General features: G+C 39.0%; 1 protein-coding gene across 2 annotated transcripts; it reads left to right on the top strand.

Moving 5' to 3' along the window:
* Positions 1-39,792: 39,792 nt before the first annotated feature.
* nkd1 (NKD inhibitor of WNT signaling pathway 1) lies at positions 39,793-67,872 on the top strand. Of its 2 annotated transcripts, none has more exons than XM_079865387.1 (10): positions 39,793-39,967; positions 40,082-40,114; positions 40,305-40,444; positions 56,575-56,632; positions 59,773-59,876; positions 60,310-60,405; positions 60,923-61,070; positions 63,446-63,527; positions 63,705-63,832; positions 64,020-67,872. In XM_079865387.1, the coding sequence occupies exons 1-10, from the start codon at positions 39,943-39,945 to the stop codon at positions 64,523-64,525; spliced, it is 1,320 nt and encodes a 439-aa protein (XP_079721513.1). In that variant the 5' UTR covers positions 39,793-39,942; the 3' UTR covers positions 64,526-67,872. The 2 variants fall into 2 exon arrangements, with proteins under 2 accessions (XP_079721513.1, XP_079721512.1); XM_079865386.1 differs by having other exon boundaries at positions 64,017-67,872.
* The last annotated feature ends 4,217 nt before the right edge of the window (positions 67,873-72,089 follow it).

Here is a 72,089-nt window from a genome sequence, read left to right as displayed (position 1 = left end):
GCCGAACCGGGATTGGATGGAAAGGCCACAATGGCTTACACGACTATCGGGAGGGGGAGTACTGTCACGGTCACCTATTAGTCACCGTCTCTGTTTATATATTACGTTTCTGTTTATATTAAATTCCTGTTGTCACTTCATCCTGTCATCTGAGTCTTCTTCGACGTGCCTCACGCAGCCAAACGTGTGACAACTACTGATACAAAAATTGCACAACACTGAGCGATGCACACAGCAGTGTGCTGTTTGGGACGGGTTTGTGTTAAATAGCCGCTAACAAAGTGATCTTTTCCCATAATGTTATCTCTCTTAAAATGTAAGTGAGTGTAAATGTCAGCATTATCATATGTCTAAAGAATTAAGGTCTGTTGGGTAAAACAAGAGCTTATTGATACAGTTCCGTCTGTCTGCTATTTTATTTCAATTGTTACTCCTGATCAGAGGCTTCCGTAAATATTTAGTTTATCGCTTCAGCTAAATTTAATGGTGCAACACAAAAATATTTAGTAGTGTGTAAGTTGTAACTTAGTGTCCATTTACATAAAAATTAGGCTAAGTTGTAACTTGTGTAAGTCATCAAAGGCAAATTTTCCATACCAAACCATTAAATCCTAACTGAGAACGACACAAGGAACGGAAACCCTAAATATGAGCAGACGGCACATATAGTATTTGGACACTTTTGGATATGTAAGTCCCTTAAAATACATGAAATGTATTTTTTATTTTTTTTTGCAATTACTTGTGGTGATCTAAGGTGATTTTTAGTCTATAATAAAGTCAGTTCCCCTTAAGTTCAGAGCAATCACGGGAATAGTTGTCATATTAACCATGAACATACAACCAAATCATTTTCAAATATTTTTTGTCTCAATTTTGAAACCTAACATGAACTTGCTAAAAGGTTTACTTGAAAGGTATGTTGTACATATTTAAAATAAATGACACTTTGTTTGATATTTTGTTATATAATGTAAAGATATTCATAAATGTATGTGTAGCTTAAGTCTCCAAATACTTTTTGTAACATGTCAATGACCTTTTTGTGAAGTTGATCTGAATATATAATGGAAAGTGTTAGGTGCCGTGACTGGTTACCATTTCCTTAAAGATTTTAAAACCACTTTTGAACACTTTTGTGCCTTCGCTAGTTCATTTTAAAATAGTTCTGTGCTGTGAATAATTCTATATATATTTTTCAAATAAAAAAAATGTAATTGAAAAATTTAAAATAGTTCGATGAAGTATTGCGTGTCACACCACAGGACGTGTCAACCTTTCAATTTTCTGTCAACTGTCCATGTGCTGTGTGTTAAAAGCAGAGTATCAGTGCAGACCCGCTGAATCATCACTGGGAAGAATCCAGTCAACACTTTCACTAATTCTTCTTTCTGGTGCCACTGGTCAGGACAGTGAGAGGTTTGGATATGTTGTGAAAGAGTTAAAGGCTGAGTCTGTAGGGCTCAAGAACAGCTTACATTCTCTATAACACTAACCCTTCTCTCTTCTTTCATCTTTTAATCCTGCGCTCATAAGGTTGCTAGATAAGTGGCCATGACTAACACGTCTCTCTCTGTCTGTCTGTCTCTCTCTCTCTCTCTTTCTCTCAGCCCTTCTAATGGGAAAGAAGGGGAACAGCCCACATAATGAGAGACTTTACCTTCTTTTGAAGACAAATTGGACTGAAATTCCATCTTTGATGAATCTCCCTTTCAAATGAGCAATGTTTAAAGACGGAAGCACTAGACAGAGTAAGAAAAAGATGAAGGAAGGAAAAGAACGTGGTATACATATACAGAAGGGTAGAAGAGAGAATGAGCTCTGCTTCCTGCTCTGTCTCATGCTCACATCTTCTGTTTGTTTGTGTCCTGATTTCAAAGCTTTCAAAACCATTGAAGGCTAAACTTAGTCACTTCATGCATCCTGATCGATGAGATTGCTATCTGTTTGGGGATGCACATTCCACACAATGCAAAAATGATATAAATGTTAATAAATTTGATCTATTATTTCTTACGTATGGAGCCAGGCTCTAAAGTGAACTTGCATGCCACACCTGCCATGGTGGGTCAACTGAGAAAATGTACCAACCATCAATATTTCTCTTTGGTCATGGAACTGTATTTCTTAAACAAAATTTGTTTTGTCCCTGTGACAATTTAGCCATATATCCTTAATCATCATGATATTTTAGTTTTGGAACCTTAATGTGAACCGCAAGACAATATTCGAAGCAATAGTCCAAACACAATGAGACAATGTCCTGTCTGTCAACATGTTTTTCCATACCTCCGCCGCGCACCCTGCTCGCGCAGACAACACACGTCATCAGCGCGTTCCGTAAGAATATGCAGAGTTGTAGACAGTCATCAAGCACCACAAACAAACTGCAGCAGCATTTTATAGTTTCTCCTGAACCAAAACAACGGGCTTATGCTGCGTTCACACCATGTCGTAACCGTAATTACAAGAAGTCAACCCGTGACGTTCTACTCGGAGCTGTTCACGTCCTCAGAGTTGGATTTATGCGTTTCTATGTCAACACTATCAACACCGAAATGAAACTGCAGCAGTCAGTTGGTACAAAAGACCTCTGTAAGTTGTTTACGTTCCTTATTATTGTAATTATATGTGCTTTGAGACAGAGATAATTTAATGGCGTCTCTCGTGACGCTTTGCAGACTCTGGCTGTGCGTGTTCATCCATCAGTCTATGGTGCTTATGTGTTTTGGAGGAGGCGTGGCTTTGGGGACTCTCTGAAGGGAGGGTGGGATCTCATGCTTTCAAAGCTAGCTTGCGAGCTTAAAAGCTAGCACTTTCTAGAACAATGATGATGATCCCTGGTTAAGAACCATTTTCTGTATAACCGAGAAGACTATTTAAATGTAATGTACGGTACAGGGTTATAGAGAACAATGGTGTTGGTTATGGTTACATTATGTACCAATTCCATATAAAATATAGTACTCACCACCAACCACCATGTTTTAATTAATGTTTAAATTAAAGGGATGGTTCGGAGTAAAATCAACCTAGGGTCATTTGCACCATGACCTCGAGCCAAACACCCCCCCAGAAGCCTTTTTTCCCTTGTTTGAGCATTATTAAAGTTAGAGCTTATTTAGAAATATCAACCGGATGGCTTTGTGCAGGCGCTAATGGATCCTATGATGCATCTCGTAAATTACCCCACTAACATTGTGCGTGCCGGAATGGTACCAAACTTATACAGAAATACAAATAGGTTCTGTACTCATAAAACGAGGCATTGGAAAGTTTGTAAGTACATCAGGAGTTTATTTAAATAACACTTGCCTGGCGGCTCATGCTACTGATAACCCGGACGTCGAGGTCACTTCCGTGATTTGGGAAAAGCACGTAAAAGTCCTGGCAGAAAGCGATGCATAAGGATGTAGTGTAACGACGCCCAGTTCCAGGAATGCACTAATATTTTGTTGGTAGTACCAGTTTGCAACAACTATTAGTTGACACTAAGTTGTTAACACTTAGGAAAAAAGAATAATTCATCGTTACACTACATCCTTATGCATCGCTTTCCTTTCTGGGCATTATTAGTGGGGTAATTTACGAGATACATCCTTGGATCCATTAGCGCCTGCACTAAGCCATCCGGCTGATATCTCTAAATAAGCTCTAACTTTAATAATGTTCGACCAAGGGAAAAAAAGCCTTCTGGGGGGGGTGTTTGGCTCGAAGTCATGGCGCAAAGGACCCTAGGTTGATTTTACTCCGAACCATCCCTTTAAGTCCGTTTACATGCCTTTGGTATGACCAAATACCCCCATTTTTTTTCCTTTTCTACTTTGTTCTTTAAACTCTTAATGAGTTTATTATGGCATTTTCTGTGTTTATTTTAGGGGACATCTGTATAATAGATTTAAACATGCTGACCAGCAAGTCAAATTAGCTACAATAGTTAATAACTAATATGAAAGAGGTGGAGAACTTTGTGAAAGACAGCCAGGCAAATAATCTTTTTACGGAGTTCAGTGCACACAGATTACATAGGCCTGCTGATATGTCTCATTTACATTTATTCAGTTTCTATAGTCTCTCCACACACACACACACACACACTTTCTTTCTGTGTCACAGTATCTCTCTCTTTCTGACAGAAGAGTTATTTACATCTCTAATTCTTTCATCTGGTATTCCCTATGTGTCATTGTTGTGTAGCCACAAACTCTCTAAAGTCACATCTTAAAAGTCTTCACTAACTTGACAAAGACACCATTTCTGAATTCATCATTTTGATTTTCTCTTTCGGCACTCATACCTCACGTCGCCTCAACGGTGGCCCAGTAGTGCACAACACAACGAAATTTAAAAAGCAAACATAAGTTCACAACCATAGAGTTCACAACACAACAAAATTAAGCCACACGGAAATGCTCCCGTCCACTAGAGGGTTCTCGGAGTGCGATAAAGTTAGTTTTCCATGCCACTGTTCTATAGAGTCGGCAGTCTTAATATCGATACCACAATTATTTTAACCATAGACATAATAAATACATACTATTAGCCGCTTTGGAACGTTGCGATACGTCAGCGCGTCCGCCATATTGTTGAGGGCAAGACTGCGCTCTAAACAAATGCAAGTATACGGATGAGCCTGGATAAAAAACATATGTCTATGGTTTTAACAGTATGTAACCATTGTATATCAACATAAAATATTACTTCAAAATCACCTACATGAATTATAGCTGCATATTTATACTCGCATGATCCCTAAGGGAACGTCTGGCAATTCCACCAAGTGGTAAAAACGTATAATCAGGGTTTGAAATTAACTTTTTCACCCACCGGCCAATTTGGCTTCTAAATTTTTAAGTTAGGCCATTCAGAACTTCTACTAGCCAAAAAAAAAAAAAAAAAAGAAGAAATTAACTAATATATATAATATTTTTTTTTTTTTTTTTTTTTTTTTTTTTTTTTTTGGCTAGTAGAAGTTCTATATATATATATAGTTAATTTCTTCTTTTTTAATATTATATATATATATATATTTGGATTCATTTTACATTCATTTCTTATTCAAACTAAATCCTGTCATCCAGCAATCTCCTCCCTTCCTCATTCATTCTCATCTTTTTTATCAAAAATGTGTTTTAGGTGGACAGATCAATACAGTACAAAGAACATGTAGGATGTTGGAAAATAACAATGTCTTTGCTGTTAACCAAATGCTTTTTAATCTACGCTATTGCTTCAATGCAAGTGAACAAGCGCACCGTTATTTGTTGCTTAGTGATGTGTATGTAAGCCAGAAATGCGCATATTCTGCACAATACGCTGTATTTAATAATCACGATGACTCATGAGTTGAGTATTTGCGTTAAATCTGCACAGATTTGGCTTACACAAACTTTCCCAGCAAAGTGAGTAAACATAGTAATACGCCAAATTTGCTAGTGATTTGACAGCGTTACCCGCCAAAGTAAAAAAAAAAAACCCGCATTTGGCGGGTGTGAATTTCAAACCCTGCATATAATTTATTATAATATAATTTGATAAATAAAAATAAAAACCATTAGGTGAATTGCAGAATTACAGGATGGTATTGGCACAATTTCACCTGTAATAAGTCAGTCTGGTCATTATAGGAACCTACCACAAGCTTCGGGACATGAAAAAAAACAAAAAACCTTTAGGTGAATTACAGTAGGCCTAATGTTTTTATAAAAAACAAATTGTGTACTGTGAATACAGGGAACTATTGGCACAATTCCACCTGTTGTAAGTCAGTCTGGTTAATAGGAATTACAACATTTGAAACATGATTAAAGAAAAAAAAACCTTTTATTTAAAATGTCCTAAAAAAATAATTGTTTACTATAAATACATGAAGGGAGGTATTGGGAAAAAAAACTCACCTGTAAGTCAGTCTACTACCAATACAATCAAGCTTTGGATTTTGAAAATGTCTATTTTTGAATGTTAAAAGTAATTTTAATTAATACAAATTATACGTTTTAATAACTTGGAGGAATTGGCAGACGTTCCCTTCGGGATCATGCGCCGTGGTAGCGCATCAAAGCATTCTAGAGGCCTATAAATATGCAGCTATAATGCTCGTAGGTGATTTTGAATTAATAAATGTCGATATACAATGGTTAGCTCGTGGTGTTTTTTAGACTGCTGACTAGAACAGTGGCATGGAAAACTAAATTTATCACGCTCCGAGAGCTCTCTAGTGGTCGGGAGCATTTCCATTGTGTTGCGGCTTTATTTCGTTGTATTGTGGTTTATTTCCGTTGTGTTGTACATTTTCCGTTGTGTTGTGGCTTAATATCGTTGTATTGTGAACTTAATAGGGCTGCACGATATTGAAGAAAATTGCGATATGGATATCTCATTAAATAATGCGATATTCGATATGCGATATGATAATGCTTAAAGTGTGTAAAATAAACTTCAGTTATCTTTAAAATATATTTATTAACCTAGATACGTGTTTCACATTCTTTTTGTGACAAGAAAAGTGAACAGCAGTGTTTTACTGTAGCATAAGTGTTATTTTAAAGGGGTGGTTCAGAATTTTGGACATCTGACCTCATTTCCAAGTTAGCCTGGGTGTTATTTATCAGTTGAGACAGTTTTCAAGAATTTTCACCCAGTCCTCCCAGTTGCATAGTTCGCCAGTGCTAGGCTAGCGCAAGTCAACGGTAACTGCTAGCCTGCCATTAAAACAGTTTTACCCACTCCACAGTACACCAAAATCAAATAAATTATAACGCCAGATGTAAATGTCTGTTGAGAGAATAATGTTATAAATTAAACTACCCTTTCATCGCATTGCAATATTTATACTTTGTTCCCTGTATTTATTAGCACAGTCTACAGCAGCGGTGGAGTGATATTAAGTTACCTAGGCAACCGAGACTACTACTAGCTAGCTAGACATCCCGACTGTAGTGCACTTCTGTTCTGTGTTTACTTTTCGGCGCAGTTCTAACCGGAGCAAAGTAAATTTCCGCCGCTGCTGAGAAACTAGTTCCTGTAAATGTAATGCGATCATTGAGATGCAAGAGTAGTTTGATTTCAAACATTATTCTCTCAACAGACATTTACATCGATAGTCTGGCGTTATAATTTATTTGCTTTTGGTGTACTGTGGAGTGGGTAAAACTGTTTTAATGGCAGGCTAACAGATACCGTTGACTCGCGCTAGCCTAGCACCGGCGAACTATGCAACTGGGAGGACTGGGTGAAAATTTTTGAAAGCTGTCTCAACTGATAAATAACACCCAGGCTAACTTGGAAATGAGGTCCGATGTCCAAAATTCTGAACCACCCCTTTAACATCAGTGTAAACCACAGGGTTCAGGGTTTCAGGTTATCCTACATTAGGTTTATTTAACAACAGAAACTGAATAATCAAATGTAAAAATAAAACACTGCTTAGTTTTAAATATATACTGACTCTTATTAAAGCTACAAAAGTTATTCAGCCAAGAGCAGTGAGTGATTTTCTCTTTGTCTTTTGTTCATGACCCCAGTTATTGCAAGCTGTTGCGATATGCATATTGCGATATATACATTTGCGATATTTCGATAATTTCGATATATTGTGCAGCCCTAGAACTTATGTTTGCTTTTTAAATTTCGTTTTGTTGTGCACTACTGGGCCACCGTAATGATGGCATCAGAATGATTATAAAGTGCTTTATGAGGAATGGCAGAGACCCCTGTATGGTTCTGGTTCTGTTTCAGACTGCAGGCCTGGCCGGCACTCTGGGGACATCTAGATATGATATATTATAGCGAGGCACTTCAGAGGAAGTCACAGACGCCTGCTTGCTGTAGCTAAGCCTTTGAAGCTACTTGAAGTAGAAGAGCGCCATTGTCCTCAAAACCCTGTAGGCATGTTGCAGGAGAGGGAGAAATACAGAGAGCTTGAAAGAGAGAATTCAAGAAAGAGAGAGAGAGGAAGACTTTTGGAAGACACTGTAAATGTCATCTCATGTTGACGCAACACAAAATTCAATGGCCACTCGTGTCTCACTCTGTCCCTTTTGTCCTCTCTAAAGTGCATACAGATATAGTGTTTAGAGCTGTATGTGTGTGTGAGGAGGAGTTTGTGTGTCCAGCAGTGCACCTGTTCCGTAGACTGCTCTACCATGGCAGACAGATTAAAGCCCTTTACCAGAGCCGTGTAACAGAGGCTAGGAAGCCGTAAAAGTGCTCTGTAATGACACTGGATTATTCATAACTGTTTTTAGCAGCTTTACAGCAGGACAAAATACAACTGTAGGGAAGGAGAGATTTGAAAGAACTCCAAGACAGTTCGTGTCTTGTTTGTGACAGTTTGTGAACGAGAGAGACCTGATTCTTGAACAATAGTACAAACTTCTCCTAGTTTGTGAACTCCAAGACAGAGCGAGAGAGACCTGATTCTTGAACAATAGTACAAGTAGTACAATAGTACAATATAAACATAAAATATTATATATTGTTGTCACAGATGGCTGTGTGCACCGAGTGCACGACGCAGGAGAATACAATACAGTCTTTAATCCAAGGAAAACTCAGGGAAACAGATATTACAACCATTAAACATTGATGACACCGAACAATGAACTCAGGAAACACAGGGATAATCAATTTGATCTCAATAATCAATTTGATGCTTCCTCATTTCCTCGCTTCTCCCTCCTCCAGCCTGTGACCCTGAAACTGATCAAAGTTAGCCATGTTGAAGGACATCTCAATTCTCTAATTGCACTGCGATGAATCGAGGAGCAAGGAGTGAGGAAGCTTCCAGAGGAGCTATGAGTGAGGATGCACAGGTGTATCCTATGTGGAAGTCGAGAAACCTGACGCACGTGTAAATTCTCCTCCTCCACATCTGTCACAATTTTTTTGCTTTTCCTTTGCAGTTTAAATAAACCATACATCTCACATATTTCAACAGGGCATCTTGCTTTATTATTATTTATGAATTTCTTAAATAACCAAACTTCAACAACATAAGGGCAGATCCTCTGAGCGCAGCTGATGATGCTGTGAAGTGACGCTAGAGTGATCAAGAATATTCCAATGTACAAATAATGGTGTGTATTATGGTTCTATAGGAGAAAACGCCTTTTGTGTCTCACGGTAAATAAACTAAATATTACAAAATGGTTAAACGATTAAAGAAGGTATTTTTAAGGTTTTAAAGTGTAGTCTTGTTTTACATCATGTAGGCTAATCCTCCGAAACGAGTTTGCAGCAGAAGGCACGAACAGAGTGAAATGTTATTATTTCTTAAATTAGTAAACTGCATTTAATAAATGCGACTGAAAATGTAATTGATAAGACAGTTGAATGCAATAGAGTCAAAACATTAATGCCACGATTTTAATATGCATAAATAGGAATACGTTCAAATTTGTACGTCGGTAGAGTTGTTCATACGTAAATAACTTACATTTTTGTGCTGTCAATACGTAAATATTTTACGTTTTAGTGCTTTAAATACGTTAGTACATTTCTGTGTGTATAAAATATAATTAAATGTACGTGTGGTAGAGATCACGTTGCAACGTTTTTTTTCACTAACACCGTTTTTAGTTGTTTTCGTGATCCATGTGAATGGAAATTTTTTATTTCATAACGTCAGTTTCTCCCCACTTTCAATTATTTTACTTCAATGAAAAGTTAGAATTTTGTATCTGGTGAATTTTGTATCAGATACACTATTTTGAAAGATAAAAAGGATAAACAATGCAGATTTATTTTCACAGCCGCATTTGCTCATATTTACCAAGGGTGCCAATATTAGTGGAGGGCACTGTATGTTTGCTATTCCTTGGATTTATTAAAAGAATTATTCACCATAAAAATGCTAAAATAAAATTCAAATAAGAGATATTATGGGGATATATAAGAGATAACACCAATAGATACATTTTAATTTTAAATTTCATTTAATGTAGAAATATACTGTCTATAACACTAAAATGTAGGAATATAAAAAAAAAACATTAGAAGTAAAAAAAAAAAAAAAAAAAAGAAAGAGTGAGTGAGTGAACTATACTAAAGTATTATGATTAGTAATGTGAGGGACTAGGCCCTTAGACTAATCTGATTGGATATCTCTTCAGGATTTTGTATAGTGTTGTCCTTCACTATGGCAATTAAACATGATTTTTGGGTGATTTGTTTGTTACTTTTTTTCTAAATCCTGTAAAACCAAGCAGTTTGTTTTTTAATTCATCCTAATATGTCCCATGTGTGTATGTGTTTGTATAGGTATCATATGTCTGACCACACACATGTTGGCACTGTGAGAGACCTGTTCAAACCTCTTTAAAATGAAGCTATTGAGCAGAACATTCCATCTGGCTCAACAATTTTGATAAGAATGCAACTGTGAAAACTATTGTTAAACTCTGCTCCAAAAATTTAGTTTATAAATATATTATAATTACTAAAGAGAACAAACATTGCTGTTTCTCATGCATCAAGCATTTTTACCATATTTGATGTGCACTGTGTATGTGTCTGCTTTTATTTGTTTTTATGTGAATAATTACCTAAAATAAATCTGTTCATCATATAAAGTGCTCATGTCTCTTCAGAATGACCACACAATTCATATACATTACGTTTACTTTGTTTTTATGAACTTTTTGAATCGTCAAAGTTTTGGTTACATGGATTTCATTAAAAATATCTTAATTTGTGTTTTGAAGATTAGCCATGTAGTCTTATGGGTTTGGAAGGACATGAGGGTGAGTAAATGATGACAGAATTAAAATTTTCTGGCTGAACCAAGCGTTTAAACTTAACATGATACTTAAATAATTTCACTTCTCGTTTCTATAAATTTCCTTAACATAATTAGCTATCTTCAAATGTGATATTTGACAAACTGGAATTTGATACGAACCAAATACAATCTTGGCAAATCCATCCAAATCAATATGAAATATTCACCTTGCTGTGCTAAATGTGTTGGCTTAGCGTAAAAGCTCAGCATGGGCTAATTAACTTAGCTGTCATTTGCACAGCTGGGCCTGTAAACGGTATCAATATGACTCCAGAGTCCAGACTGCTTTAGCCATTAGCCACCTGCAAGCACCGGCTGAGTCCCTGTGCTGCTGCTTTCCTTTCTACATACCCCATGATTTCAGCTTGCTGCTTGATGTTTGTTTTTCTCTTATTTGATTTGATTTTGTTTGATGCTTGTTCTGTTGGTGATAAAAGATCAGCAAGAGCTGACCAATTAGCTGTCTCATACTCACCGGGTGCTTGAGAACATCTTAAAGCACTCCAGCTGTTTTTAAAGGGTACTTTGAAGGGGGAATAAATATATGTGAAAATGGGTGTCCTGAACAAAGAGAAGAGAAAAAGTTAATTGAATGCTTTTTCATTAAGTTTTTTAAAAGAAAGCAGATTCACAGTCCTCTTTGTCCTCCCTTCCTTTGACACCAGCCAAACAACAAGGCTTCAGTGCACACAGTGAACTCATCATAAGCCAAAATAATTAACATTATACAAATCCCCCCACTCTGACAGTTGTAATGGGCCACTCTCACAGCACATCTATGAACAAACTCTGCCAGGCTTTCTCTCAGCTGGCTGCATGGTCAGACAGAGCAGGATGTAATGTGGCGCTCGCTACCGGACAATCTGCTCTTTCATCTCTCAGAGGCTATGAGTCTTACGTCAGTCTAGAAACTCACGCAGCTTAAAAACTGCGAAGGCAGTATTTTTCATTTGAGTTGCCCTTTAATTTTTTTCCTCGCAAACCTTTTGATCTAAATCTTCTTAACTTTATATCAACTGCTATGGCCTGTTTGAGGTGTCCGAGCCTTTTCAATCACTGCTCGTCTGATTCCAGCAAGTCTGGAAATGAAGGTCTCTGACTCAGTCGCTCGTAGAACCTCGTATAAGAAAGCACATTTACAAAACTCCAAAACTTAAATATCATCTGTATTTGTATATCAGTGAGTATGTGTGAGAATGAGAACTTTCTTTGCAATATTGCTAATGACCCACCAAAATAATGTTTTCTTTCTTCCTCTTATGTAGGTATCTGTTTGTTGTTGTCCTGATGAAATTAGCATTGAAGTGCTATGGTGAGGTAACCGCTAACACAGGAGCTTAAAATGCGTGCTATTCCTTTCAGGCCTCTGATAGAGGTCACAGGCTAAGGATGTCATTACTCACATCTGAAGTATTTCAGGCTGTTAAAGATTCTGTGTCTTTGTTTTGTATATGGTGTCAAAATGAGACAATCCATCTATGAAGCACAATGCCTCTGTGTGTGTGTGTTTCTCTTTCTGTGTGATTAGAGAGGTCTAAAACTCTAACTTTTTAACATCCTGTGCAACATGATGCTAAGGTTGCAGTAAAATGCTTTAATAATGCTTAATAGTTAAAGGCTAATAAGATGGTAGCATCTGTGTATGATAGCAATGTACTATTGATAAAGTCTTCCTGTTTTCTTTGGCGCTTTAAGCATAAGTATTTATATTCATAAATATTTTTCTTACACAAACTGATCGCTTCGCTTCAGAAGGCCTTTATTAACCCCCCGGAGCCGTATGGAGCACTTTTTGTCATGATTGCAAGAGAGGAGACAATAGCAGGTACAAAGTATGTTTAATAGAAATAAACAGAGTGGTCAGAGTCTCACACACGACACACTGGGGCGGGAGAGTGACACAGGGACTTCAATAGGCAACCGGCTGGTGAAGGGTGATGGCAGAAGTGACGATCCAAATCCAGGAAGATGACGAAGGTGAGTTGAGACGAAGACACGATGAAAACTCCACAGGAACACAGGTCACAGCCAAAACGGGACAGGAACAAACACTGCATACACCACAAGGTTCTGACAACAGAGGACACCAGTCACAGAGAATATAAAGGTGAATTAGATGTGAATCAGCTGGCGCTGCTGATGAGCAATGATCAGATGACACACCCACACTAATTAACACACAACACCACAATCACACGAGACAAGGAAAAAGCAGTGAATTCATGAACCGTGACAGTACCCCCCCTCCTAGGAACGCCGCCTGGCGTTCCCAGACACCCTTACCTGTCGATTGTAATCATCGATAAGGGAGTGATCCAGGATGTCCCTAGCAGGAACCCAACTTCTCTCCTCCGGACCGTAACCTTCCCAGTCCACCAGATACTGGAATCCGCGTCCCCTCCGTCTCGAGTCCAGAATACGGTTAACCGAATAAGTAGGTTCCCCATCTACGAGTCGCGGCGGAGGGGGAACCGGGGCAGGCGGGTTAATGCGAGAATAAAACACTGGTTTTAATTTGGACACATGGAAAACGGAATGAATTCTCCTGTACGCCGGAGGAAGTTTGAGGTGGACTGCCACCGGATTAATGATCTTGGTGACAGTAAACGGGCCGATAAATTTGGAAGCTAGTTTGTTAGAGACGGAACGGAGCGGAATGTTCTTGGTTGAAAGCCACACTTTTTGACCAACAACGTATACGGGAGGCTTCGACCGGTGGCGATCGGCCCTAGCCTTGGTGCGCGCCCCCACCTGGAGCAGAGTCTCACGGGCTCTGGTCCACGTGCGGTGACACCTCTGGACGAAGGCGTGGGCGGAGGGGACCGCGACTTCGGATTCCTGGCTGGGAAAAACTGGTGGCTGGTAACCTAAGCTACACTCAAACGGAGATAGGCCCGTGGATGACACTGGTAACGAGTTATGTGCGTACTCAACCATTGAGAGCTGCTGACTCCAGGAGGAAGGATTCTTGGACACCAAACATCGCAACACTCTTTCCAAATCCTGGTTGGCTCTCTCGGTTTGGCCATTGCTCTGGGGATGAAACCCAGACGACAGACTGACAGTCGCTCCCAGTAATCTACAAAATTCTCGCCAAAATTTGGACACAAATAGGGGACCCCTGTCGGAGACCACGTCTATCGGGAGGCCATGTAAGCGAAAAACGTGGTCAACCACAGCCACCGCTGTCTCTTTGGCAGAGGGTAATTTAGGCAAGGGAATAAAATGAGCCGCCTTCGAGAACCGATCCACTACGGTCAACACGACTGTCATGCCCTGGGAGGGCGGTGATAAAATCTAGCACAATGTGGGACCAGGGTCTCGAAGGGACAGACAGCGGTTGGTGTAACCCATCTGGGGGTCGATTGGAAGTCTTACCAGTGGCACAAACCGAGCAAGCCAAGACAAAACTGCGAATGTCACGAGCCATTAATGGCCACCAGAATCGTTGCCTGACCAAAAAATTGGTGCGATTAACTCCTGGATGACAAGCTACGTTAGAACAATGCCCCCACTGAATAACGTCAGACCGTAATCCCTCCGGTACAAATAATCGGTTCGGTGGGCCACTGGGCGGAGGCGTTACCCCTTCTAAGGCCGTCTTGACCTTCGACTCGATCTCCCATGTGAGTGTGGAGACAAATAGGGTCTCTGGTAAAATGCACTCGGGAGTGGACGGGCGTTCGGAATGGTCAAAAATACGCGACAAAGAATTGGGTTTGATATTTTTGGAACCCGGGCGGTACGAGAGAGAAAAATCAAAACGACCGAAAAAAAGAGCCCACCGAGCCTGCCTGGAGTTGAGTCTTTTGGCGGTTCTGATATATTCCAAGTTCTTGTGATCGGTCCAGACGATAAAAGTTACCCCCGACCCTTCTAACCAATGACGCCATTCCTCTAACGCCAACTTGACCGCCAACAACTCTCTGTTACCAATGTCATAGTTGCGTTCGGCAGGAGATAAACAATGGGACAAAAACGCGCAAGGATGCATCTTGTCATCTGTGGGAGAACGTTGGGAAAGAACTGCGCCTACCCCTACCTCTGATGCGTCGACCTCCACCACAAACTGACGTGAGGGATCAGGGGCTATCAAGATGGGAGCCGAAACGAAGCGACTTTTCACTTTGGCGAATACAGCCTCCGCTGTATCGGACCACCTGAACGTAGTTCTGGGGGAGGTCAAGGCAGTCAGAGAAGTGGCTAGTTGGCTGAAATTGCGAATAAAACGGCGATAGAAATTGGCGAACCCCAGAAACCTCTGTAGGGCCTTACGGGAATCTGGACTTGGCCACTCTACCACACCCTTAACCTTATCAGGATCCATACGTACTCCCTCAGACGAGACGATGTACCCTAAGAAAAGAAACAGACTGTGCATGAAAATCGCATTTCTCCGCCTTGACAAAAAGACCATTCTCTAGCAACCTCTGAAGTACTCGTCGGACGTGCTGCACGTGTTCCTGGAGAGAAGACGAAAAAATCAATATGCCATCCAGGTAGACATATATGAACTGATCTACCATATCTCGCAGCACGTCATTGACGAGTGCCTGGAAGACCGCTGGGGAGTTGGACAGCCCGAAAAGCATGACCAAGTATTCAAAGTGCCCCCTGGGGGTGTTAAAAGCGGTCTTCCATTCATCCCCCTTCCTGATGCGAACCAAATGATAGGCATTCCGTAAATCCAATTTTGTGAAGACTGACGCTCCTTGCAACCTCTCGAAAGCTGAACACATCAACGGCAAAGGATAAGTATTCTTTACCGTGATGTTGTTCAACCCCCGGTAATAAATACAAGGTCGCAGAGAGCCATCCTTCTTACCCACAAAAAAGAACCCCGCCCGCGCAGGTGAAGAGGAAGGCCGGATGAACCCTGTTGCTAGAGAATCAGAAATATATTTCTCCATGGCCTCCCTCTCTGGAACAGAAAGTGAGTATAACTTGCCTTTAGGCGGAGACTTACCTGGCAGTAAATCTATAGCACAGTCGTAGGGACGGTGCGGAGGGAGAGAAGCAGCACGAGACTTACTGAACACCTCCTTCAGGTCTAGGTACTCAACGGGCATGTTAGATAAATCCACTGCCTCCTCCTGAAACACAGACACAGGTACAGACTGACAGGCAGACGCAAGACAAGACTTATAACATTGAGTGCTCCATGCGGAGATGGAGTTCAGGCGCCAGTCCCCTCTGGGGTTGTGTAATGTGAGCCAGGGGTGACCAAGGACTACGGGTGCCAGGGGTGAGTCCATGAGGAGGACTGATAAATTCTCCGTGTGGTTGCCAGATGTGGTGAGAGTTATGGGTTCGGTGGTGAGTGCGATGCTGGGGAGACTTTGACCGTTAAGTGCGTTGACAGATATGCTGTGAGTCAGTGTGGTGACGGGGATGTGGAGCTTGTGTGCAAGCTTACGGTCCATAAAGTTTCCCTCAGCTCCCGAGTCCAAAAGGGCGTGACAGTCGTGAGTGCCGGATGCCCATCTCAGTCTTATCGGGAGGAGTGTGGACGATGGTGATGAGGTCTTCTCGGCGGAGATCCCACCCGATAGTAGCCTCAATGTTACTACCGGGCTTGGCCTTTTACTGGGCAGGTGTTAAGGAAATGGCCCGCTCTACCCACCTCGTGATCACCTCGTGATCGACGATTGGACTGACCGTGTCATTGCCGCTGGACCGTGGTTGTTCCATCACTCCAGGAAAACAAACAGGAAGAATGCGACGTTCCATTCTGGAGAGACGTGCATCCACTCTGAGGGCCAGATCGATGAGTCCATTCAAGCTCGTGGGTAGGTCCAGCATGTAGATCTCGCGTTGGACACGGTCAGCCAACCCACGTAGGAACATGTCCCACTGAGCCTCCTCATTCCATCGGCACTCGGTCGCCAGAGTATGGAATTCTATAGAGTAGTCGGAAACAGATCGGTCACCTTGTTGTAAGTCAGCAAGAACTCTGGCTGCCTCTCTTCCTGCCATGGACCGATCAAAAACTCTTTTCATCTCTTCCGTGAGTGCCTGGAACGAGGCGCAGCATGGGTCTTGGTTCTCCCACACCGCCGTTCCCCATAATGCCGCCCTCCCAGTCAGCAGAGTCAATACGAAGGCCACCTTCGTTCTCTCGTTGTGAAAAGTACGGGGCTGTAAGGAGAAGTGCATGGAGCACCTAGTCAGAAACGCTCTGCAATAATTGGGTTCACCTGAGTATGCCTCCGGAACCGGCAGACGAGGTTCCGACTGGAAGGGCGACTCCGATGGTGCAGGTTGAACTGGCAGTGTGGGCGGCACAGCGGGACTCCTTAGTTGTTGGAATTGCTGGGTGAGCTCGGACACCTGTGTCACTAAAGCTTGTACCGCCCGCCCCGTGTTCGCGATACTCTCTCCTTGAGAATCCATCCGGTTGATACTATGCGCAATGAAATCATCCACATTGAATGTGGGTCGGCCTGCTGCCTCCATGGTCCGGTCAGAACCTTCTGTCATGATTGCAAGAGAGGAGACAATAGCAGGTACAAAGTATGTTTATTAGAAATAAACAGAGTGGTCAGAGTCTCACACACAACACACTGGGGCGGGAGAGTGACACAGGGACTTCAATAGGCAACCGGCTGGTGAAGGGTGATGGTAGAAGTGACGATCCAAATCCAGGAAGATGACGAAGGTGAGTTGAGACGAAGACACGACGAAAACTCCACAGGAACACAGGTCACAGCCAAAACGGGACAGGAACAAACACTGCATACACCACAAGGTTCTGACAACAGAGGACACCAGTCACAGAGAATATAAAGGTGAATTAGATGTGAATCAGCTGGCGCTGCTGATGAGCAATGATCAGAGGACACACCCACACTAATTAACACACAACACCACAATCACACGAGACAAGGAAAAAGCAGTGAATTCATGAACCGTGACACTTTTATAATGAATAGATGCACTTTTATGGACTTCAAAACAGAAACGGCCATTCACTGCCATTATAAAGCTTGGAAGAGCCAGGACATTTTTTTTAATATAACTCCGATTGTATTCGTCTGAAAGAAGAATGTCATATACACCTAGGATGACTTGAGGGTGAGTAAATTATGGGCTAATTTGAATTTTTGGGTGAACTATACCTTTAAAGCCTTTAGCATTGATTGCAGTGTGCATTCATCATAGCATTGTGTCGACAACCTTATGCAAAGTCACAGTGTTTATTTCCTTCAAGAGATGTATAAATGTTTGGTCGAGATCTTGTATTGACAGTGGGAGAGTCAATGGGAGAGTGGAACAGATGATTTGTGCGTGTGCGAGTGCGTGTGCGTGTGTGTGTGTGTGTGTATAAAAATAAGCTTTACATTTGGTATGGCTGTGGTACATAGATCTAGGGGACAGCGATACTCACATGCATATGCCTTACATCCACTAGAGCTGTGTTCATTGGTCAGATTCAGATCAGGTAACTCCTGTTTGAAGACTCTGTGTGTGCATGTTCTGCAATGCTTGCTGTGACTGCTCTTGACTGAGTGGTGTTAAATGGGTTTTTGTGTCTGATAGCATGTGTGTGTGTGTGTGTTTGTGATACTCTGTCATTGAGCTGTGGGCTCAGATGTATCTGCCTCTCTGGGATCGCTCACCACTCTGCTGCCTTTTCATCTCTTAAGCCACTTGGCCTGCGGACAGACAAGGAGAGAGAAAGAGCGATGGACAACGGGAGGAAGAATGAATGAGCTGAGAGGGATTCCAGGCAATGGAGGGATCGCTGGCTGCACTTCCCCTGTGATCGGGCCCTTTCTTATTTGTCCTCCCTTGGTATTATTCGGCATGAATTCTTTGGAACGCTTTGGTACTGCTTAATTTACATGTATGCCAACAGGCTTTTAATGTATTTAAATCTTGGAAGATGTTCAAAGGAAACCCATAATTCCTCTGAAATAGGCCTTTTGAAGGTTTTATCTCGCTCTTTCTCTCTAGCTAATCTCACAGCCCCTCAGCATGCCACAGCAATTTTGCTAATGCCAATTAAGCTTTGCATTAGCATAAAAACAGCCTTTAAAGTTTCATCCTTTTCATATAAAATAAAGAATAATATTGAATGCTTGACCATTTACAACTTAAAACAAATGTCTTTGGAGCTTTCCACTTACAGGCTACTTCAGGGAAATAAAGCGCTCTTTTTCTGCTGTTTCCGTTGGCGTTCTGGTGAACGGGAAAGAGGGAAAAGGTGGGAAGAAATCCCTTAATGACGACTCAACAGATTTCCTTCTAATGAGCAGAAGCTGTTTTGAGACATCTCAAATTCTTCTTTCTCTTCAAATGAAGGTTATGCTATAAATGTTGAACATGCCGGCGCACTGGAGCTCGGCTCTGCAGAAATGTTGTAATTGCCATGCAGTTTTGTTAGGAATCAATTAATTAGCGTTAGGGCTGCACTCCAAAGCACCAAGTTGCACACGGCAGAGTTTCATTAGCCAGTAATGTGCAAATGCCACCCAGAGGAGGCACGCAAATTCTTTTTTAGATTTCTTGCATGTTTGTGTGGAAGTTTAATGCATTTCTTTTCTCTTTGCCCCATTCTCTGCATGGGAGACTGGGAACATTCCTGTCTCTCCCTGTCTCATTTGCTCTCCATTTCTTTCTTTCTCTCTCTGTAGTACAGAAAACTGTGGGAACCAAAGGACCACTCCCAAGAACACTCAACCCGAGTAAATCCTGCCCACAACTGCTTAAGTGTTATTAGTATGCTTGCCCAGATAAGGGCAGAAAACTTTAGTTATCATATTATGAAAGCACATACATTGATTATTCTGCAAAAACATTTGAGCTCTATTTGAGCTGTAAAGTTGTTGTTCTCTTTGTTTTTATGATTATAAAAATATGGATTTTAGATGCTGGATGTCCAGTACCGTTCAAAAGTTTTGTGTCCTTAACACATTTTAAAATGTTTTTGTAAAAAAAAAAAGAGTCCCTTTTGTTTTGCATTTATTTGATCAAAATTACAGTAAAAACAGTAATATTGTGAAATATTATTGCAATTTAAAATGTTTTCTATTGTAATATATTTTTACAATTCCTGTGATGGCAAAGCTGTATTTTCAGCATCATTACTCATGTCTTCAGTATCACATGATCTTTCAGAAATCAGTCTAATATGCTGATATGCTGCTCAAGAAACATTTCTTATTATTAATGTTGAAAACAGTTGTGTTGGCTGGTATATTTGCAGTAACGGCCATGCATCATTTACAAGATTCTTTAATAAATAGGAAGTTCAAAAGAATTGCATTAATTTGCACAAAAAAAAAACAGCATTTATTTTGACAAAATTTTGTAAAAAAATAAAAAATAATAATAATAATTCTGACACTTTTGATTAATGCACCATGCTTACTAATCCCAAACTTTTGAACAGTAGCATTTGCTATTGAGTGAGCTCAACTTGAATTGAACACAAAATATTTCTGTAATCTCCAGGACTGATTCAGAGTGGAGGTCGCAATTTACTCCCCACAACATGGAGAACAACCTGTCTGGTCTTCTGTAGACCAAAATAGGAAGGAATAAATGTGATACATTTGAGCATAAACACAGAAATATATACTTTAGTCTGTATATGATAGACCGATATGCCTTTCGCAAATAAATAATTCCAACAAGAACAATAGGTTTTTGATATGTTTAAAAAACTGGGTTTCCAGAAAGCTGCCAACCAAGTAATTGCCTTATAAATAATCTTATCAACTGAGCATGTTCCACTTTTTTCGCTTAGCTGTTGTTGTGTAAGCACTTGTCATTATTTACTTGCGTTTACTGCACCTCAGCGATGTGAAAAGAACCTCAAAAGTGCCAAAGTAGAGAAAACAGAGAGCACAGAGGAGAGAATGAAATGTTCAACCTATTAGCAGCTAGTCACCGCGACTGACTGTCAGCATAAGGAAGTGCTTTCAACAGTGCTGGCTGTCAGCTGGCATGGCAGCTCATTGCAGATGAGCACGCTCTCTGATTTCTAGCTCCGCGCTTCAGTCGGTATTGATGAAATCAGTCAGACCTTAGATTCTTCTTAGATTCTTAGGATCTGTGATGGAGGCATGGAGGATCAAAGCAGGCCAAGTGGCTCAAAATTACATTGACCATCCAGAGCAGGGCGACTCTAAAGAAGGCAATTCTAAGCTGCTGTCTAGCGGTCGCTGAGCAGACCTCAGTTAAAGAATTCACATCAAAGAGGATTGGAAATCTTGTCCCTCTCCCTCCCTCCTCTGTGGGCTCAATTGAACATTTAGCCTTTGGGTTTTGCCTTTTCTCCTCTCATCCTGTTCTAATTCTCATTCTAATGTTTTAAATTACCCGTCCTTTTAAGTAAAGAGCTGTGCTGAAGGAGGCCATTTAGATGAGAAACCTGCTCTTCTCTCCCTGCAATGCCACTTCCTGCTTCATAACATGCTGTTTCTTATTTTAGCGTTTTGATGTGCTATAGAATACCTTCTTTCGTGGTTAATCTGTTGCTTCTTGTGGAATATAATACACCACTCATGGTACTATGCTACTTTGTCATTTCCGCAAAATACTCCTTACTGTAATCTTCTGTGTTTAATCTCAGAGACTTCTTTCGTATATATCTATAATAGCAAAGAAATACGATTGGACTTACAGTACATTCTTTCATATAGGTTACAATCTAGCTGACATGTGACCGTGCTGTTGTCAGACATAGAGTTGACATGGGAGCTGATCTCTTGGAAATTCCTAACTATTTCACATTTTGGCAATTTGTATGATCTCATTTGTACGTTTTTCGTACGATCTGCTTACGCCCCATTGAAGTTATGTGACCTTCGTGCTTACTTTTTTCCTAATAATCGTGAGTTTTTGTATGATTCACATAGTAGAAATTGATATGAAATCACCACCTCGTAACATAGTTAAATTTTCTGTGAGATCAGGTTGGTGTTTTTTTGTAGTGGTAGTGGTTCAGAAGAAAGATTACTAATGAATTTGTAGACTAAACCATCGTTAAACCTTCTCAATGTGAGTCTGCTGACCATCGGAAGTCTGAATAACATGAGGTTTATGCATAATTATACTCTTTTTCAAAAATGCAGCAAAGCACCAATAGTTGCTGATTTCTTGGTATGTATAGGGAGATACTGGAGTTTTGTAGTCTCACGTAGCAGGACCTTTGACTTTAAACAAGCAAACAAAAAAGTCTAGCAGCTTATTCTGTGCAAGGACTGATTGACATGTAAAGCGATCAATCACAGTTCGTTTTGTTTTGCTGGTGAGGTTTCTTTCTGGATATATCTGAGATAACACAATATTAGGCCTTTGAAAAAAACAAAACCATGTATTTGAATAATGCTGTGGCAGTCTTTGTGAATGATTTTACAGAAAGCATGCTGAAAAACAGGGGAAAATGTCTAGATACTGAAGTTGCCCGTAGTTGTTTTCAGTACTGTACAAAATAAGTACAGGCCACTTCATAACTAAAAACCCAGCTGCTTATATAGTGATACTCGTGGATATCTAGCAGTTTATTTCCTATCAAACAAAAAGAGTATTTTTCAAAGGATTGATGCCACTAACCTGGGAAACTTGATCTGTGATTAATCAAACATCATCTGGATGGATACCTCAACTTTCAGTTTCCAGACAGACTAATACAACAATCGGTCTTCTCTTACACACAATGGTTGTGTAAATTCAGACAGATAAGAGATTAGATCTTACTAAATCAAGAAAGTTTCTTGTTCAAAACAAACCTTTATCTACACCTCATTTTTAAAAAGTGAGATCAGTCTTTCATGTACACAAATAGACAAACACCATTGTTTTTCTTTTTTTTATCACTAACAAAGTGTCACTCCACATTTTAATAACCATGTATTAGTTCATGTAATCTTCCACAGAGGTCATCATACTGGTTATGTTAGTGGTAGAAAGGATATGTGTGGTCTATAAACAGCCTGGCCTTTAGTCTGTATAGAGCTGTGCTTTAAAGGGACCCGTGTTTGAAGCCTCTGCAGTGCCGTTCAAAGCCGCAGCTGTTTTGGCTGCTAGATGATGACAGCTATAACTGATGTTGATTTTGGCATTCATCTCCTGCATCCTCACATGCAAATGATCCAAAGCATGCTGAAATGGGTCAGGGCAGAAACAGAAGATGATGTGTGCTGCACGCTGGGAGCGTGTGCATGTCTGGATGCATGTGTTCATCTGTATGTTGTGTGTGTGTTTAAATCCCTGTTACAGTTTGAGCTCTGCAGTCTACAGAGAGCCTAATGAGATATTTAAATTTAAAAATCACAGAGTGGAAACAAGAGAGAGAGTAATTAAGGCAGTGTTTATTGGTTCCCCTTAAGGTCTCCGCTCTGCTTAGTTGAGGGGGTTTGTCACATTAAGGGAATACCAAAAGCTTGGCTGTATGTATTCATTTTCTTCACTAATCCCACTTGTGCATGGTGGAATAATATCTCATATTACAGTGAAGTATGTGGAACACAAATATCCTAACAGGAGCAGATTTACAGCCTCAGCAGTCAAACATAATTGCCCTTAATTTGACAAGATGCTCTTTCCAAACAACTGTCAATTGTTGCGTAATAGTCTACTCTTCTTTTTCTTTCTTTCTTTTTTAAAGTAAGGTAGCGATAAAACGAGAGAATGCGTCAGAGATGAACTTGTTGCATGGGTTCGACTGAGACAATAGCAGATATAGGAAACAATACAGAAAGAGAGAGAGTGCGTCCTCCCAGACATTCCGCTCTGCCGCACATTTCCCCATCGCCCACAGACCGCCAGAGCTGACATCACTGTGGAAACACGCAGAGGCCACAGGCCCCTCAGCGTCTGCTCTCAATTACACACACACACACATCCAGTGAAAAATCCTCAGAACACTCACGGTTGGGAAAGGGCTTCAGAGGGTTATTAAACCTGCTAGAAAGACCTCCACTAAATAAACCTGCTGTGGGGCAGCAACAGCAGCCAGAGAACTGGGAGAACCCGGGAAACAGACTGAACACACTTTGCAGAACAGAGCATTGCTTGGTGTGGAGTGAGAATTAGTATGTAGTATGGGCATTGCATATTGCATAGTACATTGCAGTATGAGCCTGTTATACTGAACGGATTGCGCTATTGAAATTATATTTTAAAATGTACCAGAGTGGCCAAATACTGAGAATTATGACAAGATTCATGTTTGGTATCTACACTACCATTTTAAATACCTCAAATTATGTTTATTCCGCAGGGATGCACTAAACTGATCAAAAGTGACATTCAAGACATTTATCATTTCCATATTTAAAATAAGTGCTGTTCTTTTGAATTTTTTATTCATCAAAGAATCCAGAAATAAAAAGTATCATGGTTTCCAAAAAAATATTAAGCAGCACGACTGTTTTTAACATTGATAACGAAATGTTTCTTGAGCAGCAAATCATCATATTAATAAATTATTTCTGAAGGAAATCACAGCAATAGTTAAGATTTAAAATATATAAAAATATAAAACTGTAATTTAAATTGTAATAATATTTCACAATATCACTGATTTTATTGTATTTCTGTTCTAATAAATGCTGGATTGGTGAGCATAAGAGCAAACATTCTTTCAAAAACAAAACAAAAAAATGACCGACCTCAAACTTTTGAACGGTAGTTTACGTTTTTGCATTTCTTCATTTCACTTCTGCTCTAGCTACTCTAACTTACACTTGAAACTTGAAACTTCAGTACAGCATATATTGTTGTGTCGTATGATAAATTGATTGCACTGTTCCTCATTTGTAAGTCACTTTGGATAAAAGCATCTGCTAAATTAATAAACATAATAAAAAAAAGTGACAAAGAGACATAGAATGTAAAACTATACAATAAATTACAGTAGTTGCCAGTAAGTTCTTTCCCAGTAGTGTAATGATCAAACTCGCAGCATCCTTGGAATTCTGAGTGTAAAAAAAAAAGAAAAAGGACAAAAAAAAAACCATCTTCATAATTCTTCTTGTGTTTTTCTTCCATTCTGCATCTCTTGGTCACATTCTCGCTCACTTTCCTGCATTCTTTATTTTTCATGGCTGACTGGCTTCCATTTTCAGTTTGGCAGGGAGTGATGTTTTGAAAAGCATTCCTCTGATTTAACATAAAGTGAGAGGGTTTGAACTCATATCGGTATATTAGAATATTCATCTGGGATTATGGCAGAGTTAATGGGGAAGGATCAAAGTTCAGGAGCCTTTGAATAGAGAGAACATAAAACATTGCGGATAACTTGATGGATTGTTATAAACACTGGAAAGGTCAACCTCGACTGCAGAGCCAGTCATTACTGTTTTTATTAGTTCATATTATATACTGTTTCAGTAAAAGACCAAAAAGGCAACCGGCTGGCTGAGATGGAGTTTAAATAACTGTAATTTCTGTTTATTTGGCATACATAAAAGTATTTAATTTTGTTTTGTTTTTTAGTACCATGAAGCACATAATTTGGCTTAATCGTAACCGCTATTGCTGAATAATTTAGGCCTATATAGATTGATGTAGCCTATACATGGAATAAATCTCTTTAGTGACTAATTACTTTTTATTTTTAGCACATATTATTTTGATCCTGCATGCAAGTCCTGCAAGTTTTCATTAATGTTACGTCATAGATGATGTGTATAATTTTGTTTAGTGATCCTAATAACACAGGCATTACTAACTTCACCTTTAAAAACAGATGATAAAAGGTTGATAAAAATGTTCTAAGCTCTAAGACGATCACAATCTAAACCTAATTGGTTTGAAATGAGGTTCCAGGACCAACAGGGTTGTTGTTTCGGGTACATTTTAAAGGGGTCATATAATGCCATTTTTGTACAAGCTAATATGATTCTTTAGGGTCTAAATTAAAAGTTTGTAATATACTTTAACTAAAAATTCTCATTAGTATAGTAAGAAAACACTCATTTTACCTGGTCAAAACCAGCTCTGTTTTCAGCACAACGTTTAAGTGCATGTGTCTTTAAATGATAATGAGCTTTGCTCACCCCGCCCCTCTGTTGTGCATACTGCGTACACAGTTTTAATAACACAATAACCATAACGCGTTGTTCATTATAAACGTGGGATTATGAATTATTATTGAGAACGTCGTACATAGAAAACATGACGTAAAGTACCCTGAGTGTAAACAGGGTAATTCATCGTGAAGCGTGCAGCAAGCGATTTGCAAAGATTAATTTAAATATTAATATAAAGGTTAATAAAACGTTACACTCACTTCTTCTTCTGGAGGTGCAGTAGGAACACAAATAGTTGGTACAGATCCTTTTTTCAGGAGCAGCTTCTTAGCAAAACCAGCTTTATATTGACCTCGTTTGTAAAGCAGTCTGGTCTGTGAAATGATTCGCGCAAACATGAAAGTATTGACGTTGATCGTGGGGAATATTCCCTTCGAAAACAAACTCAGCCACTGCGTCTTCAGCGGTTCGGATTTAGGAACATCAAAATGACTGCTTTGTTCCTTATTACACCCAAGAACATAACACCACAATCGATTAGACGCCATTCTGCTCATAGACAGTGCTCCAGCATATCAACAATGACGCGCCGGTCCGTGCTGACTATGATTGACAGCTCGCTCACGAGCAAGGGCGGGTCTGTGTTGAAACGCTGCTGTCAATCAACAATCGTGGGAGGGGCGTCGATTTTGTGACGTCACAAAATCGAAAGGCTTGATTTGAGAGGGGGGAAAACATATAAGGAGATTAAAAAAAAAAACACTGGATGGATTTTTATCATTTTATGATGGTTGTGTACAGGCACTGCCAACACACATTTCAGTACAATCAACTTGTAAAAGTGCATGCACCATTATATGACCCCTTTAAATCATCATATAAAAGTCTGTCACAACAGACCTTAGTCAGGGTAGCGCCATATTTAATGTTTGACAGGAATGAAAACAAGGCTATGAGGGATAGAGTGCGTTCAGTGGATTGTACTGTTGTTTATCCAGATATTGATTTTTCAACTGATGAAACATCTTTCTGAAAAAAACCCCCAAAAAACTTTCAGTATGCAAAAACTCCATAAAACTTTCAAAACAAGTAATAAAAACTCAGGGAGTGTTTTAGCGCAATTTTCTCACCTCATGGGATCACAACACTAAGAGATAGTAAATCTTTTCCTGGATCTTTTTTGTGCGTTCCCGAGATTAGACCTTCCTTAACATAATGCCGAAAACCCGAAGTCTCTAGGTGGTCTGGTTGAGGAGTAGATAGAAGTGCAAGATTGGTGCGCACAAACAGAACAGAAATCATGAGTTAACAATCGCAATTTGTCCGGTGGAAAATTGCGCTAAAAAGTTGATAGTTGTGAAAATGATGTGATCTGGACCTTTATACAGTGCATGCCATTGTACAGATACGTCGTCTAGCATCGTTTTCATCTCAAATTCAATATTTATCTAACCTGACTCATTGCAGAGTACAAAATTAAACAGCTTTAATGCCATTTTTCGTTTTTTAGAATATTGTGTGTGTGTGTGTGTGTGTGTGTGTGTGTGTGTGTGTGTGTGTGTGTGTGTGTGTGTTTGTGTATTTTTAAATTAGATAGATTATGGATAGATTATTTTTGGTGAATAAGAAAAAGATGGTGAAAAACATCTAGCAGTATGAGAAGGATTGCAGTATGAGAAAGATTGAAGTGGAGTGATCATGGGAAAGAGAAAAAGAATGGACGTAAAGGGGGAAAATCAGGCCTAATAGAACAGGCCCATACGTTCTCCAGATGTTCTCCTCCACGCAGCTGAGGCATGAGAAGAAAACCTTCAGAGAAGGCCCTGACACACACACACACACACACACACACACACACACACACACACACACACACACACACACACACACACACACACACACACACACACACACACACACGGTCTCTCTTTATGGTAGATCGGGGCTGGTTAGCATCACGACCACGTCCGGAGAGCTCAGACCTCACCCCCTCCTCTTTTACATGTGAAACCCTGAGAAGGACAGACTTGTTCATTATTTTACATTTCATGAATTCATCCCAAGCATTCCATATTATTTTATTTCATTATTTTATTTTATTTCATTATTTTTTTTGGTCTGGTATAATTTTTTTGGAGCATTTAATAGTAAACCAACATCTGTATGAAAGAACAACCAGCCCTCAACATCTCAACAAACACCCATCCATGTCTCATTTTCCCTTTCCATCTTTCCCACATTCCTTTCTCTTACCCTCTCTCTCCCTCCCTCATCTTCAGGGAATACTTTGAATGGCATTGTTTCTTTGTTCAGGCTTTGTTTTCCCTTAGTACAGGCACACACTCTCACAAACACATGACCTAACACACACACACACACACACACAGAGAGAGAGACACTGTTGCACTACGAGGAACATTTTCCCAGGCCTTGAAGGGGCAACACAACACTAGCCTAATGCTCGGGTTCAGATGACATCACCAGGCCCTTAAGAAGAATCCTCCCACACCTCCTCCCCTCCATTCACACGCACTCTCTCACGCATCCCTCCTGCCCTCTCACTCACTATAAACACCACGCCAATTTACTGTTACTGGATCATCACATAGGAAAACCAAATCAATCAATCACTGCATCATCCTCCTGGATGAGGAAAGCTCTTCTCTTCTCTTCTCTTCTCTTCTCTTCTCTTCTCTTCTCTTCTCTTCTCTTCTCTTCTCTTCTCTTCTCTTCTCTTCTCTTCTCTTCTCTTCTCTTCTCTTCTCTTCTCTTCTCTTCTCTTCTCTTCTCTTCTCTTCTTCAGGGAATGTGTGTGTGTGTGGGTCTATGTCCTCAAGGATCACTCAGTTGGGTGGGCTCATGCTGGACATCAGGGCATCGCATAGTGACCTTTCCTTCAAGGGTCAGTGAACCCTGTGTGTATTAGTGAGCTCATGGAGACTTCCTCAGAGCGCTTAAATGCACCATCTCACCAGCAGAGAGAACGAGAGTATGGAGTATGTTCCCTGTTCTGTCTGAAACTGAACAAATGCAAATTATACTACATTCTTAAATAAAGGTTCCAAAGAGGAGTTTTCACAGATATGCCAGATTGAGGCATTTTGAGTTTGAAGAACATTTTAATAATCTAGAAACTTTTGGTAACACTTTTGTCCAGGGTCCAATTCTCACTATTAACTATAGTTGCTTATTAGCATGCATATTACTAGGATGTTTGCTGTTTATTAGTACTCATATGAAAGCCTTATTCTGCATGGTCATATTCTACATCCCTTAATCCTAAGATTACCAACTACCTTACTAACTATTAATAAACAGCAATTAGGAGTTTATTGAGGCAAAAGTCAACAGTTAATAGTTATTTAACAGTGAGAATTGGACCCTAATCTAAAGTGTGAACAAACTTTTTACTCTATAAAAAAAACTTTATTAGAGAGGAAGGCCATTCAACCAGTACATTTTTGGAATGCCACACCATTAGAATTTTTCTTTTCTTTTAATTGTCATTGATGCTTTGGCAATATTGCAAGCGATGATGAAACTGAAAATTGAGAGAAAGAAATTGCTTTTGATCAAAGATCTGGGCGCTTCTTTTTATATATTTATTTAATAATCAGTTATAGCAGTTTTAGCAGTACAGGTTTATGGATGATAATAAGAATTATACTATCAGCCTTCTCCATCTATTTCCACATTTTTTACATTTATTTTAAACTAGTTTGTTCAAATAGTGATTTTTGTAAAATTGTAAAATAATTTTGTTCACACAGATATATTCTTACAAATTTGCCAAACTGTGATATTTAACGATGGAGGGAGGGAGGGAGGGACGGACGGACGGACGGACGGACGGACGGAGATAGATAGATAGATAGATAGATAGATAGATAGATAGATAGATAGATAGATAGATAGATAGATAGATAGATAAACAGATTTTACGGTGAGCAGTAAATCTCTCAATCGCACTCTGAAGCATGCATTGAGACACTCAGTATCGTTTGGTTGGTTATTCATTATGAAGTAGGCCTATCTGTTGTCCATTGAAGAACAAAACATGTCCTGAATTAATGATTCTCTTAGGCCATGAAACAGCTGGCTTACTAGACCTTTGCTTCCTCTTATGCTCATACATCTGTCGTTCCCACCATTCCCTCTTTTCATTGCTGTCTCTTCTGTTTCTTAGACATATGCTCTCCTGTTCTCTTCTCCCATTGTCATCAATGTTAAGACACCATTTACAATAATCAGTCTAACTTTTTCTAAGTCCTGTTTTCTATAATACATAATACATTATAAATAAAAAAAATTTTTAATGAATATTTTACAATTATGTTTAAATTCTAAGTCTTAATACATTAATTATACATTAAAATGTATATATATTTTTTTAATCATTAGTCCAACTGATTCTGTGCAATGGGCTCCAGCCCTGTGTGCAGTTTCAGTCCAAATCTCTAAAAAACAAATCACACCTATACATGTCATTTTGAACACAATGCTTTAAATAGTTTTCACATAGAACTATGACAGCCCTTATATATATATATATATATACTATATATATTATACAGTATATGAATAACTGCATGATCTTTTGACTCCAATCACACTCATACTGCTAATATGTGTGCTGAGAATTAGGCCCTATGTGTTAATTTTGTCTTTGGTTTTTAAATGCTTTATAGAAGAATAAAATATATTTTTTAAATGAATTGAAGAAGAAATGTTCTGAAAATCTCTGGACAAGGTTGTATCTAATGGCGCTTTAATAATAGGAATAGAAACATTTAAAGGGGTCTTAATACAGGAGATTTAGTAGGAATCTGTACTTGCAACTACACATTAAGTTTGTAGTAGTAAGAATTTTGTGACTTAAGGGGTCAGAGAGAGAGAGAGAGAAAGTGGATAGTCATGTAAAACTAAACTGGTTGTTTTACATATACAAAACTTTGACTAACATTTGACAAAAATTATTTAAAAAAAACATTTAAATTACAAAAACATCAAATCTTACCTACCCTAAACTTTTGAACTGTAGTGTCATTTAAATTTGAGAAATTCTTTCTTAATCATTTGAGATTTATCTTTGATGGATAAAGAGCTTTAAATAATTCAGAATAACAGTAAAGTACAAACAATGTTTCCTGTTTCAATGTGTTATGGGTTAAGGTTTGGCGGATTAGCTTTGAGCAAAATGATTTCTATATACGTAGTGGTGAACAGGTTAGGCAAATTGAAACATGCACACAGATTGTTCTACAAACATTCTTTGCACTGTAATGCTATTTAAAGTAGAAGAGCTGAAAGTGACATGTATTCAGTACAGTAGCTGACCCAGGCTGTGCGTGAGACTAAAGCATGTTTTTCTTCCTCAAGGTCCTCTGAATTCTCACAGAAGGCCAATGGCAGGTCATGACAGTAGAGCATGTGCACGTACATGCTCACAGTCAGTCACACAAAAGTCAAGTGGTTTATTAAAAGGGAAGGTGAGTCCACACGCAGGCAAAGGAACACACACATCTGCTGAATGTGTCAGGGGGAGCGGGGATTCTGGGTAGAGGTGAGAGATCCTGCCAGGCATTTTGATTAAATCCTAGAGGAAATTGTAACTTCCTCTTGCAACGGACAAGGTCCCAGATCAACACACACACAAAACTAAACATACACTATTGCTTCGTCCTCTTCGGCTTAAACCTTTAAATTGGTTCTGACTATAGAGAGAAGAGAGTATTGACAGAAAAGGAGAATGATTCAAAACTTATAGAAAGAGATGACAATTTGATATGTGCATATATAGAAAAAATACAGCTGTTGTATTTGAATACAACATTCAACATTCTGTGGTCAAAATGTTTTGTTTTCCCAAGTTTTCCCAGATCGTTTCCACATGCAACTAATTTTCTGCATAGCTGCTAGTTTGACGTTTCTCCTGTCACTCCATAATCTCTTTTGTCTAACCTAATACTTTCTCAAAAAAAGTGAGAAAGTGGGGTGTTTTGGGGGGCGATTATAGGGGGTGCTGGATGGCAGAGGCAGGCTAAATACACATTAATTGCCTATTAATGTGTGCCATAAATAATTGCCGTGAATAAGTCTATGTGACATAAGACTTATTCATGTTTCTTTTTTATTTATTTTTATCGATTGCAAAAATTAACTAGATTAATCATTAATTCTGTAATTAATCATGATTAATCACCATTAAAAAACCTTACGTTTTTAATATATTTTATAATGTAATAATTTAATGTAGAAACAAAGACAGTATATTTTAAATATTTGTCTAACAGGTAGGAAATCTACAGAAATTGAATACAGTTAGCAAACAGTTTAAATTATATATAGATTAATCCTTATTAAAGTTACAAAAGTTCTTTAGTCAAGAGCAGTGAGTAATTTTCTCTGTTCCCTTTGTTCTTTGATTATCTTTACTGGCTTCATTGGCTGCTGTCCCTTTAAGTTCTGCCGCTGCTGACAGAGATCTCACAACTATTTACGTTCATTTAAAAGACTGTTCAGTCTGCTCTTATGAGGATACTCGACAAAATGTACATTTTGGTGTAATTGCGTCCACTATTTACGTCCATAATTGTGGAAATTCATCCACTTTCAATCACTTCCAGAGCTAGTTAAAAAAACGCATTGACCAGATTGCTTAAAGGGGGGGTGAAATGCTATTTCATGCATACTGAGTTTTTTACACTGGTAAAGAGTTGGATTCCCATGCTAAACATGGACAAAGTTTCAAAAACTAAGTTGTACGTTTGAAGGAGTATTTTTGTTCCAAAAATACTCCTTCCGGTTTGTCACAAGTTTCGGAAAGTTTTTTTCGAGTATGGCTCTGTCTTACGTAAGATAGGGCGGAATTTCCTTATATGGGTCCTAAGGGCACTTCTCCGGTAAGATCGCGGCCGCGCGCGCACTCGTAGACCAGAGCAAGAGAGTGAAAGCAGTTCGCCATCAAAGCGCCCTGCCCGGCTTTTGGGAAGTCAATGTCACCAAAGAAGTGTGTTTTTGGTTGCCAGGGCAAGACAACCCTGCACAGATTCCCAAAGAACCCAGCGTTAAGGAACCCGTGGCAGTTTGTTTTCCTGAGCATAAACGGAGTTGTGTAAGACTTTTGTTCCCTGCATTTCGACGATGATTGTTTTATAAACAAAGCCCAGATCTACGGATTTGCAGATCGTCTAATGCTTAAGGATCGAGCAGTCACAATGATAAAGGTTCGCGGTCGTGCGTTGGAACCGGACGGTGAGTAAAACTGTTTGTTGAACAAATGTCTCTGTGTGTTGTCACTAGCTTGGCGCGTTAGCACAGCTAAGCTTCGCCCACACGGCCCGCCCCCAGCTGCTCGTTTTTTTCCGGAAAGACTCGGTACAGCCTATCTTTATGTTAAAAATTTAATAAAACAAAATACTTTTTGGAGATATGAAGGATGCAATATTACTCTATAGGTACTCAAGATTAACAGGAGATTGAGTGAAAATGAGCATTTCACCCCCCCTTTAAAGGGGTGGTATAATGCCCTTTTTTCAAGATGTAAAATACGTCTTTGATGTCCCCAGAGTGTGTATGTGAAGTTTTAACTCAAAATACTCAACAGATATTTTTATATAGCATGTTAAAATTGTTACTTTATGAGGGTGAGCAAAAACGCACAGGTTTTGTGTGTGTCCCTTTAAATGCAAATGAGCTGCTGCTCCTGGCACAGAAGGTGGAGCTACAACATCTCATTTGACATGCACTGAAAACACACACAGACATACACTGAAAATTTCAAAAACTTTTAGCCTTTTATGTTCAAACCGGAGATGGTGAGACTCAAGAAGAAGTGACAAAATGTAGACAACATTTCTGAATGGCTAGTTGATGAATTTATGTAGCTTATGTGTAGTTCTATTGTAGTCATTGATTAGCGGATTCTGTTATGATAATCTTTAAATTGCGTTCCCGAGGTTTATGTAAATTTTAGGGTTCCTGATGTCACTAACCTGGGAGGAAGCTCGTGTTGTCCCTACCAGTTGTTTGTTGTAGTCCTTAAAAAGCAATTTCTTTAAAAGAAAATTTCTCCCTTTGCTTTGAACTTTGAGCATTGTATCTTTGCAGATGTTGTTTATGCTCAAACAGCAACATTACACACTAACTTAAGTTAGAAAAGTGAAATCATAATCAACCACCCCTTTGAACAAACACATAAGACTGCCTATTCGCAGCCTGCTGAACTAACGCGTAAACTAACATTATAGGAAGCACGTTAGGCAGACGGGATTTAAACTTCGTCGGCTGATCAGCTAAATTTGGTTTGATCGTGCGTAGGCCTACTAAGCACAATGTTAGGCTATCTCATCATTCCTGATTTCTAATACGCACTAACCACGTTCGCCGTGGTCTTGCGGCAATCAGAGCAGGATCGAAAGTTGTTGCTTTCTCTCCGAATGTTTTTCCATCGCAGATCTACAGTTCTACCAGAAAGACTCGGGAGAATTATTTCAATAAACCATACATTTATTGACAGCTCAGCAAGCTGATAATATACAAAGTCATTTGGCGTAGGCCCCGTCCGTAGTGCATAATCCGAGGGTATCGGATCTGCAATTCCTGCCTGAAGACGAAGGCAGGGGCGCAGCCGACCCCCCCGGGAGGTATGGACAGGACCATCCTGGTGGTGGTGGGGAGGATGGGGGTAATAGTCGCTTCAGTATCTGCGAACTCAAACATGTGTAAGTACCGAGCTTTTATACAATGAGCCTACGAATATGATTGGATAGAAGTGAAGGCAATAGGTGACATAGTAATTGAGTCTTCCCGGCAGAACTTATGCTAAAGCTTTCAGATCCACACGCACCACCAACAGAAATAAAACATTTAATTTAAAAAGTTTTTAAAGCGTATGTTTAACAGTGTTGCTTGCAGTAGTCTTCCCCCTGCAGAAATAGCGTCTTGCACGTTAGTTTTTTTGTGGTTCATATAACAGTTAAAGTCAAGATTGCAAATAGCTCCAGAAGGAAGGTCCAGAGTCTCTTTGTGCTTAGTTGTAAACATTGTTTAATTCATGCATTGATTATAAGATCATGGACACTTAATTCAAGACATTTACTTAGAATTAAGGTATTTATTCCATCCTTTTTTTTTTTTAAATCACATTTAGGAGTTCAGTGTGTCATGGGAGCTTGACAAAATATTTCCCTAAAATCTGTTTCTCTTTTGTATTGTTTGCTTTTCATGCTATAGCTGAACTAATTATGGACATTCCACACACACAATCATCCTACTGAGTTTTCCATGCAGTGTACACGTGGACATATTATCACCCTTCCTCTCTTTCTTCACATATCCAGGGATGACTGCCATCTGCACCTCCGTTTGACTCCTTTGAGAAAAACAGCATCTTCCACACCAACATTGCGCCAACAATGTAGTAAAAGGTGAAAGGTCAAATATTGTACTTTTTAAACTGCTCTTAAAGACCAGGTATACTTAATTTTCCGCATTCCGCTGCATCTCGCGCACAGTTGAGTGCTTAAGCCTTTCAAAGTAAACTCTTTTGACCGTGAGCTCGTATAGATGCTTTCGTGGACCATTCTTTTCAAATGCTCAAATCACTCTCACATGCACTGCACAAGTCTTCACACAGCGCAGACATCAGCGGACTGTGCTGATGATGAAAAAGACAAGTCAAGTATACTTTCAACTACTATGGACTTTTAGTTTAATATTAATGCAGCTGAAGACATCAAAGTAATCTGGTTAATTTCTGCTGTTTTCAGATCAGTATAATAAGCAGAACATTTTCTTTGTTTAATTTTGTGCAACTTTTTGCTATTTATTTCAGCAATTGTGCTGTGGATTTTTTAAACACTCATTAGCCAATGTTTTATAAACTTGTTGAAATTGCTATGTTGAAGGACATATGTCACTTCAGAGAGCAATAAGCTAAGAGAGAGAGGATAGGATGTTTTTGGATGGCCAGTGTTTGGATCAGGAGCAGGATTTTTTTTCTCTGAAGCTGTGGTGCTGCGTCCCCCGGGGAGTATCTCACTTTCAAGCATGGATTTGTCTTGGTGGCACCTCTTATCTCAGGAAACTGTTTATCTCCAGCTTCCCTTTGCTTTGTTTCTTCCCTCCACTTTTGCTTCCTGTTTAGTTCTTCCTGTTGACATTATTTCTGGTTTACCATTTTTGTCTTTGTCTCTGACCATCTGCTTCATTCAAAATAACCAACAAACTCTGTTTAAACTCTTACTAAGCAACATTTATTTCCTCATCATGTCTGTCTTTCTCCTGTTCACCACATGCATTTCCCTCCAGCCGTCTCAGTGTTCCCCGCATGCAGTCTACCACTCACCTACGTCCACCCACAATGCCATTACAGTAGCTTTCTTTCATACTCTGTCCTTCTCTTCCTTCCTTTCTCCTTTCTCTCCTCCTCTCTATGGCCTGTGACAGAAAGGATAATTAACGAGCATCATAAAGCGCTCTCTCTATTAGCCGTGCTGTGGTGAGTTTGCCAGCTCTGTCATTCTGAACAAAACCATGCGGCTCTTCTATTTGATCCGCACTTCAAAGAGGGATCCCCACTGTTCTCCGCTCAGCGCTCTAATTGTGTCCTCATTTTGGATGGGGCAAAAACCCCCAACTGCTTCAAAACCAGCCAGTGCAGGGCACATATAGCTCAGAGAGGGGACACACACTCAGATAACCGCTTTGGGAGGAGTTTTACTTTTACGCCTCCGTGTGATCGGTTTCGTAATTTTCCTAGTAATGCTTAAGAATTTAAACTGGAAAATTGTACTTAGATCAGTAAGAGAGAGCTATATTTACTTTGTGCACATAAAGGTCAGAAACAAGTGTTGATTAAAGCTAATGAAGCTAAGCTAGCCACGACAAAAAAGGGCATCAATAACCATGAAGGACACATTAACCATTCTCAAATGCCACTTGTTGTCCAATTATACATGATGGATGAAGCCAAATTAAAATCACATTATCTGTTAGTCTGAATTGACAAAAGCCAGACTGGTATGATTTCAGTCAGACTAAAGTATTTATTATTGCTTTAGTTCAACTGAAATTGTGCGTTTAAATGCATCTGCATTAACCAGAGTTAACGTCTGGTGTTATTCACTCTTGGTTGTGATGCCTGATTATGAGGAGCCCTACATGTGTTGGAGTATGTGTATGTGTCTGGATGTTTGTGTGTGTCTCATCAGATAAAACGGCATTCTTAAGTGGGACACCACAGTTTCCCCTTTTTACACCAGGAGCCCACAAGATAAAACACCACATCAGCATCCTTTTAATTACAAGACGAGCCTTTAAAAAAATAAGCTTATCCAGTAAGATGCTTTACTCCTAGAGCACAGCATACATTATATTGGGCTTCAATGAGCCTTTAATGATTTGTCCTTTAAGCGATTTTAAGCAAGTTTGATATTTAAATTAGGTTGTTTTCAGGCTTTCTTAAAGATTTAAGTCACCCCAAAATAAACATTCTGTCATAAATTACTCAATGTCGTTCCAAACTGGCATGACTGTTTCTGCAGAAGACAAAAGAAGATATTTTGCAAAATGTTTTTTTTTCATATGCTGAAAGTTATTGAGGTCCAATGTTGTGGAAAGTTGGTGGATCCCAGAGACTTTCATTATATGGACAAAAACATTCTTCAAAATATCTTGAACAGAAGAAAGTCATACAGGTTTGGAATGACATGAAGGTGAGTAAATGATGACCAAATTTGATTCTTTTTGTTTCAACTATCCCTTTAAGATTTAGGAATTATGCAGTAAATAATATAGTGCTGTAGCCATGGTGGTTTGTGTTACCCCATCACGTGAGAAGCCCATCTTCTGACTGTATCTGCACTCATTGCACAACAGGGTCATGGTGCTAATCTAGTGGGCATACACACTACACACATGCCAGCCTGCTGTCTCTCACCACCCTCCCCCAACACACACAACTGTCTCAGGCCCCCTTCTTCTGACACACAGCATGCTGGGTCTTTACAAAGCCCCATTCTGCAGCCGTCCCAGGACTCTGCACTGTACTGCAGGACTGTTGCCCTCTGCCCTCTCACACACCCAGCACTCTTTTGTCCCGCAAGAAAAAAGCAACGGTCACGTGTCCACTGAACACTCCACAGCTGCTGGCCTTGTCCTCCTCTTGCGGTCTATCTGCTGAAATGTTTACAGGAGATTTAAAGCGATAGAATATGAATTATGTTTATTATGTTTCTAAGACCATTTTGGAATGTAACCGCATAATTACTGCAGGACCATCAAGAGAAGAGCCACAGGAAGGGTTATGAGATCGGATCATTTATAGATCAGATATTGAAAATGACAAGAACTTTCTGAAGAAAACCGCTACACGATGCTTTAATTGTTTCTTAGCAAAAAAACAACTGATGAGCCATTACAATGAATTAATGTCAGTACCTCCCTTCCCCCATATCATGTACACACACAACCTCCTCCTCACGCAGGCTTCAAAGGCGATGATGGGAAAAGCCATCTCTCCGCTGGCCGCTTCAAAGCACAGGAAGTGTGTCAAAGCGACTAGCCGGCTGGTTCCCAGCCCTTGCGTGTGTTAGTGTTTGAGCAAGAGAGAGAGAAAAAATATGTGTATGCAGGGTGTAATAACATGCTCATCTCTGTGCCTGTATATACGTGTGTGTCGGTTCAAAGCCAACCAGAATCCTGTGCTTTGAGAGACAGGATGTAAAATCTGCTGTGGTGTTGATGCCCCACTCTGGTTTGTATCAGGATGAGTTTTTCCAAGACCAAGGACATGCATGACTTGTCCTGGGAAAGGCTCTCCTTGTACAGTAGAGAGTGATCCACTGGAATGTCTTTCTTCAGACCCTCTCAAACCTCATTCAGATTTCATTAGAACGTTTTGTTCAGTTGGCATGTCTGTTTATGTCTGGCACCTAATATTAGTACTTTATTTATGTCACACTTTGCTTGCTTATGGCCAGTTGTTTGCACTTGCACAGCACTTGTTCTTTATAGATATTGCAGGATGTTTTTTCAAGACTGCATCCATTTTAAACAATGAAATGATGCCATTGCCAGTAGACAAGTTGGAATCAAAGAAATGGGTTTCTCAAAAGCATGGTGAGCTTCACCACAAACACACACTGTGCGTTTGTCATCGGTAGAACATTGTGCACAGTGAAAGAATCATCTTATGCTGCTGATTTGTATGAGAGATGACTTCTGTTCCTTTCTTCCCTCTCTTGGTATCAGTGGTGTAACCTGCATGTTCCGGTGTCAAGCTGTGGCTTCTTAATGCGCTGTGGAGAGAGAAAGGGTATTAGGGATTGGAGGAGCTAAAGTTGTTGTAGTTATTTTTCCCAAATAGTCTTTGAATGTCATATATCACCTACATATTTACTTTTTTTATTTGAATTTTATAGGCTACATTTGAATTTTTTATTTTAACCAAAGGACCGTATTTTTTACCATTGTTGATCATTTTAGTGCTATAGGCCTAAGTGCCTTATATGCTTTGGCAATATTATAATTGTTAATACTAGGCCTATGTCATAAAGATTTGTAGATAGATAGATAGATAGATAGATAGATAGATAGATAGATAGATAGATAGATAGATAGATAGATAGATAGATAGATAGATAGATAGTCATTTCAGTCATATCATTTCTATCTGTGAGTTTTCTTCATCTAGCCTAAACATTACATTGTAGTAAAGTTTCAAGCTAATTGTGCCCAGAGTCCAATTTACAGTTCATCCACTCAATCGTTTTTCACTCTTTAATGTTATTCAGCTCTTGTCCAAACCAGCGATTGGTGTCCGCTCGGCTGGACGTGTTTAGCTGACGTCCTTCCTGCCCATGGCGCCCACGGGGGGCATTGCGCTGCTCTTTTTATATTTGGAGACTCCAAAAGAATCCCGCTTCCCTTTCATGTGCCGCCTCGGTCCAATCAGACGGAAGGAGAGGCGGCCTGCGCGAGGCGTCAATCACGCTCGCTGAGTGGCTGGAGCGCCTCTCGTCTCGTCCGCTGGAGCTGCAGATCACTCGATCCTCCGCCGTTGCTGGATGTGTACGGAGCCCGCGCGCTCTTCTTTACGGACGCTCACAAATATCGCATTCCTTCTGGATTGTTTTTCATTTCTGATGTTTCTCAATTGCTCTCCGATGCAGAGAAATGGGTAAACTTCATTCCAAACATGGTAAGACGGCATCTCTTTGGTGTTGTAGAGCAAGTCTTTGATTTTAAAGCACTTGTGATATAGTTCTTTCGAGTAATAGCTTACATTTATACGACATATTTTTCCTTTTCAAAGCTGCTATTTGTAAAGCGAGGGAGAGTCCTGAAGGTGAGTACACGTATTCATTATACAAAATAATAACGCTTTTTATTTTATTGATAAAACAAAGCAGCACCGTTAAACATTTGGCGAAAACAAAAAGAAAAGCGTTAGAAACTATATTTGAAAACTGTTTAACTGGTACATAGACTGTAATAGTTGTAAACATATGTATAAATTGTGTTTTCTTGCTGTTTAGGCGACAGTTTTGTAGTTAACGCATGTTTGGCGAGGAAAGGACTGGATGACTGGATGGTTAAGCAGAAGTATTACTGCTCGAGCTCTCGTGCACAACAGCAGGACTGCCAGCAGAAAAATACCTGCGGACTGTCTCCACGGGTACGTCAACGGCTTTAATAATTTCTTTATCACACGTGTGAAGATTTTGGAGTTTCGGAAAGCTGGACTAAGTGACCTTTGCGCTTCGCCTTCGCTTTTAATTGCATTTAAAGACACGAGAATCAACTGTTTGGGTATTAAGTTTTATAGAGAAATGTTGCGCACTTTGAAGCAAGCAACTGAGCTGTTTGCAAAACTTTGTTTTGTTGTGATAAAGACAACATCGTTTACAACTGTCGCAATTCAACTCTTTTTCTTTCTGTTGATCTATTAATTGCTTATGGGCAGTTGACATGATATCGAGCAGTTTTAGCAGTGTCCTGCGATGTGACGTGCTATAATTGATCTAAAATTATGTTAAACAAAGAATTCCAATTCTATGCAATTTTATGACCTCGAATTAATTGAGAAACTAAATTGAATATTTGTCATTTTAAAATGTATTTATTATATCACAAGACCACTTCAAATTATTTTAGTAGCCTAAATTTTTCTTTGCGCGAGTGTAGGCTACATTTTGAATGTCGATGTTAGAATAGAAGTTAAACGTTAATGGAAATATTACGTGACAGCTACCCGTATTCGGTTGTAGGTGATATTCGCGTTGTTTCGAGGCCACACGCGCTACTAGACCACCCAATTCACGCGCTTTGAAAACGATCTTGGCATTGTTTTGTGACGTCATCAAGAACAATAGTTTACTTTCTGGAAACACTCTGTAGTTTGAGCCCAACTATGAAAGCCAGCGGCGTTATTACCAGCCGTGATTAAAGGAGAAACACTCTCTGAATACACGTTTCCCTTTAATGATGTCTGTTAAAACGCTCTCCACGGTTTCAGCTGCTGCCTTTGAAGCCAGAGGAGGAGGTTTTGTGTTGTTATTCCTTTGAATGATAGGAAGAGGTAAAATCAGGTTTCCAGACAGGTTCAGGCTGTCATTTTGAGGGGAAATATCAATGGGTAGGCTAAATAAATAGCCTAAATACGTTTGGTATCTTAAAGGCGGAATGTGTATTTGAAAGTATATATTTGATCTTTATATTGCAAGCAAAAAAGTTGTGCGTTTGAATCTTGAATTTGCCCAACAAGGAAAATGTTATAGCAGTCGTGTTTAGACAAAAGGCGCATCAACTTTTCACTGGCGGCTCACATGGGTAAATGGTTTATTTGAACGTGGTGGGAAGAACTGTGTGAGGGCTAGGAACAGATGCAAGTTCTCTCTGTAGGTAATAGATCACGGCGGGTTGAAAGCATTGCAGGCTGACAGGCTGGTGACAGCGCTGTATTGTGAAGTAGAGAGAGGGGTGGAGGGAGGGCCAGTCTGTCTCAGATTTGGCATCCTAGTAAACACGTAAGAGCACTGTCGTTTTGGAGAGGAGAAATCCTCTGGAAATACCTCGGAGTAAGCCTCTTTTGGTCAAGGGCTGTTGTGGAGTCTCGAAAGAATTTTTTTAAGGGTTGGAGAGATAGCAAGAAATGCTGAGAGTGACAGAAAGAGAGAGAGAGGAAATATTAAACAGCAGGAGAGTACAGCCACAGCCTCTTAAAACCCAATCCTCATATGTGGACTTCCAAACACAACACAAACTTTCAGAATCAGGAATGTTCCTGGAGAAATGCTGCATTTGATTTCTTCTCAAATCACTAAGAAAGTAATGGCAATAAACAGTGATTTGGCATGTAAGATGGCATGCATAATGCTGCACTGCAAACAAAGACTTTGCAACAAAATTGTGAAGTGTGAGGGGAGAAAATAAGTTTAAGGTGCACGGAACGCACAAAGTTCACACAGTTTGATGTTTATTACTGTGAGAAGGAGGTTTTATTGTAGCTGGAGAGATCATAATGCACTGAACAACAGTTACAAAGTCTGAAATGACTTCATTGGTTTACCTGTTGTTTATTTAGGTATTCGGATTTCACCACACTTAACTTTAAAGCCAAACAGTTTTCTATTTTAACATTTGCCTTGCATTTCATTCCATCAATATGATAGTCTGCAAATGAACCAGGAATTGTCCAACAATACCCGCTTGTTTTTCTTCTGATGTACTAATGAGAAGTTTAAGAAACAATAGCAGTACTGAGGAGTGTGTGTTTTCCCAGTTGGTGTGAAGTGATATGTCCAGGCTGGGAAAGGATCCCTACTGAAAGAATTCAACCATTTGAACAATCTTTTTAATCACATAAGCTTAGTGGAGTGATGGAATGAAAGAATGAGAGAAGGCGAGAAGGTGTTTGAAATCATAAATATTTATTTCTAAATACTTATTTTGTTTTGACATTACAAAGAATCTCCAGAACAGTTTAATATTTTATGGAGTGATGAAATTTGAGGCTGGTTTAGCTGGAAGGAGGATTTGCATCCCTTTGTTGGTTCCCCCTTTTTAGATTGCAAGTGAACTATCTGAGAATGTTTCAACCATTATTTTTATTATTCTAGTGAGAAATGTTGATTGGATCAGTGTGTGGAGTTTTTACTGAAAATGTGTTTTTCCTGTTTTATTTATTCATTTGTTTTCTTAATGTTTCTTGAGCTTTAATGTAGCCACCACATTTCCTGATCTTCTGAATCTGAGATATTTTAGCATGATGTTGATACTATACTACATATATTATAAAATGAGCTTGTCAAAAGTAATTACTTAAGTTAAACAATCTACGTATATAAGATTTCTCTTTCTTACTGAGAAAAGCCATGGACTGGTTGAAGAAGAATTACCTCACTCCCTGACCATGAAGAAAGCATAAACCTCACTCATAAAAGCAGGCTGATACTGGGACTAATAGAGGCTACCTGGAGAGTTAGTTATTTATAGCAGCTGTGTGGACAGTTGTGTGTGTCTGTGTTGTTAATGTGGTTCAGATGGTATGGATGGTGGGGAGTCGGAGTCAGGAACCTGTTTGATGAGTGTGTTCTGTTGTGCGGTGTTAACTAGCCTTCACACACACACACACACACAACTTATGTAGAACTGCCCATTTTCCAGTCTACTTTGCATTGGTTCTGTGCCTTTTTCTAAATTACACTATAAGGTCTTGTTCAAAAAGAGGTGAGGGTCAGATTTGTGGCCTAGTTGTTAGCAGGTTGAGCTCTGGTTCTCATGTGGGAAAGTAAATTTAAGTCTAGCTCCATCGTTTCCTGTCCTCTTTATGCAGCTTTTCAGACCTACTGTTTCACTTTTTTGTATTCTGGTCTAAAGTCATTGCAGTGATGCTCTTGTTCCTTTAAAACTGATTGATTGGTGTTCTGTCACGTGGTGCAGCTTTTATCAATGTGGGGCTTACAGTCGTGTTTATGTGTGTTAGTCCCATTACCAAGCTGTAGTAAACCTCAGCTAGTCATCATTTAAACAGAGACCAGACCTTCTTAAAAAAGTTATCACCACAGCGCTAAAACCTGTCCGAATAACACTATCAAAGAAGAAACTCAACATCATAGCTCTAAAATCAGTCAGAATCAAAGTGCCAAGACCAGACGATGTTACTGCTTTGAAATGTGGCTTTTGAAAACCACTCTGAAACCAGTTGGCACAGCAGTTCTAAACTAGGGCAAACCAGACATCACAGCTTTAAACATAATCTCTGCCACAGTCAAAACCGGCCAATAGGTCAACTATAAACCAGGCTTGATCATGACTTTGAAAGCATTCTGTATCACTCTGTGTAGTATCGCTCAGGGACCAAACACTTTGAAGCCCAGATCAAACAGAGAACTGTAAAATAATTCTAAAAATAATTTCTTCAGGAATTTCAGAACTTTTGGGGAATTTTTTTGGATTCCAAAGATGACTATTTAAACCCTTCCAGACAACATGCACACTTTTTCTTTTTCTTGCTGTCTTTACTTCAGAGTTTTCTTTATTGTAGCACAAAGACAGACAGTGTATGCACTATATTCCTTTGTCTCTTTTATTCCCTTCACAATATCCAAAGTATTTCTTTCACTTTAAGCTTCAAGTGTAGTTGTCACACACTTACCATTAGGCTTTTTTCTCTTTCTGTTCTAGACGTCAGCTTTACCATGTCTCTCCAGGGCTGGTTAAGAAAGGATGACAGAAAGAGATTGAAAGACAGAGGGTGGGGGCGGAAGAGAAAAGCCATGTTTTTTTTCTGTCTAAAAGAGAAAGAAAAGGGAAGAGGGTGCCTCCGGGGAGTGAGACAGCACCTGGCTCCAGTGTAGGGCTGTTGAGGGGCTCCTATGAGAAAGGAAAATAGGATAAGAGACAAGAAGGGAGGAGGGGAACAGAGTTCTTCCAGGACCAGAATAGCAAAGGGACCTGCTGGTGGCTGCTCTGTCATCTACTCTATCAAGTATTTGACATTGTTTAATGTTAACATTACTGCTACAGACTGAACTCACTCCATTTTTCTTACATCCTGAAACATCTCTGTCTGTTCAGAACTGAGGAAATGAAACATTTAGCACATTTCTTTTCCATACTTTGTGTGTGTTTGTGTATGTGTGTACCTGGTAAACCCTACGGTATGAGGACCAAATGTCCCCACAAGGATAATAATGCCAGTAATTATTGATCTTGCGGGGACATCTTTTTTTGGTCCTCATGGGGAAAACATACTTTTTTTTTGCAATTTTTAAAAAAAAATTAAAATGCAGAAAGTTTTCTGTGATGTGTAGGTTTACCCATTTCTTTCTTTGATGAATAGAAGGTTCAAAAGTACATAATTTATTTAAAATAGGATTTTTTTAAAGAAGTCTTTACTGTCACATTTGATCGATTTGCTGAATAAAACTATTAATTATTAAAAATTCTTAGTGGCCCCAAACTTCACAACGTCAAGGCCAACTGTAGTCTCATTAAAATGTATAAATGCTGGGCGAAGCGGAACTACAATCACATTATCTAGGTCTGTTAGTAAGAAACGTAATAAGAAACTTAATAAGAAATGTACTGGCGCTATTTTAGTTGAGCTTAAGTGCTGGAAAAAGACAGATTATTGTTTATACTGTAATTAAACTATTTAAATGCATTGACTGTCATTGATTCATTCATTGAGGTTTATGAATGAGTCTGTGTCAGGAATATCAGCTTGTGCACGGCATCTATGTTGGGATAACCTGTAAAGAGATGTGGAACTTGAAAGGCAGCTTTGAGGTGACTAGACTTTCTTCTCGAGTTACTCTTGGTTAGTAGACATGCAATGCTGGCTTGTAAGTACACATGGAAAGCATTGCAGTCATCTCAGTTGTAGGTGATTTAAATGGTTTGCCCCATGTTTTGTATGTGTTTTTTCCATTTAACTATGAGTAATGCATATATGTAAGTATGTGTGTAAAAATAGTGTTCAGGTATGTGTGTCATGGGGGTGGGCTGGAGGCTAGGATGGCGCCTGGCTAGGTGCATCAGAGAGAGAAAGTGTGTGTGTGTGTGTGTGTGTGTGTGTGTGTGTGTGTGTGTGTGTGTGTGTGTGTGTGTGTGTGTGTGTTGTGCATTAAAGCACGTCTGTCCGGATGTGCTCTAGAGATCAAAGTGCATGGTGGGAATGTGTGGACTGAGTTGCCAGGATTAACAGCTGAGAATTGGGCTGTGTTTTCCAAATTTCCTTAAACACACATACACACACACTCAACCACAGGCACAAGCAGCAGAGCTGAGGACAGTGTTATTCCAACCTCTTCAACACCCCTATTTATTCAGCTGCTCTGACACATTTATGTTTCTTCCGTACTTCAAAGGGAAGAATGAGATACTTGATTTGCTATCTGTAAATAAACATTTAGCCTACTAGTATGTATTACAAACATATTTAAAATCATCAAATTGTATAACAGTTTTAAAAATATATTTATCACCACAACTGTTTTTAACATTGATTATAATTAGAAATGTTTCTTGAGCCCCAAATCAGCATATTTCTGAAGGATCATGTGACTCTAAAGTAATGATACTGAAAATTCAGCTTTGCCATCACAGGAATAAATTATATTTTAAAATATATTCAAATAGTAAACAGTTGTTGTAATGATTGTAATAATATTTTACAATAAAACATTAATATATTATTATTTTTAATCAAGTTCATGCAGTCTTGGTGATCATAAGATACTTATTTATTTCAAAAACATTAAGATCATTCTGATCCCAAATTTCTTGGATAATTTTTTTTTGTATTTGTTAGCTTATCACTTTTTAAGAGACAGTAATAACAAAATAGCAGGGATTTTTTTTTTGTTACCATGTTTAATTCATAATTTTATTGCTATCTATCTGTGTTTAGAGTACTTATAAAATAGTCATATTGAAGGATTTGATAAATCTCTGACTTCCACAAATCTCCAGCTTTCTGTTACTCTGGTGTTTAAAGTCCTTCAGAGAGGCTGGAGTTTCAAACACAATGTTTGAAAAGTCTTTCTCTGTATTTTTGGGGCAGCTTAGTTATTCCTTTTCTCTGCCTTTAAAAAGAAAAGGAAGAGGGGAAATGGGGAGAGGGTAAAGGAGGGATCACCTAAGGGGAAGAGAGAGTAGAACAAACGGGGGAGCGCTGCTTCATTTTCAGTGCTTCAAAGCGCGCGCTCTCTCTCTGCAGCTTTCATGCTTTTAAGGTGTCTCTAGTAAATGAGAGCATAGCCTCACCACCAGTACTATGTTTGCATCATTTTAGCTCAATAAGTGTCCTGTTGTTGCCTGCAAAGTGATAAGATTGATGCTTTTATCTCTCACTAACTATTCTGCCAACAACCTCTTTCTCTTGAGTCTATCAGTGATACTGACTGTTGTTTTAGTCATATAGTCTGTGTTGGGATGTAAAAGTGTCCTTCTAGCTCCTGTATTTGTAATGTCTGCCTATATTCTCCGTTAAGAAAGAGGAACTGCCCACATCCTGCCCCAACTTTATTTTTAATATGAACTACTGCATTTGTTAAGTCATTTCATGGTCTTTGAATGCTCAAAATACACGATCAAACATACTTGATAAACACAATCATGCTTACATCCAGTTTAATAAACTAGTAGATATGATATCCATATCTCTATAGTGACAGAAAGTGTGTATATGAGTAAGAAAGGCTAGTGTGTGTGTGTTCCTGTGGTCAGTAAGTGTGTGGTGACATAAGCATAGAGCACTTTGATGTGGATGAGGTAATGTGTGAGGAAATGTTTGCAATGTTAATCTCATCTGAGAAATTACTAAGGAGCCTCTACAGACACAGACACAAGCAGCTGCCCACACACACACCATAATGATTTATTTGTGTCCACTTTGCAAAGACAATATAAAAAAGAGCATGAACTGTACAGATGCATATGCAAGGTTACCGTCTAATCACCAGTTTCGAGGATACCAGACACAACACTTACTCCAAACACAGCGACTGCCAAATGTAGATGGTATTGAGCAGTGTTTTGCTAATCACTTTCTTAGCCAAACTCAACATCTATAAACCCCACACAACTGACCTGTTTACATGGCCTTTTAGCCTACACTGTAATACATGTACACATACTTCACACAATTAACACATGGATGTGCATACACATATGCACTTTATTTGACTTTATGAATATTATGTTTTCTGATGCATAGTCATGCAATGTATACTCCATTTAACAGCATTCACAAACACAGGCATTCAATGCATTCATAATAGAAAGTTTCATCATTGTCCAGAGTGTACTATTTGTCTCCAGAAGGTATAAGTAATACACATTTATTTGTACTATTTTAAACTAGAATCTCTAGGTTTGAGAATCTCTTAACGCCCTCACACAAACGCTTGTCAACATGGGCATCTATTGTTGCATCTCCAGATGTTTGGTGTTGTTTCGTATTCCTTTTTTACTATTAAACAACGGCCCGGGCCAATTTTGGCAGCTTGTGGGTCAACTAATGATTAGTGCAAAAAAAGTTAAGGCATATGTGCGAGTTGTGCGTACTGTAAACACAAATTTTTTAGGTTACCCGACAAAACATTTTTTACAGTCTACAAATAAATTATGTGTGATTGCTATGATATTTATTCATTTTATATCTAAATATGTTCTGTTCATTGCATCAAAAGTAGTTTGTTGATGACAGAAAGATGCTTATTTGAATTACTAGGAATGTTATATATGTTTTGAAAGGTCATATGACTGTGATGACATGTTTATTTGTGGGTTTATGTAGTAATGTTTACGACTACAATTTTTCTTCACCACTGTTTTGGTTGAAGATCACCACTATCTTTCTCAGCTCATTCTCTCTTTCTTCCTCTTTGCTGAATGAGTATTCTCTAATCTGTCCCTTGTTTCGACTATGGCTGTTTGATGAGAGGTGTGTATTGAGACGAAAGTGGTGTTTTCCATTCTGTGTTGGAGGTAAGCTAACCATCTGAACAGAAGCATGGATTTGCAAACACAACCATCCACTACATTTCTGTTGCTCAGCTTGCCTTGATTTAGAAACCTGTGATTCAGTAAATTAGCAGGATGTGTTTGGATTCTGGATGCGTGGAATGGGCATTTTGTGCCAGGGCGGTTATACGATTAACAGGACTTGTAACTATAAAATGCTTGAAACATTGAATCAACTGCTGTTTTACACACAGACCGTATGCTAAAATCTTTAACAGTCCATCTGCTGCAAATCGCTCTGCTCTGTTCTCTACACCAGATCAGTTGTGGTGTTTAGTCCAAATCGTAGGGTTTAGGTTTGATTTTGATATTGGTGTGGACATAAAAGCAGCCCCCCCCCCCCCTTTTTTTTCCCAAAGTATTCATAATTGAAAAAACAACAACAACAACATTATTTAGGGATTGTCTATATTGACTTCAGTTAATACATTCTGTAGTGTTATAAGTTAGAGGTTAGTAATGACAAGGAGACGGTTTACTCTGTCCATAGTGCAATCGCCAACATATCTCATCAGCAACAGAGTACATACATGATGTATAGAGAATTTACAGGCAGGGTGCAAATAATTTTTTCATATCTCAATATATATCACAGAAAAACAAAATATCGCAATGTCAGTTTTTTCAAATATTGTGCAGCCCTACTGCTGAGTTAATGGCCCAATTGACTTTCTTATGGGTGTGGTGGGATATCATGGCATTGGCAGTGAACAATGCTCTTTCTCTCCTCCAGATCACACTGAAGAACTGATGAGCTATATTGTTTGCAGTCTATCAAACACAAGTCTGTCATAAACGCTGTGTAACTGAGTGCTTTCCTGGTATTCGCTTAAACTTGAATGAATAGTTAAATAAGGAAAATTGTGTCAACAATCTGTTTATAGAATGTAAATCTTTTTTTCTCTGAAGCTGACAAGTGCTCCCAGCGCACATGAACACATACTTTCTACGGCAAGCCCCGAAGGGACAAATAGGCTACTATCACACGCATGCACAGGGTGAAGTCACTCCATGATTTGAATCCTGATACAATTGTCTCCATTTGCACGGCGCTTCTTTCTTCACATTGATTAGCTGCCAAAATGGGGTGTTACAATATATGACACTGAATCCGAGAGTCAGAGGGAGTCATTTAATTTGTTACCTCTTTAGCAGCCTTAATCGTAGTGTGACACCCACAAAATTCAAGACAGACAGCAAGACATCGCCTTATTTATTGGTCATTGTGGGATATCATCCAAAAACGAAACGTCTGTCATCATTTACTCGTACACATGACTTTATTTCTTCTGTGGAACATAAACAAATATATTTTGAAGGATGTTTCTGTGCATACAATGAAAGTGAATGGGGTTCAAAACATTTACTTTCATTGCATGTTCCAAAAAAAAATAAAAAAATAGAAAAGACTGAAGAAATAAATTCATACAGGTTTGGAATGACATGAGTAAATGATGACTGAATATATTTTGTTTGGGGTGACCTGTCCCTTTAAGAGTGCAGTACTGACACTCCAGTCAGTAGTTCAGGTTGTCTGGGTTGTCTGTTCTGCTCATTATAAAGTATGAAGTGCTTATGTAGGTCACTGCACTCCAGACGCTTTCATCCTCACATTTAGGAAAGTATGTAGGGTACTGGGGGGAGTACAGGGAGTCATTTTTGGATTGGCCCGTAGCTAGCGAGGGCCGGTTTTGCCGTGCCCTCGGTGCAGGGGGCTGTGCTAGCATATACATCCCCTCTCCAGAGATCCTGCATGTAACCGTATACGCTTAAGCAAGATAACAGACACAGAAGATTAATCAGGAATTCAGTTGCAAGTCTTTTTCCGTTAGCGCTCGTGACTATATGTTCATGGTTGATTGTCTCGCTGGTGAAATATGGCACCTGTAGGTGCATGTGTCTTTGTGAAGGCTTAAATTGTCTTAAAAATGGAGTGGTTCTGGTTGGCTGCCGTTCACAGTGCTGAAGCCTTCCATCTTTTATTCCTGGTTTTAATATGATTAGGACTGGTCTGTGAGTGTGAAAACCGAAGGTGACAGAGAAGGAGTGAGAAGGCGACAGAGAGAGAGTCGACTGTCTTAATTAAGTTTTCCAGGGTTTGATGACGTTCCAAGGCTATGGCGTAGTGAAGGCTTGGCGACTGATCTTGTCTGTGTGTTTTATGTGTGGGTGTGTGCGTCTGGCCCATGATCATGCAGAACTGTCATCAGCTCTGTAAATTGTCCATCAGCCCTTGTGGCGTGGCAAGCAAACAGAAAATACAGACAGAGTTGTGTGGGACTTTCCACAACACACACACACACACTCACACACACACAAACACTCCCTTACCCACATACATGCATTCACACACATACCATAATGACAAAATGAACAAAGCCACATTCATATGAGTAATCTAATTAAGACACATATCCCCATACTTAACCTGGGTGAGAAATCTCCTAGCTTTCTCTTTGCAGTTTTCCCTGTGTATTTTTTTCATAGTCCTTACCAGGGCCGTACGCACCATTGAGGTTCAAATCAAAGTAGGCTTTAGGGCTTCATGTTCACAGAAGGTGCGAGCCGAGCACGAATTCCAGCGCGACGCTTCACGACACGCTTTCAGTTAAAGGTCATATAGTGCGAGTCTGGCCTTCGAGATGTAAGTAGCTAAACCAAACAACTGTTTACGATAAAAGTATTGAACGAGTAATAGAAACAATCAGTTTGCAAAGACTGTATCAATCAAAGCTCATCTTGGGAAGATAAGATATACAGACAAAGATTAGGAGACTGCGAGAAGAAGTAAGAGAGAATGTGATGGAGATGAGCGAGGTAGAGCAGGTATTGTATACTGTGCCCATGAGATTAACATTATTAGTGTATTCCTATTTAACACATATAAATGTTCTTTGCTAATTACAGTGGAAAATATAAGCTCAATTTTACAACACAAGCACCTATTAATTATGATACCATAATAGTAGTAATGTATAAATATTAATATTTGTATATGGTCCTCGAATATGTTATATTTCACCAGTATCAGCATTGGGAGTGTTTGCGCAACTTGCATCATTAAGCCAGTAGGTGGTGACAAGTGACTGTCTTCATGAGTGAACAATTGAACCATTAAATGAACAGATTAGTCCAACAAGTTGCTGAAACCAGTATTTGATGCTCATATCAATTGCTCATTTGCCTCTGGACACAGAAGAATTGCATTGACATTTGATTGAAATGCCCCCGAATCCCCATAGCAGGATCACTATAGCAAGGACATCGGTATTTATAAAATAAAATACTGGTCCTTACATATTAATGTGCCAGTCCAGACACTTGGGGGTGACCACACAAATAATTACCCTCAAGAAGATCCGGTTATTCGTTAAAAACAGCTAGCCCAGGAGTCTCCAACTCCTTGGGGGCACTAGCCAAGTGGTATTTTCTGTTGTGACTTCAAACTTACATTTATTAATGTATTTATTTATTAAGGATTATGTCATTCAGAACTGCTTTTTATTTATTTACATTTTTGTTTAGAGGAGCATTAAGTCTATAGTATTAAGCATATACACACTCATTGGTATCTCAATGCCCTCAAGTTAAATGATCTGACCCCATTGGTCCATTGTTTTTCACTGTCAGAAAATGATCGCAGGATATCTTTGGTCGCAAAACCGTGACAACAGCCGTCTTTGAACCTCTCTCACTGTATGACGTATAGGACCATCGTTTAGGAGCCACAACCACAGAAATTGGTCATCTTTCAGCTGGTAAATATTGTACAAATTGCACAATGTGTACCGGGCATTACTCTGTATCTCTTAGTTTTACTTTATTTCATTCTTGTATTTGTAATTTCATATAGTGAAAGATTCATTTAGGCTTATTCCACTGATAACAGGGCCAACAAAAACAGCAATTGAGTGCTTGATGTATGTGTTTATGTGTTATGGGAAATCAATAATGTTGCACTGGGTTCTGTGGCCATCCATTTGTAGTAAAGTACTCAAACTTCTCTTCTTTCCTGTTTTGGCTCGTGTTAAAACAAAAAGATCTAGTTGGTTTTCCACAGAGTGTGAAACATGGTGTCTGGGAAAGAGTTTCTGGTTGCTGGCACAGATTGAGTGAAGCCCTTGTTTATGTTTCACAGGCCTTTTCATGATGCTGCTGAGGCAAAATACCCACAGCAGAAATGTCATTGTTACATCTGTTATAAACATTTATAAACACAAGACATTAACAAATATGGATATGAATGTATTCACACCAGGAGATTGTCACAGGACATAAGTTCTCTCAGATTATATTTTTTTCATTCTGTTTAAAATGTTACTCACAAGTAGGGGTGGGCAATATACTGCTAGACACTTTTAATCTGTATAAATATTGTCTCTATCATGGTTACACACTCACCTGACATTGCTGTGCTGCATGGTCATGAAAGCTTATAATTTAAATGAGGACTCATTTTGCTATAGCCAATGTGCACGCTGTCAGAGAGATTGTTTCTGAGCGCTGTCTGAGAGACGTGCTCACATGAAGCCACTGCTTATATAATGTGTGGGTACTGATACTGAACAGTTCTTTTTGCCACCTAATTAGGCTTGAACAGTTAAAGCCACATACTAATGTGTCAGAATGCCCGCCTTTGCAAGTATCCTCATAAACACAGTCATTTATGTCTTCAGTGAACAAAAACAGTTGAGAAAGAAAACGCCAGAGTCTTAAAGTGACAGTAGCATAATAAACCTGCTGCTGTCTCTATATTACAGGTAGGGTAGGCAATATTGGAGAAGCTAGCATTAGCAAGCTAGCATTGAAAGCATTAGATCTCACTCTCCCTTCAGAGCGTCTCCAAAGCCACGCCTCCTCCAAAACACATGAAAACGCAGGTCGCGCACAGCCAGAGCAGATTCAGCGAAGCGTCATAAGAGACGTTAAAATGCATCATGGGCCCCTATTTTAACGATCTGAAACACAAGTATCAAACACGAAACGCAAGTAACTTTGTGGGCGCTGTTGCTATACCGGTGGGATAAATGACTCTTGAGCCCGACGCAAATCTAAAATGGGTTGGTCTGAAGTAGCTTCATTATTCATAGGTGTGGTTTGGGCGTACTGTGAAATAAACCAATCAGAGCGTCATCCCACATTCCCTTTAAGAGCAGGCGCGCTTGTTCCATGGCGGATTGCTATTATAACGGCGGATTTGCCAGGCGCACGCCAGGAGCGGTTCACAGCCGAGGAGACCAACGTTCTCGCCAGGGCCGTAAAAGACAGAGAAGTGACATTGGGGGTGGGAGAAACCCACCCAAATTAGGTGTAAAATAGGAATGATACATGCGTCGGTGTACAAAGTCAATTGCGCTTGGTGCAAGATAGGGCCCCATGTCTCAAAGCACCTAACATTACAAAAATAATGAACGTAAACGACTTACAGAGCTTACTTGTACCACCTGACAGCTGCAGATTCATTTCAGCGTTGATAGTGTTGATATAGAAACGCATAAATCTGAGTCTGAATTCAACTTCAACCAGAATAAGAAAAAGTGTTTAAAAAAATGGCCTACCCTACCTTTAATGTTAATCAAACAACTAAAGAGAGAAAATCTCTCTCTGCTCTTGATTGAATCACTTTTGTACCTTTACCTTTAATAAGAACCTTTAATAAGAATACATGTATGTTTAATTTACACACTGAAGACTATGCAGTGTTAAAGAAGTTAAATAAAATTACTCTTATCAGATCTTGTCAGATAGCCCACCTTTGCTCACAAGACTTAATCTGTGAAATTACAAGATAATTATTTTAATCAAATCCTCTTTACTTCTCTCTAACTCTTCGCACGCAAACTCTGTCCCTTTTTTTCTCAGTGAGTTTTCAGTTGCGCTATAAATGGCACTTAGTCTCCATACATTAGTGAGTGACCTGAAGCACATGGTCACCCTCACGCAGTGTGTACAGATCCCACTTCAGCCTCTCATTACACCGCTGAAGAGAGATCAGCCTCTATTGATTACACTCTCCACAGCCAATTAACCTCTGATGTTATCTGGCAAGTGTACAAAAACATGTCATTTAATTAAAAAGGACTGTTTCAGTGGTCAAGGTCACTGTAGTACAGTGTGTCCGTGTGCCATGTAGTGACAAACTCCACTATTTGCTTGAAAGGTGACTGGATCTAAAAAGTATCATGGACATGTACCAGGGTAATTCCATGGTGTGTATAGTATTATATATATTTTTAACATTTTAATAAGTGAAAAAAAAAAATGTATGTAATATTTTATATACAATAATGATAATTATTCATAACTTATTTAATAATAATTCATTCAAAATGTATTATTATTATGTATTTTAATTTTATTTTTATTTATTATTTGTATTTATTTTTCATTCCTATATATCCCTAGTACTCACATTCTCAGGTCTTACCAATACCTATGTTAAATTAATCTCTCTGTATTTCTAAAACTCAAATATTTTCATTAATTTGTTCATTGTTATGCATCTAATCATTTTTTATTGTTTTTGTAATGCATTGTGAAACATCCTTGGGCTTGTGAAATCCAAAATATTATTTAATTTTATTATTTGTAATATTGTATGGGCTGTGCAAGATGGTTTCACCTATAGTAGGGTGGGGGGTGAGAAACAGAAGCAGAGAAACGAGAAAAGAGGTTTTAATATATGGTGGAGACTGGTGGACTCTATAGAGCTTTTTAAGAGTGACTGAGAGGGGCGGACAGACGCCACAGTGATTGTGCTAAACGCCACTTAGAGGTGAAGTTCAGGGATTAGTGAGTTTCTCACAGCCCTCAATGTCCTGCGTAACAACACATATCCACACTCTCAAACACAGCACACTCATTTGAAAGGTCCAAGTAGTGCTTTAGCCAAACTTGACCTTGAATGATAGAGAGAAAGAAAAATGTTAAAGAGAAATAGTAGGAGAAATTCTGCTGACTGGTTTTCATTTCAACCAACTGAAAAGAAGTCATATTTATAATACATCTCATCCATCATCCAGACAACGCATAATTAGCGCATTCCCCTCGCATGCTGTTGGCTAACCTCTCGAGCATTATGGTGAACGTGTGTGTTTGTGTGCGCGGCTTTGTGTCTCTAGCGGCCAGTGTATGGCTGGAGGCACTACAGCAAGACATTTAGTGTGCTTGTCTAGTGTGGATGAAGACAAAGCATCCCCTCATTGGCAGAAAAACAGCATGTACACACATGCAGCTGCAGAGCTTCAGCGGATGCTGTCGGGTCAGTCTTTGGGCCAGAGAAATGAATCGTTAGTATCCAGACAGCTGGAGTGTTAAAATGAGACAAAGGTAGCAGGTGTGTTGAGACAATAGTCTTCTTCTAGACTGATTTCTTGTTTGGAAGATGACAGAAATGTTGTAGACTGCTGCTTGTGTGTTGTATGGGTAGAATGGTTTAATATGTTAGATGAGACACTTCCAGAATTACTCTATTCACTCTATCTGTGATGTCATCCATCTAGTCTTTGGAGGTGTTGTCTAGCGGTTCGCACCCACGCTGAGGTGCTCGTGTGGGGGATGCAAATTAAAATCCAGCCTGCATTATGTCCTGTCATCAATTTCCTGTCTTCATAATACAAATTGCACAAAAACTCCAAAATATGTATACGTTCAGTTGTTGTTTCAAATACTATAATTGCATTAGTTTGGCATTCTTTCTAATCTGAGAAGTTTCATATTATAATTGTATTCTTCTGAAGAGGCCTAACGCTCTCTTCCTTTCTGTCTCTGCAGGACCCACTGGATGAAGGTTATGCTGAGGGCATCAGCGATGAACATTATCGTTTAGAAGGTAAACTATCTCACTATATCCTCTTAGCAAGTGATGTTCTCTTGCATATAAAGAGCAGTTTCTTTATTACTCCCCCTGGATTAAATACTATATTATCACTATGGTGGTGAGAAGAAAGGGTTTGGTTGAAGTCACAGTGTTGGCACAGAATGATTCTTTTCTTGTGATGTTTATTGAATCATTTGATTGATCAAAAGGCTACAGCAAGGTCAGATTCCTCTGCAACATTTACAGCTTATGTCTGCTTGTAAGTGGTTCGCTCATATCTGTGCGGGTCAAAGGTGAGTCGAGGAGAGATGTGATTGGCTAAGAAGGTGCTTGTGGTGTTATGGTTGCCTCATAGTCAGGAGTTAAATTATACTGGATCTGTTACCACTGGAATTGGATCTGGCACCTTTTTTATTGGATCTGTAAAAATGTGCAATTTTTTGTTAATCATATGTTTATGTGTCTATAACATCTCCACATGACATATACACAGACAAAGTGAGATATTAGTTTAGTTTGTTTAAATTTGTGGAAAAGAAAGTTTTTAATCTTTCTTGATGAAAAAACCCCCCAAAAACAGCTTCTTTGATTTTAATGGGAGTGATGTAGTTTTGTAGTTTCCCCCCAAACCTTCTGGATTTGTCATCAATCCTTGGTCAGGATGTCATAATTAGCAAATTAAGCTCATAGTAACGTAAAAAAAATAAAAAAAAGTATCAACAAGAAACGGTATTCCAACTGCATTTGTTGTAATGAAAACATCTGATTGGGATCAAGGTTCTTATCCAAGGTTTAGGCAAGTGTTTTTTTTTTTACCCAGCATTTTTGACCTAGCAACGTGAAATTATAACTTGTTGTTAAAGTTTCACTGCACTTTAGCCTGTATCAAACATGCATGCTGAGGAAGCACACTCGGCTTCAGTCACCTCACAGTTTATTGTGAACTCCAGGTGAACCTTTAGATTCAAAGCCACGTTTGGGACGCCGCCAAGCTGTCCTCTGTGTTGTATAGCGCTGTATTTAAGCTCCGTCACCAGTGCTCTGTTGCGGGTTTGGCTGTCTCATCACTCTGTGGGGCAGGACTTTGACCACTGCTGTGAGAGTTAGCACTTCCTTTGTGTATATGGTGTGTGTGTAGTTTTTTTGTGACCATTTGTTAGTCCTCTAGATAAACAGCTCCTGTATATTGTGAGCTGGCTGGCAAGCAGGCTTTGGCCCTGGAGCTCAGCGTTGCCTTTGAGTTTCTGGCCCTGATCAAAAGCCCTGATCTGACGCTGTTTCCCTCCAAAAAACCTGTAAAAGCTCCCCGGGTACGACTGCTCTCATCCTCTGGTGCTTTTCTTTTCTTTTCTGTTTTCATCCTCCCTTGCCTCTCGCTGCAGAGGGACAAGACAGGTCCTCTTTGATCTGAGCGGATCAGCGGAGGAGAAGTGAATGAGTGAGAGAGAAGACAGAGAGAGATACTGTTGTGTCTGCCTATCCTTTTGGCTCGTACAACAAACACTGTTTCAGATTTGACTTTGCTTAATTAATTAGAGATTCTGTTTTACAGACGGACTGATCCTGGGCCAAAAGGTTTGAGAATGGAACTTCAAAGCACAGGGATTTGGGGCAGGGGGGAGGATTTAGCCTGCAGGACCCAGCCTGGTGCTGAGCCGTGTCCTCACTGAGCTGCGTTAGATCTGCTCTCGTTTAAAACATCTCCGTCTTATTACCCACAGTACACAAAGAGACAAACTGCCTCTGAAATGTGGGTATTGAGTTCAGGATTAATCCTGACAGGCATTCTCTGCTTCAGAACGGGCCACTGTTAGACTCTGTCTTTCTCACTTTATATTTGCTTGTGTTTTCAGACATAGACACAATTACGATATCGGGGATGTTTCTGAAGTCTGGCCTTAGGTTGTGATGTCAGAAGTTAGTCTATTTAAGCATTTATACTTGCAGCTTTATCCAGGCATATAGCTGATTTCCCGAAGTCTGCTCTTAAAGGGATAGGTCACCCAAAAATTCTGACGTCTTTTGGTTAAAATTGTATGTCGTTTTTCCCCCTGTAAAAATGCACCATAAACCTAACCTCATATGACTATATTCAAAATTGTATAATAGCTACAGACCAAAATTCAAAGTGGTTATTGACTGAAAATCTTGCCTTTAGCCAAAGAACCCAAATTTCAGTTGTACTTAATCTTGGCATGTCAGAGTTACATGCAAGAACCCAGTGCCGTTTAATGTAATTGATGTCGAAACTATGTGTTTTGATTTAAACTGCTTACATTTACATCTGCTGTCTTGGTTCCTCTCAATTCTTCATCATCTTACCTAAACATCTTAGAGAGTTTTTCCTCACTGTTGTTGTTGTTGTTGGCTCGCTTGTAAGGATGCTTTCAGGCGATCCGTTGTGAAAGCACTGCCTTTGCACAAAAAATGGTACTGAATTGAGATTTGGGCATTAGCAACGTGTGTGCCACATGTCAATCAATGCCTTCCCAGACTCTAACAAAGTGTGTAGAGGAACATGTACTTCTGAGTTTAACATTGAGGATAAGATAGCAAATTTTGTATAAAGTGTGATTTATTACTATACTATACGACTGTGTGACTGTCTTCAGTATTTGTGACTGGACTGCAGTAGATGACATGGTTGGATTAAAAAATAACTAGGTTCTTGCATTCTCACTTAACTCTTTCCATTTTCTATTTTCTGTCATACATGCACAAGAACTTTTTTTTTTTTTAAAGGTGCATTTCAGTATTTTCCTCATTGAAAAAAAAACACTAAGAAATGGATAGCACTTTTGAACAATGTTTGAACAAAATTATGTACAGTCAAATTAGATGAAGACACATCAGTGGTCTGTGAAAACCCATTGGATCACTTGACCAGCCAAATATTACTGGCTTTATCAACCCCATTATTGGAATCGTTCACTTTTTGAATAATTTATTAAAATAGCTGATTATGAATTGCACATTTCTACAATAGTATCTGTAACTGAACACATTTGTGCTTTTGTGTGATGCTACATACAGAAGATGTCATTATAGGCCCAAGAGGACTGCATTATGGACTAAATAAAAAAAAAAAACATGAAATATCTTACTTGAGTTCAGATTTCCTCAACATTATGTGAATGTTTGTCCCTCTGCAGTGGCTCTGCCCCCTGAGAAGACTGACAGCTGCAGTGTGGAAGAGAGAATGCAGGACACTGAAGGCTCTGCCACCGTCGACCCACACAAACAATTACAGTTTGAGGTCAGTATACACCACACACATACATACTGGGTAGGGCATTTAAAACTACCTTTTAAAAATGTGGGGTCAGTCTCTTTTTTTTTGAAGACATATATTAATCAAACACACACAAGACTAAAGCATTAATCAGAAGTGGCAGTAAAGTGTTAAGACATTTTATTATGTTACAAAAGATTTCTATTTCAAATAAACCATGTTCTTTTAAACTTTCTATTCAGTAAAGAATACATTTTTTTATTACAGTTTCCATGAAAATATTAAGCAGCACAACCTTTGATAATAATAAGTAATGTTTCTTGAGCAGCAAATCAGCACATTAGAATGATTTCCGAAGGGACATGTGACACTGAAAACTGGAGTAATGACTGCTGAAAATTTTATTTGAATGTGTGTGTTACTAAAACAATGATTATCATTGTTGTTTATTAATCAGGAGTTGGAGTGCGCTGTGTCAGTTGAAGAAGATAACAGGCAGGAGTGGACTTTTACCCTCTACGACTTCGATAACAACGGCAAGGTCACAAGAGAGGTAAGACGTCTGAGACCTCTGCGCAGTAAAGACAGTGACTGATGTCTTTTGTCATGGGAAAGCCCAGCAACACAACACTAACAGGACACAATAAATGGATGTTGCTCTCTGTCTTTTTTTCTTCCACCGTGTCACTGTCTCTGCATCTCTCACTTCATCTCTCACAACTTTCTTTTACTCTCACTTTCTCACTGTTTCCCTCAGCCTCATAGTTGCTCTGCATTTACATTTCATTTTCACATGCTAAATAGCCTCAGATGTATAGCATGTTTCATGTTTGCGTGTACATGTGCTCTCCACTGCCGTCAGGATCTGTTGTTTACCCTCCCTGAGGCTATGGAGATTCTGATTAAAACGTTATTATGGACATGCCTGTGTATGAATTATGAATAATGCATGTATCTTATATATCACGTACAGGCTTGCACAGCATATAAAAGACTAATCGACTGTCTCGTGTCAGTGAAGATCTTTTAATTTAATGTGTTTTCTTTTTCCTCTCTATCTCTCTGTCCAGGACATCACCAGTCTACTGCACACTATATATGAGGTGGTGGACTCATCAGTGAATCACTCCCCCAGCAGCAGTAAGACCCTCAGGGTGAAACTCTCCGTCGCCCCTGACTCCAGCCAGAGATGGAGGAACGTCACCCAGACCAACACAGGTACACAGGGAGAGTGTGTTTTCCATGATTAAGAGAGATTTTTCTGAGCAATATCAGGGAGACCCAAAAATAAAATTGTCATCATTTATTCACCCTCATGTTTTTATAAACCTGTATGACATGGAGCACAAAAGAAGAGATTTATCAGAATGTTGATTCTGTCAGTAGGACTGTATTTGGAGTCTTCTGAAGCCGTGCAAGAGGTTTATGTAAGGGACAGGCTGAAATGTATAGGTGCAGTGTGTGATATGTTTTTCTTTTTTGAGCTTGCCACACAGTCCAGGCCCGGACTGGCCATCGGGAGCACCGGGAGAATTCCCGGTGGCCTGGCGACTAATTTGGCCTGCTGCCAGGCAGCGTTTTATTTTTATTTTATTTTTTATAATATTACTAGTGATCATTTTCGAATTCATCATTCAATAAAATTATTATTATAAAAAAATCATGAATCTGTTAGTCTTGACTGGCAAGGCTACGATTCGACTTTAAGCCTCAGCCAAACGGTTAAACAGAAAATGCGAGCATCACCCGATGATGGAGAGAACACGGCCAGGTGGAGCAGAGAGGGAAAGAACAACGAAAAAGAAAAAAGAAAGCACTCAGAGAACAAGCATTAAAATGTTACAAAATGAATGATCTGTTCAGGGCTTCAAGTGCAGGTCAGTTTCGTCTGTAAATACTGTAGGCTACTTTTTTCTTCGTTAACTTAGTATTGAAATGCTAGCAAATGTAAGCGGTAGGCTATAGCGCCCCATTACTATCGTCACTCAAAATACTGTATGCTAAAAGAGATTAATATTATTTAGTATAAAGTTACTTTAGTAATTTAGCAGACAAATATGAACATATGTAGTACAGGGAGCAGGGAGACAGGAGTGATAGTGCAGACATCAACAAAAAATAATGCAGTAACATTTTATTAGACAATTTAGAAAACTATGTCTGCCCATTTGTGAGGTTTAAAACTTTTTTCCTTTCCTTTTTTTTATCAAATGAAGGTGGAGACAGTCAACCTAGCACAAGCTATGGTGCAATGATGATTTTTTTTTACATATTGTATGAAATATAGTGTTGCTAAATGTTGGATATTTAAGTAATTTTAAGATAAAAACAACAACATTTTGTCATAAATATAATACTTTGATTTTTTACTAAAATAAATGTAGATTCTGGGCAAACAAATTACAATAAGGTGGTTGTTTTACACCAAGGTGGAGACAGTTCTGTTTGTAACATGAGGCCAGAACAAGTGACAGGTGAAGAAGTGACAGGTACAAGAAAAATACGCACTCTTTATACATACATACATACATACATACATATATATATATATAACACTAGTACTCCACTTAGTGTATGAGGCTGATGATACTGGTGGAAGGGAGAGACAGAGAGATATTAGGGTAAATGAAGAGAAGGAAAAGGGAAGTGAGGATACCGTTCAAGAGAAAGCCTTTAATTATTTTACACGGCCCCAGCCTAAGGATTTAGACCAATAAATGTAATTTAGGAAAAAATAGGGTTGTCCGTGTTTCTAAATTTTATTTGGGTGCATAGGATGGCCTGGATGGGTGTAGGATTTCCCGGCCTGAAATTGTGTCCCAGTCCGGCCCTGACACAGTCTAATTTTCTTTGGACCTGTGCAGCCTAGACATGTTGTTAAATACCAAATTCTGTGCTCCATTTAAAAAGAAAAAAACATGAAACGACATGAGGGTGAGTAGATAATGACAGAATTTTTTGGCTGTCTACCACCTACACTATTGCCTTCCTCCTTTTCCCTGACTTCCATGTCATTGTATATATTGTAAGATGAGTTCATAGTCAAAGGCAGAAGATGAGAGGGAGAAACAACACAAACCTCTGCAGCCCTGAGCTTTTGGATTTCTTTTGGAAAGTACTATCTTATCCCTCTCTGAAAGTCTTTTGCTGTTTGAAAAATAAATATATCTACATTTAGCCACTTTCTTACTGTGTAACTTGGTAAAAAACAATGTGATGGTGAACAGAAAGTACTCTGAAAAAACAGAAGTGTTTCTGTTTGTTTAGTGCTGTCATTTGGGCTATTTATACCCGTCATGTACTTGAAAGAGAAGAGTCTTTGAACAGCAGCTGTCTTCATGCAAATTCACAAGTGTGTGTTTTTTAGATTTATATGAGGCCTGAGGTTCAAAATAGAATAAATGAAGCATTGTTTTTTTTTTCTTCTTTTATGAACGTTCAAAGTAAATGGAAAACAGGGAACAAAGGTTTCTTTCTCATTTTGGTTGGTCTTTAAAGCTGCTGCAATATATGTGCGTGTGTGTGATGCTGTGCAACTCACTTTGATAAAGATCCCCCCCCCCCCCCTCTCTCTCTTTCTCTCTCTCAATCAGACACTCCCCATCCCAAGCACAAGGGAGAAAAGTGCATTGAGGACTCCAAGCCTTCAGAGAAAAAGTCAAGAGCTTTTCTTAGGTAATTATGAAATGAACTTATTACACTACACATTAGTGTCTGGAATTACATAAAACATAAAGAATATAAACTTTAAAGAAATTGACAAATGGACAATGATTGGTTCAAGCCTGCTTTGTGTACACAATCTCAGAGCAATGTACTTGCAGTCATTTCAACACAGTGTTGTTGTATTAGGCGTTACCATGCTGACCACCACAACCAGCAGGGTTGCCAGCGGCACTGTGTGGATGAGAACTTGGAGAGAAGAAACCATTACCTTGACCTGGCCGGCATTGAAAACTACACATCCCGCTTTGGAACAGGTAAGATCTTAATCGCATAGAGTAAATGGAGCCAATATCATTTAGACCCTACTTACACCTGGAGTTTGGATCTGTCTTGTGTGATCCAGCATTTGTAGTGTACTGTATATTGTGTGTGTGGTGATGAATACCTAACATAGTTATAATAATAACAATTAAAATAATTATTTTGTGCTTTCTTTAGCAGCTCCTGCCACAGAACCGGCAAAACCCAACCATACCACACGTTCATCCAATCAGACACGCTCACGATCACAAGAACCCGAGAATGGCCACGTTTACCCCGCTCACCATCGGCGCTCACAGACCATCTCTACGGATCCTCCTGCCGTCCTCACCCGGCACACACACGCAGTCCGTTCCCCCAAAACGCACCGCACACCGCCCACTCAGGCCTCTGCTGGTCGGGTGATGAGGAGAGGAGTGCCACCTCCCCCAGCGGTCCCCAAGCAGACCCCTCCGCACCAAAGCTCAGGCCCGTACCGACGGCACAAGCAGAGGCCTAAAGAAGGACTGCACTATCGGGCTCTGGGGCCGACCGTGACGTCCGGCCCGGTAGTGGAGAAAGAGCATGTGAGGGATCTGCCCAGTCTGGTGCTGTATGAAGGAGGACTAGCTCAGGTGGTCCAGCGGCACGAGCATCATCATCATCATGAACATCATCATCACTATCATCACTTTTATCAGTCCTGAAGAGTGAAACCTCTTATAAATAAGAAGAAACACAAGGAACATGTAACAAATGATCTTAAATATTCTTGGTTATGGTCACGTTGAGGCTGAGAAGGACACAAGGCATCATGTTCATGCCAGAGTGGCAGACAGTGTGTTCACATTTGTATATATAAGTGTGTGTGAGAGGTCATTGTGTGTTGGATTGAATGTGTGTTGATGTAGGCCTAGTCAGCTAAGGACAGGTTTACATTCTACAAAAGTGCTCTATATCTCCCTTCTCTCTCTCTCTCTCTCTCTCTCTCTCTCTCTCTCTCTCTCTCTCTCTCTCTCTCTCTCTCTCTCTCTCTCTCTCTCTCTCTCTCTCTCTCTCTCTCTCTCACTCTGTCTGCTTCACTTGTTTTCTCTCTCCCTCCCTCGATATCTCACTTTTAATAATGCTTATCTGATTGGTCTGTTTGGTTGAAAAGGGGGTCAGCCCTGTTAAATGAAGAATTGTCAAATAGTTAAACCACTTTTGAAGGAATACAATTCCTTGGTTTTGTAATTTACATTGTGTGTGTGTGTGTGTGTGTGTGTGTGCGTGTGTGTGCGTGTGTGCACGTGTGTGTGTGTGTGTGTGTGTGTGGGGGGGTGATCTGCTCTTTGTGTGCCTAAGGTGTCTTTTTTTTACACTTATCCTGTTTTTTTGTTTGTTTTTTTCCACTGAAGACCACTTGAAAAGCACTTCTTGTGCCATTGCATTCAAGACACTTTATCTACGAAGAGCTTCTCTCCGAAACAACAGATCTGAATCAACACCTGTAAAAATGCAATACAGGACACATGTACAGACAGAGCCTGTAAAGACGCTCAAACCGTCAGAGAGGACTTTATTGAAGGACAGAATGAGAACTACACTCTATCAATCTACATGAAGAAAACAGAGCATCATAATCAGCTGCTACCTCTAGTATTATTATGATTATCGGTATTATTGATATAATTTTTTATTATTCAGATTTTATTTTTATTTGTCTGTATGTTCTAATATGCCACCAATCTGCAGTTATGTTCAGATGTATTGGATTTAAATCCATTGTAAGCTTTATTACGGAAACTATTACTGAAACATTTATATTCTTTTTTTTTTTTTTTGTTATTCTTTTTGTGTGTTTTCCTGTCCCCGTAACTTTAAGCTAATTGCATTGTAAGACCACTAGGTATCAGAGTTTATAGTGTTATGTGTATCATACAATACGAGATCTTAAAATAATCTTCTGATGATTGTATAATAATGTTTTGAAATTTGTTAAAAAATAATTTATTTGAAAAACATATTCCTGTCATGTTTATGGCAAGTCAAATCAAAAGATTGGGAAACTTTGAATAGAGTTTACATTGTTTGACCCAATATATACATAATATTACATCTTCTGCTTGTTTAGTTGTGGTTTCAACCTTTCCTTATTATCAGTTCAGTAATAAGATCATTCAAGTTGTCAAATTTTGACCTTCTAAAGTGTAAAGGAAACTGTTCTGCCAAGGAAAAAATAGTATTTTCATTTCTCAGGTTAATTTGTTTATGTTTGAGTAATTGATTTGACAAGACGATATAATCTGTTTTGAAGGGAGCAGTAAACCACTGAACTGTAAGGATATTTTGGTAGAGAATTGCCTCTGGGACTGTTTAATTTCTTTCAGAATCCAATAATATGTCCTCAGACTGAATTTGGATCTTGTAGACAGTATGGTAGTGCCTTTAGCTCAGGAGTGCTCACTTATTGGCTGAAGTGAGAAAACAAGTCTGGTTGATTTGGAGTTCATCTGCTCCCTGCAGCAGTTTAAAACAGCATTTAAATAGTACATTATGAATCTATTTTAGGTTCGATGTATCCCAAGTCACCTAGAGGGTGTGTGTGTGTGGCAGCTGTCTCATTCCTCAGGGGCAGGATGACAGTATCGCCGCCTAGGAGTCTCCAGTCCTCCCATAACTCACCAATACCCCACTGACAGAGAGTTAATGAGTGTGTGTGCATCTGAAACCAGCCCTACGGAAGATTACGAAACAGAGAAGCCTTCGCTCAAACTCACAGCAGGTGTTTTAATAACCCAAGTGAGTCAGATATGATTGATTTAATCTCTCTTCTTTGATTTTTAAACACAGAAACACATATTAATGCTAAAAACGACAACTTTAGTTCCATGTGGCACCAGTTTGGCACTTTCGATTTTTGGCCTCAACATGGACAGCAGTCAAACAAAATTAAGAATTTTGTCAGTGATGAGATGTGTTCATTATTTGGTTAGAACCTGTTCATCTTCCTAATGTTGAGAGTTAGATCAGTTGACTCTTCTGCTCAGTATGATGGTGGAAATGTGAGAGCCTCACACTACACGAGACTCTGGAAAACCCACCTGCAACTTCAGGGTGGTCTCATTACAGCTAGTAACCTTCACTCAGTCTCTCTGTTGCAGGGGAATGAATGTGTGCTGTGGAGCTTATTTCTCCCTCTCATTTTCTCATTCTCTCTTTACAGTGAGATAGTATGAGATGTTACCATTTTAAATGATTCTGACCATTACTTAAACATTTATTGCTGCTAAAACCAACCCATGGCTTCATGAGTAAATGAAAAGTTTAAAAACGGCACTCGTGCGAAACATCTAAATGCACAGTAGGCAGTAGGTTCATTTATAATAATATTTCATGAATGTCCTGCAGTGTTCTTGTTTATCTTTTAACACTGGTATTGTATAGATGTCTGATGGGATCAGTTGTGGCCTGATGGTTGTAAATACAACATGAGTTGGCCGCTGTGGTGATACCAGTGTTTTAGACTGATTCTGCGCTTATCCAGATGATCGGCTATTGCCATTTGTACCTATAACATTTCTCAATTTATGTTGTGCTTTTGTTTGGTGTGATTGAGTGTGTAGGACGAAACACACTCCCTCAGACTCAAAGAAAGTGATTCATGGAGAGGATTGTATATAAATAACACAATGTGGTAGCATTTCATGCCTCACCTGAACACTAGTACAGATAATTTGTGACTTTCCTAACAATTTTTCATGTTTTTTTTTTAGTTTATATAGATGGATGGAAATAATTGCTTTATTTATTTAATAGCAGACCTGTGCCAAGAGAAAATATTTCATTAAAAGCTGAACTGTTGCTTACTGAGTGGGTGGCCCTGATTTCTTTGCCTGTTGTTTTTGAGAATGTTTCTGATGATTTCTTATCATGCATGTACACTCCATCTTTTTCTACTTTTAAGTGCAAATACTTTTGCATGCTCTCTGATATCTATGTTGTTTGCATGTCTCGCTTCAAATATTTCCCACAGCTGCGGTCTTACACATGGAGTTTTAAGTTTTAAGTTACAACTGGCTACTAACACATCTCCATCTGTTTAAAAGTTTGATGTCTCCTCTGCTCACCAAAACTGCATTTATTTGATCAAAAATAGAGTAAAAACAGTAATATTGTGAAATATTATTACAATTTCAAATAATTGTTTTCTCTTTTAAAAAATATGTTTTTAAATGTAATTTATCCCTGTGATGGCAAAGCTGTATTTTCAGCATCATTACTCCAGTCTTCAGTGTCACATGATCCTTCAGAAATCATTCTAATATACTAATGTGCTGCTCAATAAACATTTTGTATTATCAATGTTAAAAAAATGTTTTTGTAGAAACCATGATACTTTTTTCAAGGATTATTTGTTGAATAGAAGTTCAAAAGAACTGCATTTTTTTATTTAAAAAAACGACAACTTTTGTAATGTCGTTTTGATCATTTAATGCATCCTTGCTAAATAAAAGTATTAATTTCTTTCAAATATAAAATCTTACCGACCCCACACTTTGGAAAGGTAGATTATGAAATTTAATTTGTGATAAATAAATACAATATGCAGTAGCAGAGCAATAGGAATACATGTACATGTAATAATGAAGCATAAGGTTTGAGTGGATCGATTACAGCTTAAATATTTTGTGAAGGCATAATGTGAGAGAGAATATACCTAACCAAATTCTATTTAGGCTAATGTTATACAGAACAGCTTTTTCAGTGTTGTCTATACCAGAAATATAGCCTAAGCGACAGTGCATTCAAGGTATCAATTTTTTATCAGCATGTGTGTTTCCTGTGAATCAAACCCATGACCCTTTAGCGTTGCTAGCGCCATGCTCTAACGTTTGAGCTAGGCCTACTAGAATGCTACTAGAACCTAATTTCCTCTCTCTCTTTTTCTCCTCAACTCAACAAATATTTCCACTGTAAACCCTAATGCTCAAAATAATTAATTGGTTTGAGTAGGACAAACTTAAATTAAATGAATTAGTTCAGTCAAATTAACTTTTATGAGTATTTAGCACTTTCTTTTTCTTTTAAGTTCACAGAACTGATATATTTTAAGTAAACTGAACTGTTTCATTGTTTTGAGTTTTATGAAATTATTTATTTTAATTTAGACGAACTTAAGTTTAACTGAAACGGCTGGGATGTCTATTTCCCAGCATGCTTTGCCGATGGCACTCGAAAGGGAGAGTAAATGCTAAAATTAAGTGTAATATAATATTTCTTTTTTTGTGTAAAATTAATGTTAAGTGTGAGATTTAGTAGTGATTAATGTTTTGTTATGCTAATTTAGAAGAATTTCTGTTAGTGTTGGCTTTAGGATAGTTACCATCATGGTGACAAGTGGTGCATGCAGCTTGATTTGAGAGCAAAATAATCCCTTTATATTATTGCGCTCATACAGCAAGTGCTTCTGTATAACATACTATTGCTAATATGTTAGCAAATTAGTATGTTAACAGATTAGCTTTTTAAAGCTAACTAAGTTTATACTAATAAAAGTGTTCACATTGAGGTTACATGAAAGTTTTAAGTTAATTGTATGAATTAATGCACTCATACATTTTAATTGTTCTTAACTTGAAATTTTTAAGTACAAAATAAAAATCTGCTGGTTCTGCTTACTTAAACTTTGAATTTCAGAACGTAAAAAAATGTAGGCAATTGATTGCCTTAAATGTTTTGAGTTCTGCCAACTTATTCGGGTTTACAGTGTACTTCATAGATTTAAGTTATATTAACTGAATGGAATTAGTACTATTAACTTTATTTACCCAAGTTATCTTAACAATAATTTATTGAGTTACTTGGACACAAATCAAATATTTTTTTTAAGCTTAAATTGTTTGAGTTAATAAACTTAAATGATTTAAGGCAATTGGTTTCCTCAAATGGTTTGAGTTGAACTAACTCATCAGGTTTTACAGTGTACATGAAAGTGACACCAGGTTCAAATTGGGTGCTGTTTATTTGTGTGGTGAGGGCTGTAGGTGTGAAAGAGCCATATCTCTGTGTCACAAAAACAAACAGACAGTGAGCGAGCGAGCAAGCGAATGATGCTATGATGCTATTGAGCGTGAGTGAGAAGGCTGCTTCCATATGTGTGGAGTGTGCTTTGTCTCCTGTAGATAGACACAGTGCTTTGAAGTGCGGATTGGCCCAGTGGGGTGCTAGCTTCTGTTGAGAGGAGATGCTAAACACAGAGGATGTGAGGGACACGCGACTGCGCGCTACACTATTACCCATACAGGAGCAAAGAGGCGAAAACGCAAATCCAATGATAATGTACATCTGTTCCAGAGTATTTAGAGGCTTTGAACGTTTTTTTTCTGCAGGATAAGTGGAGCCCTTTTTCTTACAGTATCTCACAACTTCAAAGCAGATTCTCTGGATAATGCAAATGATTGGAATATGGTGCTTTCTGCAGGCTCAAGAGCATGAAAAGAAAAGGGAGATGAGAAAAAAAACTGAATTTAAGCTAATTGGTGTGGTAAGCTTTTATGTATGAGAAGACGGGCGAATATAAAGCACTTTATTAACTGTCAAGTTCATTGAATTAGGCGAGATGCTGACAGAGTGCTAAAGTTCAAATTCCCTCTGTCTGTCTTTGAGGTTTGTTTGTAGCACTCAAGGTCTCGGTGCCCTGTTGACATTTGCTCCATATCGACTCCTGTTAAGGGTATGATGAGATAACAGTCATTGAGATTAAAAGCGTCCCGTTGTAATCACAAGGGCATGCGTGACAGCTGAGAAGGAGATGGTAAATGGAGGTGTGAATGTCGCAGGCTGCACATTTCTATTAGAGCGCACAGTGTAAGTCTTGCTATGTCTGTGTCTTACAAAATATTATAATTAATTATTAATATAAATTTTATAAATGTTATTGTTTATGGGGTCCCTTTTAAATATTGGCTTTTCTTTATTCCTCGCTGTGATCGTCGTTGTTAACCGAAACTAAAACTATTAAAAAACCACTGCTGAAATAAAAAATGAAATCAGAGCTTAAATAAAATGTAAATATTAGATTATTTTTTTATTTTTTTTAAATTAGAACCCAAATTCTTCACACTAGAAAAAAAAGATTAAGAACTGATCACTGAAATGTTCTTTGGGGAACCAAAAATGGTAAATATAAATAAATAAATAAATAAATAAATAAATAAAATCAGGAACCCAAGTGCCAATGAACTGTGGTGAATTATTATGAAGGAGAGAGAGAAAAGAAAGAGAAAATGCCTGAGGGCTACTGTTTTTCAACCAAGACCCCTGTAATTATAGCATTTTAGATGGTAAATGTACACTGATAAAGAGAACCAAAATGTGATGTGTATCATCATGAAGAGATTAGTTACTTTGCTGAGACCACGGCTCATGTCTCTCCAATTAGCAGTAAATCCCACTTTCACAGCATAATCAAGCTTTTATGAACATTAAAGCTCTTCTTCATTTGGCTTGAAACAATGAGCTACAGATAGCAGATATGAGTAAGTGCTCCAATAAATCTGGACTATTCTTAACTCTCTGCTCAGTTTATTGGATTCAAATGAACCCTCTGTCTCTGATTATGTTTCACCTGCTTTTCCCCCCGGTTCCTCTCCAGCTACTTACTTTCTCAAAGTCTGCTTGGATCATTTATGAGTCACCTGCATATCCTATAGTCTTGAATGAGTGTTTCCTCCTGTGATTCCAGAGATGCATGCTTCACTTGTGACTTCAGAGCTCCCTCTTGAGTCACCTGCGCTTCTGGAATCTCTTCATTGTGAATCAGTGTGAGATATGTTAAGATTTATGTGGGATATGTTAAGTTTTGAGGTCTCAGAAAGAAAGCATTGACTTACACCTCTTCAGTCTTATTACGACTGACCCATCAACCGATTTATGGGTCCACCTAAACTGGTGGTCCCAGATGTGTATATTCTTATTGACAATGTGCAACATTATGTGAGAGTTTTATTTGACATCTCAGACAACTGGACAATTCAATAAAAAGTTAATTGGATGGTCCACTTTAGAAATTCTACTAACTATTAGTAACTTTGCAACATGTCAACTAACTCTTATTAGACTATTAGTGGACTTTAGGTTAGCGTTTGGGTTAGAGTAAGTTGATATGTAGTTGCAAAGTAACTTAGTAGAATGTCTAAAAAGGGACCATTAAAATAAAGTGTTACCCAAAAATCGTCTGTCTTTGACCTAACAGAAATGAACTTTTTTACTTCCAAAAGTGCTGTTTCT

This window comes from Squalius cephalus, assembly GCF_949319135.1.
Source record: "Squalius cephalus genome assembly, chromosome: 3".
NCBI lineage: Eukaryota > Metazoa > Chordata > Actinopteri > Cypriniformes > Leuciscidae > Squalius > Squalius cephalus.
Note: the sequence above shows the minus strand (reverse complement) of the source record. Positions and strands in the feature narration are given on the sequence as shown.

Bases quoted from the DNA above. Each gene is read 5' to 3' on its own strand.
- nkd1 (XM_079865386.1), top strand. From the start codon at position 39,943: ATGGGTAAACTTCATTCCAAACATG. The intron at 63,528-63,704 runs GTAATTATGAAA...TTGTTGTATTAG, and splicing joins AAGTCAAGAGCTTTTCTTAG to GCGTTACCATGCTGACCACC. The intron at 63,833-64,016 runs GTAAGATCTTAA...TGCTTTCTTTAG, and splicing joins CACATCCCGCTTTGGAACAG to CAGCTCCTGCCACAGAACCG.